This window comes from Salvelinus alpinus, chromosome 35, assembly GCF_045679555.1.
Source record: "Salvelinus alpinus chromosome 35, SLU_Salpinus.1, whole genome shotgun sequence".
In the NCBI taxonomy this organism is placed as follows: domain Eukaryota; kingdom Metazoa; phylum Chordata; class Actinopteri; order Salmoniformes; family Salmonidae; genus Salvelinus; species Salvelinus alpinus.
The window spans coordinates 6,870,932-6,942,842 of record NC_092120.1 but is presented as its reverse complement, the minus strand read 5'-3'; the positions used below and the strand labels follow the sequence as shown (position 1 = coordinate 6,942,842).

Here is a 71,911-nt window from a genome sequence, read left to right as displayed (position 1 = left end):
ATGGGAGTTCATCAAAATTGGATTTGTTTTCGAATTCTTTGTGGGTCTGTGTAATGTGAAGGAAATATGTCTCTCTAATATGGTCATACAATTTTCAGGAGGTTAGGAAGTGCAGTTCAGTTTCCACCTCATTTTGTGGGCAGTGTGCACATAGCCCGTCTTCTCTTGAGAGCCAGGTCTGCCTATGGCGGCCTTTCTGAATAGAAAGGCTATGCTCACTGAGTCTGCACATAGTCAAAGCTTTCCTTAAGTTTGGGTCAGTCACAGTGGTCAGGTATTCTGCCACTCTGTACTCTCAGTTTAGGGCCAAATAGCATTCAGTTAGCTCTGCTTTTTTGTTAATTCTTTCCAATGTGTCAAGTAATTATCTTTTTGTTTTCTCATGATTTGGTTGGGTCTAATTATGTTGCTGTCTTGGGGCTCTGTGGGGCCTGTTTGTGAACAGAGCCCCAGTACAAGCTTGCTTAGGGGGCTCTCTCTCTCTCAATCTCTCATGCTCTCTTTCTCTCTCTCTCTCACTCTCTCTTGCATGCTCTCTCCTGTTCTCTCTTGCTCTCTCGCTCTCTATATACCATTATTGCCCACCCCCTCATTGTCTAACTACTTAACTCCCTTGCAAGACTGGGGAAAGAGACTACAGTATCTAACCGCAGTAGTTTCACTTGATAATTGACCTCTTTAACTATGAGTGAGGTCCCACAGCGTGCAGATAGAGACCACCTTGTTGCCCTAGACTGTGTAAAGGGTACTGTCTGAGCCCCCTGCCGGGTGCTGACACAGTGCCTGCTCTCCCTCTGGAGAGGGAAAGGGCAAAACTCATCCATTCTAAAACCTTTAGAACAGCAGGGCCTTGCCCTTGCTTCTGTGTGTGTGTGTGTGTGTGTGTGTGTGTGTGTGTGTGTGTGTGTGTGTGTGTGTGTGTGTGTGTGTGTGTGTGTGTGTGTGTGTGTGTGTGTGTGTGTGTGTGTGTGTGTGTGTGTGTGTGTGTGTGTGTGTGTGTGTGTGTGTGTGTGTGTGTGTGTGTCATGTCTATGAGTCAGCTCATAAAGTCCAACAAAAATAATTTAAAGTGGCAATCAGCAGTTACTACATCAATGTTTGGACTTATAAATTAATTATACTGCATGTAACCATTGATTCTTCAAAAATATAACTTATAAATGGATAATGAGCTTAGTTCAACTGGCGTACCCCATCAGAACCCAAAGTGGTTGAGAGTGGTTACATTTCTCTAGCCCCATCCCCACACGTTTTACCAAAACAGTGATGGACAACGCTTTGGTATTGTTTGAAAGTGGAACTGACAGAATTTTAGCAACAGGAGATCTTATAAAACAATCTGTTCATATACACCCCCAGGAAGAATATGACACTTTAAAAAATATGTAGCGAGCACTTAGATATGGTCATTTTCACATTTTCATAAATTCTTAGAATGTTTGGCAATTACGTATACTAAGGCATTTGTCAAAATTCTATAGCAATATAAAGTAGGACAGTGGCCGTGCATTTGGGCAATTAATAGACACTGCAGTAAATAAAACCTAGTAAAGACATCTGTCTCATCCAGGACCGGAGTCTATGCAGACCGGTGCACTATAGCCAATCAGAGCTACAGCCTCCAGTTCAAAGTAAATGATAGCAATCCTGTGTTGCAAATGCCTTGTCCTCTTGCTCAGTTGTGCACCGGGACCTCCCAATCCTCTTTCTATTCTGGTTAGAGACAGTTTGCGCTGTTCTGTAAAGGGAGTAGTACACCGCGTTGTACGAGATCTTCAGTTTCTTGGCAATTTCTCGCATGGAATAGCCTTTAAGTCGGAAGTTTACATACACTTAGGTTGGAGTCATTAAAACTCGTTTTTCAACCACTCCACAAATTTCTTGTTAACAAACTAGGGGGAGTGAAAAAAGGTATGTGATTGTAGGTGCGGGTAATGATGACAGAGGCAGAGAATATTACTGTTTACAGGGAATTTATTCTTCCTTCTTGAGGAAAAGGGGCTGGACGGAACCAAAGCAAAGTTCCCCCTATCCTACCTACCCACTGGTTACCTATTCTTAGCACCACCTGGTGCGCTAACCAAAATACAGGGGGTGGTTCGCCCAGGTCTTACCTAGTGTGCATAGATATAGTAAATACTACGGGTATATGTATGCCCACAGGCCTCTTGCCTAAACACTCCCAAGGTGCCTTCCCCTTCCCCCCTGGGAACAAATGAAACACTATAATTAAAACTTAGTGAACAATTTAAATAAACCAAAAACACTAGGTACTATGGCATACACATACCTCTAAAGGACCGGCTACAAAACATTTAAACAAATTTACCAGACCAACAACCAACACAGGACATTCAAGAAGAAGCTCTCTCCTAACAATGGAACACTGGCTTTTCAAGCTGCAGAAGGTGTTGGTAATTGATGAGCCAGCTGTTTCCCCTGGCGAGAGGGCGGGGTCAGAGCTCCAATCTGCAGTGGGGCCAACTAATCAGCTGCTTGGAATCCAGGAAACCATCCTGAAACACACACATACAAACCCACAACAACACAGAAACTGGGGAACGCAACACAGAGGTATATTTCAAGGCCTACCTTCAAACTCAGTGCCTCTTTGCTTGACATCATGGGAAAATCAAAAGAAATCAACCAAGACCTCAGAAAAAAAATGTAGACCTCCACAAATCTGGATCATCCTTGGGAGCAATGTCCAAACTCCTGAAGGTAGCACGTTCATCTGTGAATACAATAGTACGCAAGTATAAACACCATGGGACCAAGCAGCCGTCATACCGCTCAGGAAGGAGACGCGTTCTGTCTCCTAGAGATGAACATACTTTGGTGCGAAAAGTGCAAATCAATCCCAGAACAACAGCAAAGGACCTTGTGAAGATGCTGGAGGAAACAGGTACAAAAGTATCTATATCCACAGTAAAACAAGTCCTATATCGACATAACCTGAAAGGCCGCTCAGCAAGGAAGAAGCCACTGCTCCAAAACCGCCATTGAAAAGCCAGACTACGGTTTGCAACTGCACATGGGGACAAAGATCATACTTTTGTAGAAATGTCCTCTGGTCTGATGAAACAAAAATAGAACTGTTTGGCCATAATGACCATCGTTATGTTTGGAGGAAAAGGGGAGGCTTGCAAGCCAAAGAACACCATCCCAACCGTGAAGCACGGGGGTGTCACGCCCTGACCCTAGAGATCCTTTTTATGTCTCTATTTTGGTTGGTCAGGGCGTGAGTTGGGGTGGGCATTCTATGTTTTTGTTCTATGTTGTCTATTTCTATGTGTTTGGCCGGGTGTGGTTCTCAATCAGAGGCAGCTGTCTATCGTTGTCTCTGATTGAGAACCATACTTAGGTATCCTTTTCCCACCTGTGTTTTGTGGGTAGTTATTTTCTGTTTTGTGTCTGCACCAGACAGAACTGTTTCATTTTCGTTCATTCTCTTTGTTGTTTTTGTTATTTAGTGTTCAGTTTTAATAAAGAAAAGATGAACACCTACCATGCTGTGCTTTGGTCCACTCCCTCTTCTTCAGACGGTCGTTACAGGGGGTGACAGCATCATGTTGTGGGGGTGCATTGCTGCAGGAGGGACTGGTGCACTTCACAAAATAGGTGGCATGATGAGAAAGGAAAATGATGTGGATATATTGAAGCAACATCAATACGTCAGTCAGGAAATTAAAGCTTGGTCGCAAATGTGTCTTCCAAATGGACAATGACCCCAAGCATACTTCCAAAGTTGTGGCAAAATGTCTTAAGGACAACAAAATCAAGGTATTGGAGTGGCCATCACAAAGCCCTGACCTCAATCCCATAGAAAATGTGTGGGGAGAACTGAAAAAGCATGTGCGAGCAAGGAGGCCTACAAACCTGACTCAGTTACATCAGCTCTGTCAGGAGGAATGGGCAAAAATTCACCCAACTTATCTACTATTATTCTGACATTTCACATTCTTAAAATAAAGTGGTGATCCTAACTGACCTACGGCAGGGAATTTTTACTGGGATTAAATGTCAGGAATTGTGAAAAACTGAGTTTAAATATATTTGGCTAAGGTGTATGTAAACTTCCGACTTCAACTGTACGTGCCATTGAAACAGAGGAGTGATGGTTGCTGATAATAGGCCTCTGTACGCCTATGTAGATATTCCATAAAAAATCTGCCATTTCCAGCTACAATAGTCATTTACAACATTAACAATGTCTACACTGTATTTCTGATCATTTTGATGTTATTTTAATGGACAAAAAAACATGCTTTTCTTTAAAAAACAAGGACATTTCTGTGACCCCAAACTTTTGAATGGTAGTGTATGTGACAATAGTTTCTCACTTTTTACTTTGATTCCTTTGACATTGAAAAGGAACAATTCCAAACATTTTAATTTATCGTTTTTATTTTTTCCCCAGCCAATGAGGCAAGCCAGGGCTCTGAAGTTTAGGATCAGAGTGGAGCTTGGAGGAGGACGCAGCTAACAAGCATTACATCAACTCATGCAGATACAGAGAAAAGAGGCTGCCAGAGGTGAACTTGCAACTCTAGAATGTATAATGCTCAATAAATAACAGAACCGATTAATTCCGTTCCATTAGTGTCAGTTAGCTGGACGGTAAATCAGACAGACTTCATGGACAAATATGCGTCAGATCAGATGTTCTGCTACAAAGGTGTTGAGAAAAAGACCAGATTATTAAAAACTTTTCCATGAGCCAATATAATTCAATGGTTGTTTTAATATCCATATTTTATTGTTAATTTAATTAAGGTGGAGCTGGTATACAGAAGGTCAGTGTGGGGCAGCAGTCAGGGTGAAAAATGGGTCATATCTAGATATCTATGTCCCTCCACTCTCCATGTTCTCATGTGACCAATTGGGTTTGAACTCGGCTCATCTACACACCAGAAGACAGTGTTAGCCTGCTGAGCTAAAACAAAACCTATAGGAAAACCTAAGTCTTCAGGTTTTAGTTAAGGTTGCTCATCACATTAGTAGCACTCACTATCCATAACACTCACTATCTTCCATGTAACTTCTTTCTCTCCTCCTCCTCTCTCCTTTCCAATCCTGTCTTTCTCCAGGTAACGCTGCTCTCTACTTCAAGGAACCTGTGAATCCCTCCCCCCTTGAGGGAGAGAACATACTCTGGGTCCTAGATTTGACTTTATACCAATGGAAAAATCTACATAAGTTCAGAGAATGTGAATATGGAGATGTCGGTGGGGGGGGGGGGGGGGGGATTCAGGTTTCAACTGTTGCAAACTGATGCGGAGTGGGGTGTTGGGGTGGTGGTGGGGGATTATTGGTTTTGATAGGGCCCCATAACAATTAGGAGCATCTAACTGCCTTGCTGCATTCAAGCCGTAATTAATTCCTTATAATGTAAAGTTTTCCCACCAACCAGCTCCCCCACCTCAGGGGAACCCTGGCAGCGAATGAAACAGCCTCTCCGCCTCCTCATGCTGCTTGGCATGTCTGTTTTTTATTACAGGTTGAACTCGTTTTGCTACGTTTTGTTTTTTCAACTTTCATTACACAAACCGTTATTTTTTGGAAATAAGTTATTTGTGATAAATGACTGTTGGAAGCACACACTGTATTTCACCACTGGACACCACTGGGGGGGAGTGGGGGGGGGGGGGGGGTTGACCGACAAGGATATTAAATCCTTTTCTAGACAGCTACAGTAAAACACACACACACTAGCAGACCCACACTAGTACACCAGTAGACCATTACAGTAGACCAGTACAGTAGACCATTACAGTAGACCAGTACAGTAGACCAGTACAGTACAGTAGACTCACCCCAAGGATGAATCAGCCTTACAAACAACTAGGTGAGGATGACTGCATGGCTGCTGCCTGTGGTCCTGTGTCAGGATGGTAGCTATGCCACCAGCAGAAAAAACACCCACCCGCCGTGGCTGGAGCAGCTCCAAACTCCATGTTAACTACCCCCGTCTGAAGGTCGGCTGATGAGGTGCTAAGTGTCTAATAAAGGCAGATCAACACTCCTTAAATCAGGACATTTCTCCTTTAATACCTCACCAAGACTGCCCACTGGCCATCCCTCTAAATGGGAATGAAGTACTGTAATTTCACCAACTGATGTGAAACGGATCAGGCCTTCTATAACATCCTCTGAAGAGTGGATAAAATACCCTTTTTCAAAGCACCCTGAACATTATAACAAGCTTTCTTCTCTTTCCTTCAGTGCTTCCAAATGAGAAATTCTTGAATAAATATTAGTGTTTCAGATTTGTTTTCCAGAGATTGTTCATCTACCCCTTGCAGTTTTGGCCTCGATACTCATTATGCCTACAATATTGCTACTGCACATGAGATCAGTTGAATATGGGCACTATCATAACAACTGAGCAGCAGCGGTAGAGGTATCCCAACCCTACCAACACTATAAATCTATAGCTATGCTCTTCTGAACCTAGCCACCAAGGTTTCAGACAAGGACGTATGGGTATGACAATGTGAATCTATCTATACCTTTCTTTATCTCTACTTAACTGTATTCTTATCTGATCTGTTCCTGGATAACCTTTGTCTCTCTTGGTTTCCCACTGAGTTCCTGGCACTGGTTCTATAGCTCTGGCTCAGGCCTGTGATCCATGTCAAATCATGTGATGTGTGGAGAGCATGGAGCCGCAGGGAAGCGCTTCACACAGCATAGCTGTAAACACCAGACTGTATGGGTGGAGAGAGAGGGATAAACACGCTTGTAGGTTTGGGAAGCCTGGGTGGATAAATATGCTAGGCTATAAAGTTCTATCTGACTTTTTTAAATTTATTATATATTCACTAAGGCCCCGATTCCGACCCGAGTTAAGCGAGCGTAAATGGAACCTAATTCAGTTTTTATGCATTTTTCCTTGACCTTGAACTGAAGCATGAGAATATTGTACTATTCACATGCTGCTTGTTTTGGGTGGAGCTCAAATAAATGAATGTGTGGCAGAGTTGTGTCTACAGAAACGGCATATTATGACTTTGACTTAATTCCCTAATAATTCCACCTCCTTTATGCGCGAGGAAACCTACAATAACGTCTAGCAAACCTGCCGGTTCCAAGAGGAAAAACATCTAGGCCTACTTTATTTTTTTCTGATAGAAATAACACCATTCTCCATGCACTGTAATTTACAAATAGACAAGCGCTATCGATAAGAGCTATATAAATGTGTAATCCGTTTGGATAAGGGAATTGTAGCCTAAATATAAATGCTACTTGTTTCAGATCTATTTTACCTTATAATCGCTTGAGACAAATGTGAAACCAGTCACTTTTTTCCACAGTAAAGTTTATGCACTGATGTGCATTTATGCAGAATTTAAATTCTACGGCCTTTTAACTTGCAGGGATGGGCACTCTCGAAAGTCTTAATTATAGGCTACCCCGACTATCTCTCTCTCTTATTTCTATCATGTTAAATATTAGCCACTATCAGTATCGACCGTCAGTAGGCCTAATAACCACACATATTCAACTGCCAATTTACTGTTAGTTCCTTCAGTTGGTATAGCCTACATAATCATTCCATTTAATTACATTGTTTTGTTAACCTTCATTTGCTTCCTCTGTAAACGCCATCTCGGCCATGTGGTTGTTTCTGAGGATCATTAGAAACAGTTGATAATATTTAAAAAGACATGAAGGCTAAATAAATCGTTATGAAGTGGAGTGGAGACCAAGCCTAAGAGTTTGAACTCGATACATGGTTAGTGCAGGCAATAGACGAGAGGACAGCCTACTATTGTACACTATTATCCCTATTATAATTATATGTAAACTAACCTGCCAACATTATCATGGGTTGAAGAACTGAATGTCGGAATATTCAGAATTAATCAAACCGGTTTTCTGTCTTTTGTGCATAAAGGCTATCCAAACCTGTTCTTTTATGATTCATAAATACTTTTCTTCCCTTATATAATAAAAAATGTGATCTACCAATTGGTGCTGAAACAGAGATTAATATGCATATATTTAGATGGCTTTCTTTCATTGATCCCTAATATTCTGAACCTGTTCTCTTGATGTATTCTAGTGAGTCTGGCGCCAAAATTATAACTACAAGGTACACCGTATTTAAAGGGATGGCTTTTGATAAACGTACTCGAAACCCTAATGAATGAAAACTCCACAAGAAAATCTGTTGGTTAGCAAGAGGAACGTTTTTCAGCGGTTGAATTACATTTATGCAGCGCACGCAAGGGAACCATGCCTGCAAAGCCTGCTATGCACCTTCATAAGGTAAGTCTGAATAGCAACTACTGAGAAGTGCGTAGGAAAGGTGTGTGTAAGAAATATGTAACTTCCTAATTTGGAATCGGTCCATAGAGTTAGTCTTTAGTTGTTCCGTTACATATTTGGTCCTTTAAATATTTCAGAACGATGAAAAAAATGAAACATCTGAAAGTTCTATCTGCGCAAACACCTTTGAACTTGGTGCTATAAGGTTCTATCTGCAATCCAATCACACAATGCTGGGTTGTCAATCACAAATAATTGTATGTAAGGTGATATACTTATTGAGTCATGAAAGAGGAAGACATCACAAAGCAGTTCTGAGATCTGGGACTTGAAACATCCTCATTATCTCAAAAGTATACATTTTGCAGTTAGAACTTTATAGTCCCAAGTCCTTGATAATTCGTATCATAGGTTCTGGTCCTCTTTTTCAATTCATTACATTTTTTTTACCACTTTTTCAGAAGAATGGCTATAACGTCAGCTCTTTATGGTAAAAGCAAATCAATACAAGTTCCTTAGAGCATGTTTTAGGCCCTTAGGAGAGGAATTGTTGTTTTTGTCTTGTTCTATGTCAATACGGAAACCTTCTTGGAAGGGGGTATTTCACAAACATTACAATCTTACCACATTTAATGATTAATAGCAAGTATTTTACTGACTTTGGGTGTCAGAGACCAGAAAGATATATCAGTTTACTTATCCAGAGCTAAGCTTTAGCAATGCTGCTAGTTATCCATAGGATATAAGGTGCTTTCTGAAAGTATTCAGAACCCTTGACTTTTACCAAATTTTGTTACATTACAACCTTATTCTCAGATGGATGAAATTGTTTTTTGTCCTCATCAATCTACACACAATATCCCATAATGTAAAAAAGCAAAAACAGGTGGTTACATTTTTTTGCACCTTTACTCAGTACTTTGTTGAAACACCTTTGGCAGCGATTACAGCCTCGAATCTTCTTCGGTATGACGCTACAAGCTTGGCACACCTGTATTTGAGGAGTTTCTCCCATTCTTCTCTTCAAGTCCTCTCAAGCTCTGTCAGGTTGGATGGGGAGCTACACTGCACAGCTATTTTCAGGTCTCTCCAGAGATGTTAGATCGGGTTCAAGTCCGGGCTCTGGCTGGGCCACTTAAGGACATTCAGAGACTTGTCCTGAAGCCACTCGTTGTCCTGTTGGAAGGTCAACCTTCACCCTAGTCTGAGGTCCTGAACGCTCTGGAGCAGTTTTTTATCAAGAATCTCTCTGTACTTTGCTCCATTCATCTTTCCCTCTATCCTGACTAGTTTCCCAGTCCCTGCCGCTGAAAAACATCCCCACAGCATGATTCTGCCACTACCATGCTTCACCATAGGGATGGTGCCAGGTTTCCTCAAGACGTGATGGTTGGCATTCAGGCCAAAGAGTTCAATCTAGACCAGAGAATTCTGTTTCTCATGGTTTAAGAGTCCTTTAGGTGCCTTTTGGCAAACTCCAAGCGGGCTGTCATGTGCCTTTTACTGAGGAGTGGCTTCAGTCTTGCCACTCCACCATAATGGCCTGATTGGTGGAGTGCTGCACAGATGGTTGTACCCTTCCCCAGATCTGTGCACCGACACAATCCTGTCTCTGAGCTTCACGGACAATTCCTTCGACCTCATGGCTTGGTTTTTGCTCTGACAGTGCCAGAGCATAGACAGGTTTGTGCCTTTCCAAATCATGTCCAATCAATTGAATCTACCACAGGTGGACTCCAATCAAGTTGTAGAAATATCTCAAGGATAATTAATGGAAACATGATTCACCTGTTCAATTTCGAGTCTCATAGCAAAGGGTCTAAATACTATATAAATAAGGTATTTCTGTTTTTTGTTTTTTTTAATACATTTGCAAACATTTCTAAAAACCTATTTTTGCTTTGTCATTATGGGGTATTGTGTGTAGATTGATGAGGATTATTTTTTTTTTTATCCATATAACGTAACAAAATGTGGAACAAGTCAAGGGGTCTGAATACTTTCTGAATGCCCTGTAGAGTATTTGTCATTTTAGGGAACTATCGCTTTAACAAATGTGTGATGAACATAAATTAATATATTTCATTATGTGATTAGAAAGAAGGAAGTGTATTCTCTTTATTTCATTATTAAATGTCTGTACGTTTCTATTGAAATTATTTTAACATTGTGTGCCATATGACCTTATGGCTGAACCCAGACTGACAATTCTATCTGCGATTGCACCCCCCAAAAAACTGATTTACAAATGTCTTAGGATTTTTTTTTAAGGTGAGGACCCTGGGTTATGAAAGAAGAATTCACTACAAAACAGTTCTGCGATCACAACCTGGGATGTGAAAACTTTGATGCTCAATATCTCAGAGCATGAGAGCGTGTTTCCAAATCACCTCCACTACACTATGTACTGTATCGTAGGTTTGGTTTTTGGAAGCTTGGGTTCAGATGGTCTCAGATTTGAATGAAATACCTAATTCAAGGTAGGCCAGTATTACTGAACTCTGCAGAGTAGTTACGTTGTAGTTACTGTAAATGTTTCTTCTGATCAAACACCTTTCTATAGGATTTCTCCTGAATGGACGATCCAACCAACAGAAACATCCACAAAATCCCAGAGGAACAAAGGTACCACCTGAACTACAGTGGGGTTTTATGTATCACTGTCTGTGCTGATTCACTATATTACCTTCAGAGGTGAAACTAGATAGTCATCAAGAGAGAAAAGAGAAGCACATTTCAGTGTGGGCAAGAAAAAAGTATCAAGCACAAGTTTTGGAAAACCCCACCTTGACACATAACCGCAAAGATATGTTAATCTCTCTCAATCTCATAAAACACAAACACACAAACGCATGCACCGCACACACACACATACACAAACTGATGCACCCATGTACGCAAGCACAAACACACACGCCAAAAAACAATTTGCCTCAAACAATCCACACACATCCACAAATTTAACCCAATCAACCCCCATACACATAACAAATATTCACACACAGCCCAGATGAAAGCTGTCTTTAAGCACGGTGAGTTTGTACCAGGAGGGTAGCTACTGTACACATCCAGTGTACAACCCATTCCCAACCACCCAGACCCAGACCTGACAACCTCCAGCAGCACTGCAGGCTAGGCCTCGCTGCTTCTTTGTGGTTTATCCTTTAATAGCAAAAAGGGGTAGCATGGCAACATTGTTTAATAACAGTAAAACTGAAAAGAGCAAAAATAAACAGAATTTCTGGCAGTAGCTTGAAATCAGTTGTAAAAGTAAACTTATTAACCTGCCCATAACACTTGATTTTACACAAGCCATTTACAGTGCCTGAAGTAGCTACTTTTCCTTCTGTCTCTAGAGAGGAAAATACAGCGCTGTGGTTTTCCTTATCAGCCCCATCCAAAAATGTTTATTAGAGAGAAAGAGACAGATCGAATTGCAGATAAAGTAAATTAATGGATGGAGAGGGGCTGGAAGAGAAAAAGATTCCCTCCTTTTCCAAAGGCTGTCTGATAAACTTGGAGAGGGGCTGGAAGAGAAAAAGATTCCCTCCTTTTCCAAAGGCTGTCTGATAAACATGCTACATTGCCACATTGAACCTTTTCTCCACAGAGAAGCTGCACTGAAGGCCTGTGGTTCAGAACCACTCATATTCCACAGATTCAGCAACCTAACTCGCAACAAGTTCAGTTACAAGCTACAGTACAGTAAACCTCAGAGCACATAGCAGTAACTTTGTTTTATTTTCTGGCTCGTACAGCTACATGATGTTTGATACTGAAAGCCCATGGTACTTTATCATCATGTTCACAATCACCATCATGTCCAGGCAATGTGCATATATACAGTACACATAGCCCCTCACCAGTTTAATGGAGGTTTGATCAAACATACACCATGTATTACAATAGTAAATGACACAACTGTCTTTGCTGGGTTCATTGGGTATGAGCTGAGCTCCATCCAGTCGTTGGCAGCCAGTGTTACAGTTGGATCAGCCTGGGCTAAGGCTGTACCTGAGTTGAGGAGCAACTGAGGGAGGGAGGCATCCAGCAGGCTCACCTGTACACCAGCAGACAGGTGTGCCTGCAGCCAGGGCCTAACTCTACCTGTACCTATAGCTCCTTAACACCCAACACCCATCAGCCGGCACAGATTCCTCTATCCGCCCCAATAGGGGTGACTGTCTCCAAGGTCCCAGGCAGGCAGAGAAAACAACATTTCAGCACCATGCTTATTTCCTGGACCCTGCTAATGTAGACCCCCATGGAAAACACATTCCAGTGATCAAGGCAGCCGTGAGAGCCCCCCCGCCCCCAACTTCCCTCTCCATACACACACCCTCACACCCCAATCACACCCTCCCCACGCGCACTCAGGCGCATCGCCGAAATTCAAACCCAACGACCCTAACAGGCAACACTCCAGTTCCTGGAGAGACAAGAGGCAGAACATCTCATCCTGAAAGATGTAATATGTCCTCAGAGTGAGATGAGTGTGAGAGCTGCAAACACCGTGTAGGCAGGGATGGAGGTACATATGGTTCAGACAGGAGTTGAAGATAGAAGCAATTTAAGTACTGTTGCCTGAACTCTAATAGATTAATTTGATTCTATCAATATATTCTAATATATTCTATTGATTCTATTGTTTCAATCAGAGAGAATCCTTCCCCTGTAGGCCCTATTTTCACAAAACAAAGGGAAGCCTTAAGGTTGAAGACTATAATACTCACAATATCTGTTATGAAATCTATTTCGAAAACATTTAACCGATTCAGTCTTGCAACTGTTGCATACCAAACTCACACGCCAACTATTTGAACAAACACGGTGCATTGCCATCTTGATATAAAGCATAAGGACTGAAGAGGCTTTCTGATTTGAAGAAAACATCTACTTATTCCACACACAAGAAGCCCTGACTGAAATGCGACTCTGCCTATAGTATACATTCCAATTTGCTTTGTTAAAAAACATTAGCACTTCTCTTCTTGAGTCCCCTGACGGACTGGAAAAGGAAATGTGTTGTGGATGGTGTCACCGCCGCCCTGGTTGCCCACTTGGCACCTCAGAGTCATTATACAAGGGCTGGGCCATTGTGAGCCCGGCAGAGGTTTGCCTTGTTAACAAACCAGGAGCTGAGAAGCATGGAGCAAACTGAAAGTTTACCCACTTTTTCCTCTTTCTGAGTCCTTCTCTCTCTTCATTGCTCTCGCTCCCGTCTCTTTCTCTCTCAATCTCTCTCTTTCTACATCACTCTCTCCCTTCTCTCCCCCTATCCTTATCTCTCTCTCCAACCCCCTCCCTAGCTGAGCTCACCCTCCACTTCACTCTGGTTCTTCTCCCAGTTGCTCTGTATATTACACTTTGTCTGTAGAAACCTGTCAAATAAAGTGATGACCCTATTAACACACTGCATGCAAATGACCAAACAGTCATGAATGCAGTCTTTACTAGGGTGAGCAAAGGGGCCATTGAAGGCTCTTTCCACAGTCTCATATTCAGGGGCCACAGTTGTATAATGGCAGTGATTCACTTTTTAATAGTTGTGTAATTACATATTATTCATGTTGAACCAGGTTAACAAACTGATTATTTAGTACACTATAAAGGAAATAGGGTGCCATTTGGGATCCTTAATAAAAGGCACTGAGGGAAGGGGGGGGGGGGGGGGGTGGAGGGTGAGTTTGGTGACAGGGCGGTCAGTGCCCTCTTGTACTTCCAGGTCACTGACCTGCTCCACGTCCAGGGGTGTATCTTTAACAGCATGGCGTGTGTTCAATGGTCATCTGCCTTTTTTCAAAAGCAACTCATCTAGACTATCCACCATCCAGGGCGAGGCACGATACAGCAGGACATGTTGGTTGGTGTATCCTTTACTCAAGGCTGTCACCTAGTGGTTTATTTTTAAAAGAATATACACTCTTTTACTTGTTTAAAGGTTAGACAGATAGTTTGAGAGCTGTAGCCTGTCCTTGATGTTGAGGCAGTAGCCTACAGTGGTTTTAGTTTCACACAGCTGTATAAAAACAAGCCATGGTCTCCTGCAGTGATTTGTGGCTCTACAAATCTTTTTTTGTGGCTCCACAGCTGACTGCCAGAGGAGTGGAGGGTAGAGGAGGGGAGGCCAGGTCAATGTGGGGTGGAAGGGGCATTGGGGTGACCTGGGGGCAGAAGTTAGAGGTGTGTGGGGAACCTGCATGTGTGTGTGCGCTGCTAACTCCTCTGGCTAGGGACAAGTGTACTGCACCTGCACCACATATGCTCAATCAAACCCACACTCATTCGCATTCCAACATCCGCAATGCAAATACATACACACGGATAACAATATAGTGTTATTGTGTGTGTGTGTGTGTGTGTGTGTGTTTGTGAGTGCGTGATGCCTTGTGTTACAGCATAAAACACCTCTCTCCCCCAACACATGTCATCAGTCAACAACAAACAGATGTGGGACAGTCTATCTGACTTGGTAAGACACATCACCATGATGAATGTCTTCTTCTCCCTAGACCTGGACTCCCTAAATCTCTGGGGGGGTGATACTGCTCATTTTCTACCTCCTCCTCCTCTTGCTTGCTGGCAAATGATGCTAATCGCGGTCTGGTTACCTCGACTGACTCAGCAGTTTAGAGGGCACTTTCACACGCTGGAGAAAGTAATCAGGAGTAAGCAGTGTTCTGGAACAGCGGGCCTGGAGGGGCGGCTAGCTTCCAACCCCTCCCCCAGGCTAGCAGTCAGGCCTCCAGGATCTAGGGATGCAGAGGAGATGCCTTGACTGATATGATGGCATGGACATGGACTTTCTGGTCTCACAGGGTATGTGACTTGTAATGGTAGTACCTTTGACCTTTAAGTGTTTCCTGCCACTTCAACAATATCTCCCTCAGGTTATATAGACAATCCCTCAGCATCCTGCAAATGATCACATTTTAGAGGACATTTTAGAGTGGCAGACAGTACAGACAATGAATCAACACAATCATCTATTCCCAATAGACAATATGCACAACAAAGATATGACTGTATGCAAGAAGAGTGAAGACACAAAATTCCCTTCTGGTCTAAGAGAAAGGAAACAACAAAATCCACTGCAGGGTCGTTCCAAGTCATTTCTGCAAGCCATGACACCCACAATCTCAGATTGTTCTGAAATATTTTCTGTTGTTAGAAACATAAGATAAACAAAATACAATTTCTGGAATGCTTAAATATAATTTCATCTCTGTGAATTTAAGCTAATTTATTGCACCCAAATTGGCCATTTTAATTTATAGGATTCATATAATATTCAATAATTACAAGTACTAAGGAGCAGCTCAGAGTATTGTTCCCCCCCATTTTTTAAAGGGATAGTTCACCCTAATGAAAAATTATATCAGATTTGGACCAAACTTTTTCCTAACAATGAGTAAGACAAAGAAGTGGTCAAAAACCCTCTATGGACTCCCCACGTCAATCCCACCCGAACAATGAGAATATAGCATCAGTTCTCTGTTTGACAGGTAGCATGGAGCTGCGGCTCAGAGAATTGTTTCTTCATCCTATGTAATGTATTCTCAGTGAATTTGGTGATGTTTTTTTCCCGTCATTGAAGTTCTTAGGTACATTTTTCAGTAATATCAGGATGTAGGATGGGACATAAACTCAACAACTGTACCGATCTTCGTCTGGAGAAAGAGAGGAGGACCAAAGCGCAGCGTGGTAAGTGTTCATGATGAATCTTTAATAGAACAAACTGAACACTGAGATACAAAACAATAAAGTGAACTACTGAAAACCGAAACAGTTCCGTGTGGAACACACAGACACGGAAGACAACCACCCACAAAACACAACAGAAAACAGGCTACCTAAATATGGTTCCCAATCAGAGACAATGACTAACACCTGCCTCTGATTGAGAACCATATCAGGCCAAACGAAAAACCCAACATAGAAACACAAACATAGATAACCCACCCAACGCACGCCCTGACCATACTAAAACAAAGAAATAACAAAAGAACATAGGTCAGAACGTGACAACAACGTCAATCACTGATTTCTCTGAACAGAGGAACAAAACATCACCAAATTCACTGAAAATGGGGATCCTCAATAAATACAAATTCAAAAATACATTACATAGGATGAAGAAAAAAAGATTCCATGCACCATACTACTTGTCAAACATAGAGAACTGATAGTATATACCCGTTGTTGGGGTGGGATTTGGGTGGGTTCTGGGGGGTCCGTGGGTGATTTTTGACCATTCCTTTGGATTCCTCATGTCTAACTCATTGTTAGAAAAAGGTCTGGTCAAAATCAGATGTTAGGTACTGTATGTATTGAATATTATATGAACCCTATATATTAAAATGGCCAATTTGGGTTCAATCAATTAGCTTAATTAAAAATTACATTTCAACAAAATAATGTTTCAGGAATGATAATCTGTCTAACAACAGAAACGATTTCAGAACAATCTGAGATGGTGGGTGTCAAAATCCTCTTTCTTGTGCTTTTTGAGGTGGAACAACCCTGTATCTACTTGTGTCTGGACAGCATTAGAGAGAGCGAAAGTGAGAGAGAGTGAGAGTGTGTGTGCGTGTACACCACACATCCAAAGAAAGAAGGAACCCCCTCCTAATTATAGTCTCCAGCCACACACTGGAAGTTTGAGAAAACTTTTTCTCACTACGTGGTGGCAACACTCCATAGAGAGACCAGTAAAAATAACAAGCCTGAAAAGCTCTTCTGTTTCTTCATAGGAATTGTTTGTTTACACGTGATGAAGGGGTGAGGAGGAGTTTGGGGGGATAGAGGGAAGATGGGAGGTCTGTGTGTCGTGTGGTAGGGTAGAGTTTCCCCTGATGGGCCAAGGCATGTTGGGAAATCTAAACGATATGCACCACAAACGATGCAACTGGTGATCGTGTGATCATGTTTTTGCCCTTTTTCCTCTGGGGAAATTGGGGGGAATTATGGGCGCAGATGAACCCCGTTGATAAACAGGCTGAGGAGTAAAGTATATAAATGGTTGCTACGCAGGCTTTGGAGATGAAAAATGACCCAGCCACAAGTAAACTGTGGTCGGAAAACACAGAAAGCTGCTGACTAACTGCAGTGGGGTAAAAGGTGGGGGCGCCCTGTTATTTGCTCTGGGCCTGGGCTGCATGACTGAGAGTGCCTCACTCATCTAAACAAGTCCTCTTTAGTCTGGGTATACCAACCAACCAACCACCCCACCAACCAGGGCTGTATTTTTTGCCACCATCTATATCACATAAATAAGTGCTCATCACCTTCCTCCTTCCATCCAAAGTAGCCCTGCTGTGAAATAGAGACCTGTTGCTGTTATTGTTTTTGCTCTTTATCAGTTTAAAGGCCTGTTCGTGGGCACCCTATTTAAACAACACACCTCATTTAAAAACACAGGAAATTAGTTCACTGACTGCAGTTTATTATCACTTACCTTCCTTACAGAGGATAAAGAAACACTTCAATCTGAGGACTTTTCCTAAGTCTTCAAGTGACCTCAATACAGATGGCATTTAATCTGCTCAGGAACTAGAAATCATATCTCATTGGGTTCATAGCTCGAGTAAATGTGTGTGTCTTTTACTGGGTTGACAGGCATCATACTCAGAACCATTCTACAACCATTAGTGCAAATCAACACATCATTAAAAAAAGATAAAATAAACAAGCATAACCATATCACCTTGGAAACAGATTAACAACAGGTGTCCTACTGGACTAGAGGTTGGTCAGTGGACTGATGCTGCCCTCAAAATGCCACTCTCAGGGCTCCAGAGTAATGGTATTTTAGCACAACATGCTGACAGGCCCTGTCCAGAAACAAAACCTATCCCCTACCCCCCTAACAAGCCCTAGACACTTGGCCTCCATCTTACCACCAGCACTGAGAGAGAGCTTAGCCTCTCAGGTCATGGGTTTATTCATCTCAGTTCAAAGGTCACAGTTCACCAACAGACAGGGTAGTAGTATTACATCTTTATTACAGGAAGGTGCCAACCCAGCCCGTTCAAAATAAGATCCCTGATTGATTTATGGTATAGTAATAACAGGGTTCATACCCAGGAGGAACCTCAATTGGGGTGACAGGCTCGTGGTAATGGCTGGAGCGGAATCCGTGGAATGGTATCAAATACATTGTTTACATGTTTGATGCCTTTCCATTTGAGCCGTTCCGGTCATTATTATAAGCCTCCTGTGGTTCATACACATTTTGACACATGGAATTTCAAGACTTTAAAACCAAACTTCCATTACCAACCATTAGCGGTGTCTCTATGTACATAATGTAGAAAAAAAGTAAGTGTAATGTGGTACTGACACTGGCAGGCTGCTCTCTGATCCCATTTACAATCTCCTGTAGTTGTGCAAGGCACTTAGCCCCCCAAAGTAAAATACCAGATAGGCAATTGCAAAAAACACGTGGTCAACCCTCAGTTTGTAGAGATACTGGGTGTGCAGGCATTTGATCAAGCCCTGTTCAATCACATCAGAGCCAGGTTATCAAGGCTCGGCTGAGCAGCTAATTTCCAAAATGTGGTTTGTTAAATGGGGACTGTAATAAAAGCCTGCACACCCACTAGCTCTCCTGGAGGATGGTTGACCACCCTTGATGTATAACATATAAAATACATTTTATGCCTTTGGAAATAATTCACTGATTTAATATATCAAAGAGCAAATGGCTATGGTAGGCTACACATTTTTTTATTCAGCAGATGCAAGTCCACAACTTTTCTTCAGGAAAGTACCTTTTGTAGTTTACTCATATTTATCTTAGCTACCTTAGAAGTGTTTACTTTGCAGGCTGACTAGTTATCTGCTAGAAGGGCTGGTCCATGTTTAGCCTAGTTGGCCTGCCTAACTAGTTGTTTCTTTTGTGAAAAAAAATTATAATTATCTGGACTAATAATGGGGGCCTCATGGGAACAAAACGGGCCGGTTTGGGGGCCTCATGGGAAAAAAATTGCTGATGTTTTACAAACGCCAGGGACGATTTCTGGTCCCAGTCCGCCCCTGCTGACAAGCATCTATTGAGTTGCAATGTCCTATACACTGGATGCCCAAATCAACTGGAAGTATCTACAAAACTAGTTTTGAAGCCAAATAATCCAAAAGAAAGGAAACTAATATTTTTTTCCTAAAATTACTGTTCGAGATTCACAAAATTATTTTGATTCACATTCCGATCTTGGCGATATGCAGATTTTTGGGGGGAATGATAAAATATGTAAAAACTGTGCCTAAATACATTTTATTAACAAATTATGAAATACATTTCCATGACTTTTCTAGGCTTAGGAAACACCATTATAAAATTCCATTACTTTTAATGACCATAAAAACTCTGTAATAACTTTGTATTATGTTATGATGGTTGCTTAACCCTTTGAAAGAGGTCAATCAGATTTGACAAATTAGCAGGTAACATTTAGCCAGTTGGAACCAGCCTGATCGCTGTGGCTAAGTAAAATTAACCTAATCTAAAGTTATTCCTCACTGATTCAGCGGTGACAGAGTCTAGATTTCTGACAGAAACTACAGACAGTTAGGATGCTTCTCACTCTATCCATATTGTCAAAGGTAGACTGGTATGATACAGGCTGCGTCCCAAATGGCATCCTATTTCCTATATAAAACGCTCATAGGGCTCTGGTCAAATGTAGAGCACTAAACAGTATAGGAAAGTGTGTGCCATTTAAGACATACCCACCGTCCTCACTGCCCCCCACAAATACCAGGCCCCCTCCACAAAAGTAATTCCTTCAGTCACACAGACATCACTTCACACAACACCCCCAAGGCTTGGACCATGCAGGGTGGCCAAGATGATGGCATCACTTCTCAGAGCCAACATTAGATAAACAACACCTTCACTGAAAGAACACACAGTTGAGTATGTCCCAGATTCTGCCAATGATGGCAAAACAACAAACCAACCATGGCTGGCACTTCAGAAACTTATTCTGTGTCTTTACAATAAGGAACCGTTAGTTTCTTTAAAATGTCCGGATATAAAAGCTTGAGAAACGACTTGTGAGAAACAAGTTTGTCCCTCGTCTCGTCTGGAATCTTGCAGGGATACTGTCAAACTGTTATCTAAATGCCCTCTGGTACATGGATACAGCTGCCTGAAAGTAAAGCCCTTTAACAGTTCTCTAGACACTTAGGTCCCTCTTGAATCAAGTCTGATAATGTGCTTGCTGGGACAAGACAAAACACAGAAAGATGTAGAACATTGAGAGCCCTTAAATCTCCTGTATCCAATAAATAAATAAATACATATTTTAAAATGGTGTTTATTCGTTCACAATTCACACTCATTATTACGCAAAGGGCAATAAACATCAAACAATAAAAAACATATTTGAATAGAAAATGAGACATTTAAAACAGGGAGCCCTATGTCCCCATGGAGTCCATTGTAAACCATAGGCAGGTGTCGGCCCAATCCTAAATGGACCCCTAGAACCTTCACCTAATGCTCTTGTGCAGATCTCTGAGGATTCGATTTGTATATGCAATATGGTGAAACTTTCACCTAGCCTATCAAACAGCAAGGTGGAGTTATTACCATATCGATTGCACCGGTCAAATCCTCTCCACAATTGCATACTGGCTTAGAGGTCCATTTGGAATTGGGCCATCCTGTGATCCTTACATCACTCCCCACCGTTGGTGGCCATCTTGTTGGTCTCCTCCTTTCCTGTCAATGTCCTCTTGCTGATGCCGCTGAAGTACTTTTCCCTGAAGGCGTTGTGGCCTTGGTACGGGCTAAAGTGAGGGTCTGACAGGTGGGCCAGCGCATCTGTCTCCTATAGAGAGAGAAAATACAATTTAGCCCCATATACCAATGACAGAAAGTTCTTAGTACAATTATACCTCTTACATTTGCGAAAAAAGTGAGGGTTTGCCTTCACAAAGTAGAACCAATTCACCTACAACATCAGTTAACTAAACAAATTTAGCGTCATAAAAATGCCTTTGAACACAGGTGAAGGAAGAAAGAAACCACATGATATCAGACCTCTGCCAGGTATCCCATTAAACTAACCAAACAACCACAGGATAAAATGTTCACCTTGTATTCCTCTCCTTGCCGTCACAAGCTCAGTGTAACAATAATAAATGTTAGCAGAGTGTTAAGTTCCTCATATTGTCCTGGTTAGGGCTTTGGCCAGGTTGTTAGGCAGTGTTTGCAGGCAAGAATGTGCCGGGGCGGACGGACAGTTGGATGGAGCGGGAGGGATGAGGAGTAACGAGGTGTCGGGGATGCAGAGTGCTAGCAGGGATGACTCCACAGCTGGCATGCCATTCGTCAACGCAACCTCTCTCTGTCGGCCTTGGTTACCACTGCCAGGCAACCTGTCATGGACCTAGAGATAGTTTCCTTCAGTCTCCACCACATCCAAGAGCTTAAAGAGCAATCCCAGATATGAAGCTCCTAATACTTCCTTAGAGCAGGGCTATTCAATAACCACAGAGGGTCAAAGTTTTCCAGGTTTTCTTTTCTATCTGGTAGTCATTGATAGGCCTAGAGTTCACAAACCTGTCCCAAATCTGAACATTTCCCAACACGACCATACACCAAACCATTCAACACAGAATAGGAAAGCTCAGCAACTAACTTCAAAGTGCTCCGTGGTAGGAGTTAAAAACACAAACATCACTTCTGAATGGAAGCAGTTAAATTCACACAAACTGACACTGCAAACTCTCTCACACACACACACACCCAACGCTGCTGTCCCATGTCATAGAGACATTGAACCACTGGACACTTCCCATTTCCCACTGAGTATTTAAAATACTCTATTTCCATCATAGCTCATTCTAATAATTCTACTACTGTACTTTGTATTTAGTGACTGTTTATACCCACAGCATATCGTATTTACACACTGGATTATTGACATAGCTCACTAATATATTTACTGCTGTACACATCATTCTTAGTACATCTTGTGTAAATTGTTCCGGTGTATACATACAGTGCCTTCGGAAAGTATTCAGACCCCTTAATTTTTTCCCACTTTGTTACGTTACAGCCTTATTCTGAAATGGATTTAAAAAAAAATTATCCTCAGCAATCTACACACAATATCCCATAATGACAAAGCGAACATTTTTTATTTTTTTATTTTTTATTATTTGTGCAAATTTACAGAAATACTTTATTTACATAAGTATTCAGACCCTTTGCTATGAGACTTGAAATTTAAGCTCAGGTGCATCCTGTTTCCATTGATCATCCTTGAGATGTTGCTACAACTTGATTGCAGTCCACCTGTGCTATATTCAATTGATTGGACATGATTTGGAAAAGCACACACATCTATATAAGGTCCCAGAGTTGACAGTGCATGTCAGAGCAAAAACCAAGCCATGCGGTCAAAGGAATTGTCCGTAAAGCTCCGAGACAGGATTGTGTCGAGGCACATATCTGTGGAAGGGTACCAAAACATTTGTAGCATTGAAGGTCCCCAAGAACACAGTGGCCTCCATCATTCTTAAATGGAAGAAGTTTGGAACCACCAAGACTCTTCTTAGAGCTGGCCGGCTGCCCGGCCAAACTGAGCAATCGAGTGAGAAGGGCCTTGGTCAGAGAGGTGACCAAGAACCCGATGGTCACTCTGACAGAGCTCCAGAGTTCCTCTGTGGAGATGGAAGAACCTTCCAGAAGGACAAGCATCTTTGCTGCACTCCACCAATCAGGCCTTTATGGTAGAGTGGCCAGACGGAAAACACTTCTCAGTAAAGGCACAAGACAGCCCGCTTGGAGTTTTCCAAAAGGCACATAAAAGGACTCTAAGACCATGAGAAAGAAGATTCTTTGGTCTGATGAAACCAAGATTGAACTCTTTGGCCTGAATGCCAAGCCTCACATCTGGCACCATCCCTACGGTGAAGCATGGTGGTGGCAGTATCATGCTGTGGGGATGTTTTTCAGCAGCAGGGACGGGGAGACTAATCAGGATCGAGGCAAAGATGAACGGAGCAAAGTACAGACAGATCCTTGATGAAAACCTGCTCCAGAGCGCTCAGGACCTCAGACTGGAGCGAAGGTTTACCTTCCAACAGGACAATGACCCTAAGCACACATCCAAAACAACACAGGAGTGGCTTCTGGAGAAGTTTCTGAATGTCCTTGAGTGGCCCAGCCAGAGCCTGGACTTAAACCTGATCAAACATCTCTGGAGAGACCTGAAAATAGCTGTGATAACAATGCTCCCCATCCAACCTGAAAGAGCTTGAGAGGATCTGCAGAGAAGAATGGGAGAAACTCCACAAATACAGGTGTGCCAAGCTTGTAGCTTCATACCCAAGAAGATTCGAGGCTGTATTCGCTGCCAAAGGTGCTTCAACAAAGTACTGAGTAAAGGGTCTGAATACTTATCTAAAATTTTCAGTTTTACATATTTTATAGATTAGCAAAAATCAAAGGATAGAAAACTAAGTAATAACAATAGAAACTGAAAGACTAAAAAGCACCCTAAGGAAAAGCTGAGCTAAAAATGTGTGTTTTAAGATCCCTTTTAAATATGTCCAGTTTCGGCCCCCCTCAGGTTCTCTGGCAGGCTATTCCAGAGGCTGGGGGCATAGTCTTGGTCCTAAGCTTTGGAACAGTTAAAAGGCCAGTGCCAGAGGACCCGAGGGACCTACTGGTTACATAACTAAAAAGCATGTCTGACATGTATTGGGGTGCACAATCATTAATTGATTTAAGAACCAATAGAAGAATCTTAGCATTTATTTTATTGTAAGGAGCCGGTAACATAACCATTTCGCTGCACCCGCTATAACATCTGCTAAACTGTGTACGCAAACAATAAACATGGATTTGATCTCAATATGAATGGTAGCCTACATTCTCCAGCTTTCTAGCTATTGCAAATCCTTACCTCTGATTGGATAAATAGTCATATAGTCAGTTTTAGACTGAACTTTGAGCCAACATCGCATCACAATATATGGAGGACGGGGAGAAGGGCCAGGTTCACGGCCCAGTCAGTAAAGCCTGTCTTGATTAGATTTTTACCACTTCAGCCTCTAAAGCAGAAGCCTTTGAAGACTGGGTTGAGCAGCATTGCTAGATACAGCCTGCCAGGAGGAGACTACGGAAATGTGATAAACAGTTGGGTTCCAAATTGACACCCTTGATAAAAAAACAATGACTGTATAAAATAAATTTTTCAAATACTCCAAACTTCAAAGCATTTGCAGTTACTTTTGATTGTTTCAGATTATTTTGTGCACAACATAAATTAATTGTAAATAATGTATTGTGTCATTTTAGAGGCTCAGTATTTGAATTATTTATTTTATACAGTCATTATTGCTCATCTTTATCAAGGGTGTCAATAATTTGACACCACTGAATACAGTGTCATCAGAAAGTATTTACGCCCCTTGACTTAGTCCACATTTTGTTGTGTTAAAGCCTGATTTATTTGTCTGACCCATCATACACACAGTACCCCATAATAACAAACAATGTTTTTTAGAAAATGTAGCAAATGTATTGAAAATGAAGTAAAGAAATATATAATTTACATAAGTATTCACACCCCAATACTTTTGTAGAAGCACCTTTGGCATGTTCTTCTGGCATGTTTTCCCATCTTAGCCAAGGAACTCTGTAGTTCAGTCAGAGTGGTCATCGGGTTCTTCGTCACCTCCCTGACCAAGGTCCTTCTTGCTCAGTTTGGTCAGACGGCCAGCTCTAGTTCCATATTTTTTCAATTTCCCAATGGAGACCACTGTACTCTAGAAAACGTTTTATACTTCCCCAGGTATATAGCTCTACGGACAGTTCTTTGGACTTTATGGTATAGTTTCTGCTCTGGCATACACCGTCAACTGAGCGACATTATATAAACAGGTGTTTCTTTCAAAATCATGTATAAATAATTGAATTGGCCACAGGTGGACTCCAATCAAGTTGTAGTGACATCAACGATGACCAAAGGTAATTGGATGCACCTGCGCTCAATTTGGAGTGTCTTAGCAAAGGGATGGACACACCTACACACCTACTCAAAATATTTTTACTATTTTATACATTGTAGAATAATAGTGAAGACATCAAAACGAGGAAATAACACATATGGAATCATATGGTAACCAAAAAAAAAGTGTTAAACAAATATAAAATATAATATAAAATCAAAATATATTTTATATTGAAATTCTTCAAAGTAGCTACCCTTTGCCTTGACAGCTTTGCACAATCTTGGCATTCTCTCAACCAGCTTCACCTGGAATGCTTTTCCAACAAAGGAGTTCCCACATATGCTGAGCACTTGTTGGCTGCTTTTCCTTCACTTTGCAGTCCAACTCATCCCAAACCAGGTCAGGTGATTGTCGAGGACAGGTCATCTGATGCAGCTCTCCATCACTCTGCTTCTTGGTCAAATAGCCCTTACACAGCCTGGAGGTGTGTTGGGTCATTGTCCTGTTGAAAAACAAATGATAGTCCGACGAAGCACAAACCAAATGGGATGGCGTATCGCTGCAGAATGCTGTGGTAGACATGCTGGTTAAGTGTGCCATGAATTCTAAATAAATCACTGACAGTGTCACTAGCAAAGCACACCAATACCATCACACCTTCACGGTGGGAACCACACATGCGGAGATCATCCGTTCACCTACTCAGCATCTCACAAAGACACAGCGGTTGGAACCAAACATCTGAAATGTGGACCAAAAGTACAGATTTTCACCAGTCTAATGTCCATTGCTCGTGTTTCTTGGCCCAAGCAAGAATCTTCTTCTTGTTAGTGTCCTTTAATAGTGGTTTATTTTCAGCAATTCAATTCACACAGTCTCCTCTGAACAGTTGATGTTGAGATGTGTCTGTTACTTGAACCCTGTTAAGCATTTATTTGGGCTGCAATTTCTGAGGCTGGTAACTCTAATGAACTTATCCTCTGCAGCAGAGGTAACTCTGGGTCTTCCTTTCCTGTGGCGGTCCTCATGAGAGCCAGTTTCATCATAGTGCTTGATGGTTTTTGCAACTGCACTTGAAGAAACTTTCAAAGTTCTTCAAATGTTATGGATTGACTGACCTTCATGTCTTAGTAATGATGGACTCTCGTAATGCTGGACACTCGTTTCTCTTTGCTTATTTGAGCTGTTCTTGCCATAATATGGACTTGGTATGTTACCAAATAGGGATATCTTCTGCATACCACCCCTACCTTGTCACAACACAACTGATTGGCTCAAACGCATTAAGGAAAGAAATTCCACAAATTAACAAGGCACATCTGTTAATTGAGATGCATTCCAGGTGACTACCTCATGAAGCTTGTTGAGAGAATGCCAAGAGTGTACAAAGCTGTCATCAAGGCAAAGTGTGACTACTTTGAAGAAAATAATATCTCATATAAATATATATATATATAAAAATGTTTTTGATTTGTTGAACTGTATCTATATATAGTAGCATGCTATGATATATATATGTTTAAGGTTTGGGACACTGGGAGTCAGAGTCAGATTCCAGAGAGTGTGTGTGTGTGTGTGTGTGTGTGTGTGTGTGTGTGTGTGTGTGTGTGTGTGTGTGTGCATGCGGTGATTCGCACAGGGCTTTCCTTTATGGGAACAATTTGGTGTTTTTAAGTGAAGAGGTTGTCAAATCCAAAGATGGATTCTTTTCCATAAAATGTGTGATTAAGTCATTTAAGTGCTGTATATAAAAAAAAGCCAATCATAGCCAGATGCTGAGGTTTACTGCAGACCTCGAGAGAAGCACCATCGACATCCCCCTTAACTGTAACTGTGTTGTATTGCGCGTGTACGTTTAAAGAACACACACAGACAACTCATAGTAAACATTAAAAAAAGAAACGACCTCACTGTCAACTGCATTTATTTTCAGCAAACTTAACATGTGTAAATATTTGTATTAACATAACAAGATTCAACAACTGAAACATAAACCGAACAAGTTCCACAGACATGTGACTAACAGAAATGGAATAATGTGTCCCTGAACAAAGGGGGGGGTCAAAAGTAACAATTGGTATCTGGTGTGGCCACCAGCTGCATTAAGTACTGCAGTGCATCTCCTCCTCATGGACTGCACCAGATTTGCCAGTTCTTACTGTGAGACGTTACCCCACTCTTCCACCAAGGCACCTGCAAGTTCCCGGACATTTCTGGGGGGAATGGCCCTAGCCCTCACCCTCCGATCCAACAGGTCCCAGACGTGCTCAATGGGATTGAGATCAGGGCTCTTTGCTGGCCATTGCAGAACACTGACATTCCTGTATTGCAGGAACTCACGCACAGAACGAGCAGTATGGCATTGTCATGCTGGAGGGTCATGTCAGGGTGAGCCTGCAGGAAGGGTACCACATGAGGGAGGAGGATGTCTTCCCTGTAACGCACAGTGTTGAGATTGCCTGCAATGACAACAAGCTCAGCCCGATGATGCTGTGACACACCGCCCCAGACCACGTCGGACCCTCCACCTCCAAATTGATCCCGCTACAGAGTACAAGCATCGGTGTAATGCTCAATCCTTCGACGATAAACGCAAATCCGACCATCACCCCTGGTGAGACAAAACCACGACTCGTCAGTGAAGAGCACTTTTTGACAGTCCTGTCTGGTCCAGCGACGGTGGGTTTGTGCCCATAGGCGACAATGTTGCCGGTGATGTCTGGTGAGGACCTGCCTTACAACAGGCCTACAAGCCCTCAGTCCAGCCTCTCTCAGCCTATTGCGGACAGTCTGAGCACTGATGGAGGGATTGTGCGTTCCTGGTGTTGTAGTTGTTGTTGCCATCCTGTACCTGTCCCGCAGGTGTGATGTTCGGATTTATCGATCCTGTGTAGGTGTTGTTACACGTGGTCTGCCAATGCGAGGATGATCAGCTGTCCATCCTGTCTCCCTGTAGCGCTGTCTTAGGTGTCTCACAGTACGGACATTGTAATTTATTGCCCTGGCCACATCTGCAGTCCTCATGCTTCCTTGCAGCATGCCTAAGGCACGTTCACGCAGGTGAGCATGGACCCTGGGCATCTTTCTTTTGGTGTTTTTCCAGAATCAGTAGAAAGGCCTCTTTAGTGTCCTAAGTTTTCTTAACTGTGACCTTAATTGCCTACCGTCTGTAAGCTGTTAGTGTCTTAACGATCGTTTCACAGGTGCATGTTCGTTAATCACAATCCAAGATGGCGTAGCAGTCGGACGTGTGTTTGTCTTGTCCCATGTAAATAGTTGGTTTCATCGTTTTTCCCCCCGTATATATTTTAATCTCACTTTCCACCTACGATCTAAATATACTTTCCTGCAACCCAATGTGCTACGGATCTGCTATTTTTATATGTTATAACTGGAACCTCCATCAGCAGCTAGCTAGCTAACTAGCTACTAGTTAGTAGTCACTGTTAGCTACGGCTAGCGGTCTTCACCTTTAGCTCGGACACCAGCCAGCTTCAGCTCGGTCAATACCTGCCAGTCTGCACAGCGCGATATCAACCCAGAGCATATCGGACACATTTTCTCCACCACATCATCGGATTCCTGCCGCAAGCTCTGGGCAATTACACCGGGTCATCACAGCTAGCTGGCTACTGCTGGCTAACGCCTCTGTCCTGCAGCAAGCACCAGTTGGTCTTGAGCTAGCCTCGAGCTAGGCCCATCTCCGGCTAGCCTGAAGAAGTATACCCGCTAATTCGTGGGCTACAATACATCTTTTGCCAATTGGCCTGGACCCTTTATTGCCGACACGGAGCCCCGCCGATCCATCATGACTGGTCTGACGACGTAATCGTCCGACGAGGTTTCCAACAGGCTTTTCCGTTGCGTTGTCGCCGAAGACCCATCTGCTAGCCCCAGCCCGCTAGCTTTCTGAGCATCGTACCTCCCACTCGCCTAGCATAGTAGCGACTACCGAACGGCTCCCGGACTCACCTATTGCTGCTCATTGGACCCTATGATCACTCGGCTACACATCCGTCTCTCTAATGTCAATATGCCCTGTCTTCTGCTGTTTCGGTTAGTTATTGTTTTATTTCACTGTAGAGCCCCTAGTCCAGCTCAACATGCCTTAGATAGCTCTTTTGTCACACACCCCACACATGGGGAGACCTCACCTGGCTTAGCTGGTGTCTCCAGAGATGCAACCTCTCTCATCGTCACTCAATGCCAAGGTTTACCCCCACTGTACTCACATCCTACAATACCCTTGTCTGTACATTATGCCCTGAATCTATTCTACCACACCCAGAAATCTGCCCCTTTTATTCTCTGTTCCCAACGCACTAGATGACCAGTTCTTATAGCCTTTAGCCGTACCCTTATCCTACTCCTCCTCTGGTGATGTAGAGGTTAACCCAGGCCCTGTAGCCCCCAGCATCACACCTATTCCACAGGCACTCTCATTTGTTGACTTCTGTAACCGTAAAAGCCTTGGTATCATGCATGTTAACATCAGAAGCCTCCTACCTGAGTTTGTTTCATTCACTGCTTTAAGCACCCTCCGCCAACCCTGATGTCCTAGCCGTGTCTGAATCCTGGCTTAGGAAGGCCACCAAAAAATCTGAAATTTCCATTCCCAACTACAACATTTTCCGTCAAGATAGAACTGCCAAAGGGGGCGAAGTTGCAATCTGCTGCAGAGATAGTATGACAGCCTGCAGAGTTCTAGCTAGGTCCGTGCCCAAACAGTTCGAGCTTCTACTGTTAAAAATCCACCTTTCCAGAAATAAGTCTCTCACTGTTGCCGCTTGTTATAGAACCCCCTTAGCTGTGCCCTGTACACCATATGTGAACTGATTGCCCCCCATCAATCTTCAGAGTTCGTACTGTTAGGTGACCTAAACTGGGATATGCTTAACACCCCGGCCGTCCTACAATCTAAAGCTAGATGCCCTCAATCTCACACAAATTATCAAGGAACCTACCAGGTACAACATTAAATCCGTAAACATGAGCACCCTCATAGCAAGCATACTGACCAACTTGCCCTCTAAATACACCTCTGCTGTCTTCAACCAGGATCTCAGCAATCACTGCCTCATTGCATGCGTCCATAATGGGCCAGTGATCAAACGACCATCCCTCATCACTGTCAAAAGCTCCCTAAAACACATCAGCGAGCAGGCCTTTCTAATCGACCTGGACCGAGTATCCTGGAAGGATATTGACCTCATCCCGTCAGTAGAGGATGCCTGGTTATTCTTTAAAAGTGCTTTCCACGCCATCTTAAATAAGCATTCCCCATTCAAAAAATGTAGAACTAAGAACAGATGTAGCCCTTGGTTCACTCCAGACTTGACTGCCCTTGACCAGCACAAAAACATCCTGTGGCGTTCTGCATTAGCATCGAATAGCCCCCGCCATATGCAACTTTTCAGGGAAGTCAGGAACCAATATACTCAGTCAGTTAGGAAAGCTAAGGCTAGCTTTTTCAAACAGAAATTTGCATCCTGTAGCACCAATTTCAAAATGTTTTGGGACACCGTAAAGTCCATGGAGAATAAGAGCACCTCCTCCCAGCTGCCCACTGCACTGAGGCTAGGAAACACTGTCACCACCGATAATTGATCATTTCAATAAGCATTTTTCTATGGCCGGCCATGCTTTCCACCTGGCTACCCCTACCCCGGCCAACAGCTCTGCACCCCCCGCAGCAACTTGCACAAGGCTCCCCCCGCTTCTCCTTCACTCAAATCCAGATAGCTGATGTTCTGAAAGAGCTGCAAAATCTGGATCCCTACAAATCAGCTGGGCTAGACAATCTGGACCCTCTTTTTCAAAAATTACCCGCCAAAATTGTTGCAACCCCTATTACTAGCCTATTAAACCTCTCTTTCGTATCGTCTGAGATCCCTAAAGATTGGAAAGCTGCCCCAGTCATCCCCCTCTTTAACGGGGGAGATACTCTAGACCCAAACTGTTTCATACCTATATGCATCCTGCCCTGCATTTCTAAAGTCTTCGAAAGCCAAGTTAACAAACAGATCACCAACCATTTCGAATCCCACCGTACCTTCTCCACTATGCAATCTGGTTTCCGAGCTGGACAAGGGTGCACCTCAGCCACGCTCAAGGTCCCAAATGACATCATAACCGCCATAGATAAAAGACAGCACTGTGGCCTCCCGGGTGGCGCAGTGGTCTAGGGCACTGCATCGCAGCGCTAGCTGTGCCACCAGAGACTCTGGGTTCGCGCCCAGGCTCTGTCGCAGCCGGGAGGTCTGTGGGGCGACGCACAATTGGCCTAGCGTCGTCCGGGTTAGGGAGGGTTTGGCCGGTAGGGATATCCTTGTCTCATCACGCACCAGCGACTCCTGTGGCGGGCCGGGCGCAGTGCGCGCTAACTAAGGTAGTCAGGTGCACGGTGTTTCCTCCGACACATTGGTGCGGCTGGCTTCCGGGTTGGAGGCGCACTGTGTTAAGAAGCAGTGCGGCTTGGTTGGGTTGTGTTTCGGAAGACGCATGGCGTTCGACCTTCGTCTCTCCCGAGCACGTACGGGAGTTGTAGCGATGAGACAAGATAGTAATTACTAACAATTGGATACCACGAAATTGGGGAGAAAAGGGGGTAAAAAAAAAGAAGAAAAAAAAGACAGCACTGTGCAGCCGTCTTCATCGACCTGGCCAAGGCTTTCGACTCTGTCAATCACCGCATTCTTATCTGCAGACTCAATAGCCTTGGTTTGTCTTGGTAGTTGGTAGTTCACCAACTACTTCTCAGAGTTCAGTGTGTCAAATCGGAGGGCCTGTTGTCCGGACCTCTGGCAGTCTCTATGTGGGTGCCACAGGGTTCAATTGTCGGGCTCTTGCTGGTGGTGATTCTCTGATCCACCTCTACGCAGACGCTGTTAACAAACCTCCAAACGAGCTTCAATGCCATACAACACTCCTTCCGTGGCCTCCAACTGCTCTTAAATGCTAGTAAAACTAAATGCATGCTCTTCAACCAATTGCTGCCCGCAACTACCTGCCTGCCCAGCATCACTACGCTGGACGGTTCTGACTTAGAATATGTGGACAACTACCTAGGTGTCTGGTTAGACTGTAAACTCTCCTTCCAGACTCACATTAAACATCTCCAATCCAAAATTAAATCTAGAATCGGCTTCCTATTTCGCAAACATACCCTCGTAAAACTGACTATCCTATCGATCCTCGACTTCAGCGAAGTCATTTACAATAGCCTCCAACACTCTACTCAGCAAACTGAATGTAGTCTATGACAGTGCCATCCGTTTTGTCACCAAAGCCCCATATACTACGCACCACTGCGACCTGTATGCTCTCGTTAGCTGGCCCTCGCTACATATTTGTCGCCAAACCCACTGGCTCCAGGTCATCTATAAGTCTTCGCTAGGTAAAGCCCCGCCTTATCTCAGCTCACTGATCACCATATTAACACCCACCCATAGCACACGCTGCAGCAGGTATATTTCACTGGTCATCCCCAAAGCCAACACTTCCTTTGGCCGCCTTTCCTTCCAGTTCTCTGCTGCCAATGACTGGAACGAATTGCAATAATTACTGAAACTGGAGACTTATATCTCCCTCACTAATTTAAGCATCAGCTGTCAGAGCAGCTTACCGATCACTGTACACAGCCCATTTGTAAATAGCACACCCAACTACCTCATCCCCATACTATTATTTATTTGTTGCTCTTTTGCACCCCAGTATTTCTACTTGCACATCATTATCTGCACATCTATCACTCCAGTGTTAATGTTAAATTGTAATTATTTTGCCACTATGGCCTATTTATTGCCTTACCTCCCTAACCTTACTACATTTGCACACACTGTACATAGCTTTTCTATTGTGTTATTGACTGTACGTTTGTTCATCCCATGTGTAACTCTGTTGTTGTTTTTGTCGCACTGCTTTGCTTTATCTTGGCCGGATCGCAGTTGTAACTGGCCTACCTGGTTAAATAAAGGTGAAATAAATAAAATAAAATAAAAATGGTTTATGGTTGATTGAACAAGCATGGGAAACGGTGTTTAAACCCTTTACAATGAAGATCTGTGGTTATTTGGATTTTTACAAATTAGCTTTTTAAGACAGGGTCCTGAAAAGGGAAGTTTCTTTTTTTGCTGAGTTTATGTGCATGCTCGTACATACAAACACGGCACAAACATGGGTACTTTACTCTTTAGATACATGTATGTAATTCATAGTAAGCGCAACACAAAAACCTACAATTATATGGTGTTGCAATCATATTCACAAAGGGATCCATCTACCCTTTCGAAATGGGTGACGTTCCACTCAAATGCATACACACGCTCGTAACAGCACAGTCACAGAGGCCAGATGCACACACACAGGGTAGTACAAAAGGAAAAGCACACACACACACACACACACACACACACACACACACACACACACACACACACACACACACACACACACACACACACACACACACACACACACACACACACACACACACACACACACAGAGATGGAAGGACAGACAGACACCCACCTCTGGTTCCTTGATCTTCTCCATGGTGATGAGACGTCTGGAGGTGTGGCTGGAAAGGGTCTGTTCACAGTTACTGACCAGTCTGAGACAGGCGTTCAGGGGCACCATCTCTTCACAGTACCTACAAACACACACTCTACTGGTGAATCATCATGGTTGAGTACATTTTTAAACAGCTGGTCTTGTACTGTAGCATGAACCAATAAGTCTAAAGGGTTGATGGGTTGCATCTCACCATACACTCACCTGCAGAGTAGACCAGCCTTAGCCTCCATGTAATCCCCTCAAAATTACACTACATCCAGGCCAAGTCAGCTCTCTCTCCATTAAACTCAACCCAGATCAGCTCTCTCCTCCCTCCCTCTCGCTCACTCTCTATCCTCTTTCCCGCTCCCAACTCTAGGCCATTTCTCTCTCAGCTCCAGGCCTTTACTGACCATGTCTGAAGTGGACAAAAGCCGCTGTGAAAAAGGTGAACTAGATTAGATTTAAGATATGGGGAAAAACGTTGTCTTGTCAGGAGCGCTCTGTGTGTGTGTGTGTGTGTGTGTGTATGCATGTGTGTGTGTGTTCGCGCGCATGTCGGCCAAGCACCACAACTAAAGCTGTCCAGGGCAAGGTACTGTATTTATTAGGATCCCCATTAGCTAGGGTCAAAGCTGTAGCTACTCTTCCTGGGGTCCATGAAACTTGACATTAATAGACAGCTGAAGGACAGAACTACCTAAAATTACATAATACATAACATTAATCGACAGGTACAGAACTACATCAATTAAAAATAAGAATACACACTTTCATATTCTTTTGCCTTGGCAATCCATGCAACATGTACTCAAATGGCTCCACTACAGTCATCCATTTTGATACAGTTGCTAACTGTTACAACTGCAGCTCCTCATCCTAACCTCTCAGAACCAGTTGTTCTGTAAACACTAAATAGAATCTCACAAAATTAGAAACCACCTGTGTCCTTGGCTCTCCAGTTTGACATCAGTACTATTCATAATAATACATGTGATTAATAGATGCTATTGAATGCAAGTGCCTGTAGAATACAGGCCTCTTGTGTGTGGTTTATGTTTGTTAGCACTGTGATCAAAGCAAGGCGTTCCTTCTACCTGCCAATCACATCTTATTACTGGGTAGCTGGACCTTCCACATGGGCCGTTTTACCACCTTTATGGATGGTAGACTTAGTTAACACTTTATGAGCGGTAGAATGTAACACACTGCACTATACCTTAGTTAACACTTTATGGGGGGTAGAATGTAACACAGCAAATGTTTGGTTTAGTTAATTTCTATGCACTAGACAGGGCGAAGGACTAAGTTATTATGAATAGTATTGACGTCAAACTGGACACGGGTGGTTCCTAATTTTGTGAGATTCTCGCTAGTGTTTACAGAACAACTGGTTCGGAGAGATTAGGATCAGGAGCTGCAGTTGTAACAGTAAGCAACTAACTAAATGGATGACTGCAGTGTACCCGTTATTATGAGTACAGGTAGATTACGAGAGAGTGTTTGTTTGCATATTTAGCACTTTCTCCTACCAGCACCACACTGACGCTGGGCCAGATTTTCACCCTACTGTTTGTCTCCTGGGTTGCCATGGCCACTGTGGAATACAGGCATCTAATGTATTGTGGTGTGTGCGTGCACGCTTCGGTGAGCACCCTGAACAAAGCAGGCGTTAATTCATCCTGCCAATCACCTCTTATTACTAGGAAGCTGGATCTGCCATATTGGCAGTTTCATTTAAAGATGGGTGGGGCTGCGCCTTTCACTTTCAATACAGCTTTTTCCATCCTCAGACAAATATAGAGTTGAAACCTCTGTGCAGGTGCTTATAAGCAGCACAGGAGGCTGCTGAGGGGAGAACGCATCATAATAATGCCCGGAAGGGAGCAAATGGAATGGCATCAAACATATCAAATCAAAATGTATGTCACATGCGCCAAATACAACAGGTGTACAACAGGTGTAGACCTTACAGTGAAATGTTTACTTACAAGCCCTTAACCAACAATGCAGTATATAAATAAACCCCCCCCACAAAAAAAAATAAGAATAAGAAATAAAAGTAACAAATAATTAAAGAGCAGCAGTAAAATAACAATGGCGAGGCTATACACAGGGTGCACCGGCACAGAATCAATGGAAACCATGTGTTTGATACGATTCAAATAATTCCGCTCCAGCCATTACCATGAGCCTGTCCTCCCCAATTAAGGTGCCACCAACCTCATGTGATAGCAGGCAGACTAGGGGTCAGGTTAGAGGCCATTTAAGCCCAGTAGGCTGAGGTGCAGTAGACTAGCCCATGTCTTCTACCTTTATTTCCTGGTCAGGGCTCTAAACTGACTTTTTTGTTGTTGACAAGGGGCATGTGTGCGCCTAAGGTGAAAAATGTAGGAGCACACAAAGAAATTTAGGAGCACAATTAAATATATTTGACGTAACAAGCCGTTTTCTTTGTAGCAATGGTGCAAGGGTGACAGTCATGAATCTGCACTCCGTGTATTCTCCATGCCACTCAGGGGCTGCCGCACAGTGAATACTTGCAACAATTATCTTATTATTATTCATTTATTTTTTGCCGCTCTGGTGCTCCAAATAAAAAATGTCAGGTCGCACAGCAAAATATTTAGGCACATATGCGATTAAAATGGTCGCACTGTAGAGCCCTGATGGTATACTGTAGGTCAGATAGACACCGGCATTAAGCACAAGGATCTGTCTCTTAGTAAGGCAGCAGCAGGAGTGTTGTAGACAAAAGGAAGTTGATAACCCGGTAAAACCAACCATGGGGGTTCAAACCCCATCAGCTTCCTGCTAGCTTTGCACTCTGCTTCATTAGTGCCGTCTGGCTTATGACTTTAACCCATAGAGAATTATAGAAACCTCGAGTGCCCAAAAGGTCATTTTAGCAAGGGCAGCGCCATTGAGGGCTTCCACCATGCTTCGGTTATTTTAAAGTAGTCAACTCGGAGGCGATTCCTATGGGTTGTAGCCTAAATGGCGCTGCCCATGCTGTCACAGATGCCATAATTTCACAGATATAAAGATGAGTCCTCTATCTATCTCTATGCTTTAGCCTCAGAGATAATGGGTCCGGTTCCTGACAAGGCGCTGCAGCAGAGGAAATGGCAACAGACCACGCCATGACTGGAAAAGTTTTGAACTAGTTCAAACTTAAACACAGCATCAGAGGGGGGAGAAAGAGAGTGACTAATGAGCTTGAAAAGCCACAGATTTAATTGAAACACTGAAAGGCAGCTGAGGCACGGGGCAAGGCAGTGCTCGTCATGATGACGGCGGAAATGTTTTAATTGGCCAGCTTGGGGGACCTCATCACTCAGGCCTGTGACCAGTGTTAGGGGACCCCGTATTGGCCTGCGTCTGGTCCCACCCCAGCCCAACATAACAGTAACACAACACAGCAAATCGTTTTTTCCCTACAGCAGCTGCACTGCAACTCCCCTTTGTGACACCAGTGTTTACAAACAAGCATGTTGCTACACAGCCCTGTCCCCTTGGACCATTTAGTCACCCTGTTCTATGTCAAAGGTCCTCTGCAGTAACAGTCATTGGTAAATGGTGACATCTAGTGGTGTAGTATAGATCGCTCTCTCAGGACAGACTTAGGACCACCTAAATCTAACCAGCTTAGACATCTACCATTAATGTTTCAACAGTGTTGAACAGATCAGGACCTGGAGACAGGCTGTGTTTGGTTAGTGTCAGCCAATTAGCACGACTGGCCTCATGGGTTTATTTTCGCACGCTGCCCTGAATGAGACAGGGTCAGGAACTGCTAGGTAGTTACACACCCGGAGTGAGGAGCAGAGCACATGCACACACAGAGGCACACAGTCAGTCAGTCAGACAGAGGCACACAGACACACACACACTCTCTCTCTCCCTCAACCATCAATGCTAAGGGCTGTAGCCCTCTCTCCCTTTCCTTGTCTCAGCCAGTCAGTGTGGGGAACTCCAGTGTGTGTGTCACAGACAGTCAGGGGGAACTGCTGGAGGTGAGCGGGAGGTGTAATAGAAACTTCACAGGGCTGTGGTGCATGGTCTGGTCTCATCTTCCTGATGCTCAGACCCTGCTCTGTAATCAGTGGCCACGAGTCCCAGGGCCCAGGGGCCTGTATCCTGTCCACACAGTAAACCAGCTGTATGGAACAATACACCCAATATACCCCAGGACACCTGCACACTGACCAGAACACCACTAACCCCAGGCCTGAAGACTTTATGGGACAGAGAATGAGATGTACTGACGGGAATAAACCCCTGGTCCTGACAGAGAATATGATGCTTATGAGGGGAAGAGGTGCAGGGAGAAAAGCCTGTATCTAAACTAGAATGCTTCGTTAAGCAGATCTAGTACAGTAGCAACACTTCATCAGGGTGTAAGCTGTGACTGTTGCCCTCTATTGTTTTTTTAAATTATTTTAATTTCACCATTATTTAACCAGGTAGGCCAGTTGAGAACAAGTTCTCATTTACAACTGCGACCTGGCCAAGAAAAAGCAAAGCAGTGCTACAAAAACAGCAACACAGAGTTACACATAAACAAACACAGTCAATAACACAATAGACAAATCTATGTACAGTGTGTGCAGATGTAGAAGAGTAGCAAGGTAAGGCTATAAAATAGGCCATTGTGGCGAAATAATTACAATTTAGCATTAACACTGGAAAGATAGATGTGCAGACGATGTGCAAGTAGAGATACTGGGGTGCAAAAGAGCAAGAGGATAAGTAACAATATGGGGATGAGGTAGTTGGGTGTGCTATTTACAGATTGGCTGTGTACAGGTACAGTGATTGGTAAGCTGCTCTGACAGCTGATGCTTAAAGTTAGAGAGGGAGATATGAGACTCCAGCTTCAGTGATTTCTACAATTCGTTCCAGTCATTGGCAGCAGAGAAGTGGAAGGAAAGGCGGCCAAAGGAAGTGTTGGCTTTGGGGGTGACCAGTAAATATACCTGCTGGAGCGTGTGTTACGGGTGGGTTTTGCTATGGTGACCAGTGAGCTGAAATAAGCCGGGCTTTACCAAGCATAGACTTAAAGATGACCTGGAGCCAGTGGGTTTGGTGACCAATATGTAGTGAGGGCCAGCAAACGAGATCATACAGGTTGCAGTGGAAGGTAGTATATGGGGCTTTGGTCACAAAACGGATGGCATTGTGATAAACTACATCCAGTTTGCTGAGTAGAGTGTTGGAGGCTATTTTGTAAATGACATCGCCGAAGTCAAGGATTGATAGGATAGTCAGTATTACGAGGGTCTGTTTGGCAGCATGAGTGAAGGAGGCTTTGTTGCGAAATAGGAAGCCGATTCTAGATTTGACTTTGGATTGGAGATGCTTAATGTGAGTCTGGAAGGAGAGTTTACAGTCTAACCAGACACCTTGGTATTTGTAGTTGTCACATATTCTAAGTCAGAACCGTCCATAGTAGTGATGCTAGGCTGGCGGGCAGGTGCAGGCAGCAATCGGTTGAAGAGCATGCATTCATTTTACTTGCATTTAAAATCAGTTGGAGGCCTCGGAAGGAGTGTTATGGCATTGAAGCTCGTTTGGAGGTTTGTTAGCAGTGTTCAAAGAAGGGCCGGATGTATACAGAATGGTGTCGTCTACGTAGAGATGGATCAGAGAATCACCAGCAGCAAGAGCGACATCATTGATATATACTGAGAAAAGAGTCGCCCGAGAATTGAACCCTGTGGCACCCCCAGAGACTGCCAGAAGTCTGGACAACTGGCCCTCCGATTTGACACACTGAACTCTGTCTGCAAAGTGGTTGGTGAACCAGGCGAGGCATTCATTTGAGAAGCTAAGGCTATTGAGTCTGCAGATAAGAATGCGGTGATTGACAGAGTTGAAAGCCTTGGCCAGGTCGATGAAGACGGCTGCACAGTACTGTCTTTTATCTATGGCGGTTATGATATCGTTTAGGACCTTTAGCGTGGCTGAGGTGCTGAGGTGCACCCATGTCCAGCTCGGAAACCAGATTGCATAGTGGAGAAGGTACGGTGGGATTCGAAATGGTCGGGGATCTGTTTTTTTAACTTGGCTTTCAGAGATTTTAGAAAGGTAGGGCAGGATGGATATAGGTCTATAACAGTTTGTGTCTAGAGTGTCTCCCACTTTGAAGAGGGGGATGAACGCGGCAGCTTTCCAATCTTTAGGGATCTCAGACGATACGAAAGAGAGGTTGAATAGGCTAGTAAATAGGGGTTGCAACAATTTCGGTGGATAATTTTATAAAGAGAGAGTCCAGATTGTCTAGCCCAGCTGATTTGTAGTGATACAGATTTTGCAGCTCTTTCAGAACATCAGCTGTCTGGATTTGGGTGAAGGAGAAGCAAGGGGGGGGGGGGGCTTGGGCAAGTTGCTGCAGGGGGTGCTGAGATGTTGGCCGGGGTAGGGGAAGCCAGGTGGAAAGCATGGCCAGCCATAGAAAATTGCTTATTGAAATGATCGATTATCGTAGATTTATCGGTGGTGACAATGTTTCCTATCCTCAGTGCAGTGGGCAGCTGGGAGGAGAAGCTCTTATTCTCCATGGACTTTACAGTGTCCCAAAACATTTTGGAATTAGTGCTACAGGATGCAAATTTCTGTTTGAAAAAGCTAGCCTTAGCTTTCCTAACTGACTGAGTATATTGGTTCCTGACTTACCCGAAAAGTTGTATATCGCAGGGGCTATTCGATGCTAATGCAGAACGCCACAGGATGTTTTTTTGCTGGTCAAGGGCAGTCAAGTCTGGGGTGAACCAAGGGCTATATCTGTTCTTAGTTCTACATTTTTTGAATGGGGAATGCTGCACTTTTAAAGAGCAACCAGGCATCCTCTACTGACGGGATGAAGTCAATGTCCTTCCAGGATACCCGGACCAGGTCGATTAGAAAGGCCTGCTCACTGAAGTGTTTTAGGGGGCGTTTCACAGTGATGAGGGGTGGTTGTTTGACCGCGGACCCATTACGCATGCAGGCAATGAGGCAATGATTGCTGAGATCCTGGTTGAAGACAGCAGAGGTGTATTTAGAGGGCAAGTTGGACAGGATGATCTCTAAGAGGGTGCCCATGGTTACGGATTTAGGGTTGTACCTGGTAGGTTCCTTGATAATTTGTGTGAGATTGAGGGCATCTAGCTTAGATTGTAGGACGGCCGGGGTGTTAAGGGCACAGCTGGGGGCTGAAGGGGGTCTATAACAAGCGGCAACAGTGAGAGACTTGTTTCTGGAAAGGTGGATTTTTAAAAGTAGAAGCTTGAATTGTTTGGGCACAGACCTGGATAGTATGACATCCTGAAGAGTTCTATATCTGCAGTACATTGCAACTCCGCCCCTTCGCAGTTCTATCTTGTCGGAAAATGTTATAGTTAGGGATGAACATTTCTGGATTTTTGGTGGCCTTCCTAAGTCAGGATTCAGACACGGCTAGGACATCCGGGTTGGCGGAGTGAATGAAAGCAGTGAATGAAACAAACTTAGGGAGGAGGCTTCTAATGTTAACATGCATGAAACCAAGGCTTTTACGGTTACAGAAGTCAACAAATGAGGGCCTGGGGAATGGGAGTGGAGCTAGGCACTGCAGGGCCTGGGTTAACATCTACATCCCTAGAGGAACAGAAGAGGAGTAGGATAAGGTCTAACAGGGTAAAGGGAAAAAACAACAGCATCTATCAGCAGGAAAAACAGCTGACTGGTGAGGTTGACCCTGTGTGCAATAAGGTCTTATCAAATGCTGTTTGTATCTATCCGACATCACAACAGTGCTATTTGGTTTACACATAGAGAAGAGGGAGACTGTGTAGATGATACATCTGTGAGCTCAAACCCATGTAAACACCATGACGATACATTAGACTGAACAACACCAGATGGGAATATTTGACCAATTCAGACTATAGAGCTTTAACAGGAAGTGCTGTATCCAGGGACCACAGATGGATATTAACCATGCTCCTGTATGTAGATAACTCTGGTGCAATACTGGGGTTGTTGTGAATGGTCCCTGACAAATAAACAAACACAACAATACTCACTCTGGCCTGTAGATTGGTAGCCAGTAGACTAGCCGCCCCCCGATGACCAGGTGGTGAGCTGAGAAGTTTAACAGGTCAGTGAAGATGTCACTCAGGTGGTAGGCCATGGAAACGGGGACATGGCTGTCCCCAACACTGGATGAAAGATAAAGAGTCTGTTACTGCAGTGAAGATGCCTTTACACATGAGAGGACTTTATATATCTCTAGTGTATCTTAGCTTTTTTTCAAGTTTTATAGGCCGTCTTTTTCAAAACTGAGCAAATATACAAAGCACTATAAACAACACAGACTCAAGAGGAAGATGAAGACGTACTAGTCTTCAGATGACTTCACACTGTTTACACTGTCCTTCTGAGAGCCTGTTCTCCTGGTTGACTCCCGAATCCCATAGGGGGCTGAGAATTAAACACAAAAATGAAAGACAAGAAATTTGAACAGATTTAAATCTGAACAAATCACAAAGAATGTGGACTTCAACAGACTAATACGTTTTACTTGTGTATGACTGTACAGGAGACATTACAGGATGGAGGACCCTACATGGGAAGAGAACACACAGAGCTCTAGGATAAGAACGTACGGTCAGTGATGATGGCGTCAAAGAGCACTCCGTCCCTCCAGATAGGCTTGGAGGCGTCAGACACAAGGACGTCCACATACAGCTTCTCTGAGCCGTACTGACGCAGGTTGGCTCTGATGTTCTCATCTGGACCCCTCCACTTCTGGTTCTTACGACTCGCTTTGCCTGAAAAATAAACCAAAATACTATTATACAGCAACGCACTGGGTTGTAATTAGGGCTGGGACAATACCAGTATCGCGATACTCCTTAGTATCGTGGCAAGGAAACAAAATACGAAGCGGTTTTAACTTCTTTAGGAAAACAGCCCTAAATGTTGGAAACATTATATTGTCATCCAGATTCATATTTATTTATTTTCCAAGCTATAGCACAAAATATTTTACATGCACACAGGTGTAAAAGGACCAGTAGAGTTTGATCTACTTCTTGATTTCTTTGCCATGGAAAGAATATTTAGATTGTGGTTATCGTCCCGGTCCTAGTTGTAATCATATCACGTATCAAGTGTTAGGCCTATAGGACAATACAATTGGATTTGAGCATGAATATGAGCACAGGAAAAATTGAAGTATTTAAAAAGATGATAGAAAGAGCATAACCAACATAATGTTCATCATATAAATGGATAAACTCGCTTGCCAAAGCACAAGATATTTAGCTCTGGGTTCCAAAATAAGAGAAAGTAAACAAGTCCATTTCTAGGACATTACCTATCCCATGGATGGTGTTGTAATCAATATCTGTTCCACAGACATATGCACCAAAATGAGAGCATGCAACCAGGAGGCTACCTGAGAGAGAGAAAAAATATCCAATAAGCACAGACTAGCCTTGGGTTCAGCTAAGATGCAGTGTATTTCTGCAAGTGTCAGTTCAAAGACCAAAAGTAACTTTTCTCTTACCAGTCCCAACGAAGGGGTCGTAGACCAGGTCGTAAGCTTTGACCCTGGCATGGTTGGCCATGATAAAAGACAACCCAGCGTCCATACTGGTGTTACCTATGAAGTGCCTGTTCTTCACACTGTGAGAGCGAATCAACTCACGCTGGCCATCTGCAATCTAAGGAACATACAGTTGATAAGACAAGATCAGATATAGGCTTACCTTTATCATTAAATGAAACAGTGCTTCTCAACCTGGTACCTGGCTTATACACGGGGGACTTGGGAAGACTCATAAGGACGTAGGCCTCATGATAAGTTTCACAAGAGGGAATACTTCAGGCAGACCAAAATGTGATTGGGAACCAAAGAAGGTTAACAACCACTGCGGTAAACAACATTAATGAGTAATAGTCATTACTCATTTGTATAATGACACAGAAATGAAGGAGCACACAGCACACTGCCTCACCCATCTCCCAAAGTAGATGTAGAGAGGCTCGTCTGGGATGTTGTTAGGGTCAGTTCCATAGTCCTCCAACAGACAGAAGATGTGTTTAGGGTTCCTTAGATTGACCCTTCCCTCAAAGGAGAGATATTCCATTGCCTTGGGGAGGAAGACCACAGGGTAACTTGTCCAGGTGTCATGGTGCATACTGCATATCAGTGCCTGCCTTTAACACAATAGTGCAGTACAAAAGGTAGAGTAAATTTACTTTTTTGGGCTCAATCTTAAGTACAAATTACTTGGACCAAGTCAAGTGTATCATACTCACATCTATCTTCTTAATTCTATCTTCGAACTCTAGAGTCTTGTTGAAAGTGTAGACGTTGATTTTGTATGTGGAGTCTTTTTGTAGGAAGGGTGACTGTTGGGAGGGGTAAAGTTACACACATTAGATACTCCACATTAGTGGAGTGGTTTGCCCTCTATTTAGATAGTAATGTAATTTCTCACAAACCATGTTCTCTGTTGGATATTTCAAGAGCGAGGTCCTGAGTTCAATGTGTGTTCTGCCATGACCCCACAGCTCAAATGCAGACCTTGGTAATAAACAAATAACCACAAAAAGGTAATTACAATTACTGTGACATTCAAGTTGAGAATCACCTCAGAAGAGAAGGGCTGATGAGCAATGCTGCAGTACCCATCTAGCTCTTTTCATTGCAACTCCATTGTTGATCTGTCTCACTTACTTTGCACAAACAGTTCTGGCCATGATGCTGTTGACATCTTCCTCTGACAAGCCATTCAGGCGCCAGAATGGAGACTGGGGAGAAGAACAGCAGATTTTAGGATTTGAGTAGCCTATGCATGGACACATGGCCAACTTCTCCCTTCATTGTGGGCCGGCTAAGGATTATTGGTGTCTCTGAGGGGTCTTTGGCCTGGTTTGCTAACTACCTCTCAAAGAGCGCAGTGTATAAAGTCAGAAAATCTGCTGTCTCAGCCACTGCCTGTCACCAAGGGAGCACCCCAAGGCTCAATCCTAGGCCCCACGCTCTTCCCAATTTACATCAACAACATAGCTCAGGCAGTAGGAAGCCCTCACATCCATGTATATGCAGATGAATTTTGTGTTAAACGCAAAGCTTTCTCAGTGTCCAACAAGCTCTCTCTACCCACAAAGGTCATGTGGTTTGGTAAAAAGAATTCACCTCTTCCCACAGATGTTAATACTACCTCTAAGTGTTTAGAGCTTGAGGTAGTCACCTCATACAAGTACTTGGGAGTATGGCTAGACGGTACACTGTCCATCTCTTAGCACATATCCAAGCTGCAGGCTAAGGTTAAATCTAGACTTGGTTTCCAATCGTACTCGCTCCTCTTTCACCCCAGCTGCCAAACTAACCCAGATTCAGATGACAATCCTACCCATGCTAGATTACGGAGACATAATTTATAAATCGGCAGGTAAGGGTGCTCTCGAGTGGCTAGATGTTGTTTACCATTTGGCCATCAGATTTGCCACCAATGCTCCTTATAGGACTCATCACTGCACTCTATACTCATCTGTAAACTGGTCATCTCTGTATACCCGCCGCAAGACCCACTGGTTGATGCTTATTTATAAAACCCTCTTAGGCTTCACTCCCCCCTATCTACTGCAGCCCTCCTCCTCCACATACAACACCCGTTCTGCCAGTCACATTCTGTTAAAGGTTCCCAAATCACACACATCCCTGGGTCGCTCCTCTTTTCAGTTCGCTGGAGCTAGCAACTGGAATTAGCTGCAACAAACACTCAAACTGGACAGTTTTTTCTCAATCTCTTCATTCAAAGACTCAATCATGGACACTCTTATTGACAGGTGTGGCTGCTTTGTGTGATCAATTGTTGTCTCTACCTTCTTGCCCTCTGTGCTGTTGTCTGTACCCAATAATGTTTGTACCATGTTTTGTGCTGCTACCATGTTGTGTTGCTACCATGTTGTGTTGTCATGTGTTGTTGCCTTGCTATGTTGTTGTCTTAGGTCTATCTTTATGTAGTGTCTCTCTTGTTGTGATGTGTGTTTTGGCTTATATTTATATTGTATTTATTTGTATTTTTAATCCCAGGACCCTGTCCCTGCAGGAGGCCTTTTGGTAGGCCATCATTGTAAATAAGAATTTGTTCTTAACTGACTTGCCTAGTTAAATAAAGGTTAAATACATTTTTAAAAATTGGTATGGCTATCAGGCAAATAATACATATGGACAATAACTTATTTTACCTTTTCTTTGAAGTTTTCACCTGGATCAAACGGTTTGCCCCTGAGGGACAGCAGCGACCTAATCTCCTGTAATGTTACGATGTACAAGAAATACAATCTGAACATTTCTGAAGAATTCAAACATGACAGCTTGCAGCTTGTAACGTTACTAGCTTAGCAAGCTAATGTATGGGGATAAATGCCGTAATGAGACACCCAGATCTTTAGAGATGGAGAGAAATAACACAACATTTATAGTTTGACAGAGAGGTACGACATTGATATGCATACCGGTAGCCTGAAGTCAACATTGTCGTGGGCCAGATGTATCAAATATTGTAGGCATGTTCTGCTACAGTGGATCGCCATGTTCGAGTTCCCACGCAAAATACATCCGGCTAGGAACCGCGTCCCCGCGAATAGTGGTTCCTGTCAGTTTCAAAATAAATACCACTTTACCAGCAATGAATGTGCATTAAATGCATGTATTTTGGAAACGCAAAATTAAAATGAGTATGTTTCAGTTTTGTCATTAACGTCCAAATAAGTGTGCTTATTATTCTGTATAGCTGCTACATAACTGCTTCATAAATTAGGGTGAATCATTTTACTGTAGAGAGAGCTCCAACTAAACATATCCCAAAGTTAAGCAGCTTTACTTCAGAACATTGCTCATTGACAGGGCACGTGACACCAACATTTAGCTATCTGCGTCATCACCACATTGTCATTGGCTACTTTGGATGCCGATCAGTGTTTTTCACTGCGGGTAGAAAAATAATCCGATTCAGCACTGTCCTAATGTAAAGTTCCATAGCATGGATACAATGTTGCTAACAGACACACGTTCCTCAGGCTATGTCAGTGTTCGTGACAAGAAGTGTAAGGTACCTAAAATCAAATATCAGGACCAATGTCAGCTATTCACAACGGGTCGACACGGACAGAAGAATAAAATCTCGGAATAAGCAATACATCGATTTTGACATTGTAGCAGTGACACTTGTCACCTTACCGTATGTATGTCACTTTCAGTTTACAGATGTGTGCTCACCTTGCATTCCTATATTTCTTGTAATGTGACATTTATTTGTGCGAGATAAATTCAATGTTTTTAATTTTTAAATCAATCTGGAACAGGGGCATCATGTACCCTAACAATCTGAGGGGGCACAAAGTATGTGAGGATGGCAGGGGGGTGGTCCCCTTCCTGAAATGGGCAAATGTAGCATTTTTCAAACATCTGAAGCAGCTTTTTCCTGCAATCTAGAGCCATAATCACTATGCTTAATTCTATTAAAAAAATATGTGAAGAACTTTGAGCGTTCTTTCAGAGTTCTTCAAATGTTCCGCACTAACTGACCTTCATGTCTTAAAGTAATGATGGACTGTCGTTTCTCTTTGCTTATTTGAGCTGTTCTTGCCATAATATGGAATTGGTCTTTTACCACATAGGGCTATCTTCTGTATACAACCACTACCTTGTCACAACACAACTGATTGGCTCAACACATTAAGAAGGAAAGAAATTCCACAAATTACCTTTTAACAATGCACACCTGTTAATTGAAATGCATTCCAGGTGACTACCTCATGAAGCTGGTTGAGAGAATGTCAAGAGTGTGCAAAGTTGTCATCAAGGCAAAGGGTGGCTACTTTGAAGAATCTCAAATATAACATATATTTTGATTTGTTTAACACTTTTTTGGTTAGTACATAATTCCATGTGTTATTTCATAGTGTTGATGTCTTCACTATTTTTCTACAATGTAGAACATTTAAAAATAAAGAAAAAACGTGAAATTAGTAGGTGTGTCCAAACTTTTGACTGGTACTGTATATATAAATTAGAAATAGGCCTAGGCTACCATACAGACATGTAATTGTGCTCTCAACAGTTGTTCATTGAAACTTTTATTACACCCACAGAAAATGAACTATGCCTAAAAGTGGACAAACCACTTAATACGTACAAGACATCTGAAACACCACCATGGAGAACAACGATGCACCTGTCGAGTTTAACGATGACAGGACAGTGTGTGTGACGTCAGTGAAAGGGTTAAAGGAGAACTGGCAGAGATGGTCCAACAAGCACCAGGAGTACCAGAAACACAACCCCTTCAGTAACGACCGGGGGGCTATGGTGAATGTGACTGCCCAGCAGCAGAGGCTCCAACGGGACCAGGATGGCTACGGGAGGCCCCTAGAGGGTTCGTTGACAGAGCAGAGGGGCCGGGACGCCCACGTCCACATCAGCCGGGAGGTGGAGGAGCTCTGCCAGGTGATCAGGGACATCGGGGAGAGCCGTGGCGGTGGGGACGGAGGCAGTGAGGAGAGACCTGTGGTGACGGTGGAGTTTGGGAAGCTGTTTGAGCACTATGTGAACATCTCCAACAAGGTGGTGGGGATCCTGCTGAGGGCCAGAAAACAAGGCCTGGTCAGCTTTGAAGGGGAGATGCTGTGGCAGGGGCAGGATGACCAGGTCCTCATCACACTGCTACAGTGACCAGGATGAAATGACAGGGTCACCATTATGCTGCTTCAGTGACCAGGTTGATGCAGCCGAAGGACAAGACAGTAACCTAGGCCCTGTCCAGAAACATCCCCTAGCCCTCTAGGCATTTGTGTAGTTGTGAAAGGATTGGCTAGGTCTAAGCAATATGGTGAAAATTACATTAGGTGGGAAGGTGCAGCAACAGCACCTATCCAATTCTTTCAGATTTACACCTGCACCTAGCAGGGGTAGTTGTTTCTGGGCAGGGCCCAAGAGAACCAACCTGTGGCAGCAGTGACATGCAATATGGTGCTGTAGGATGAACCTGAGCTTATTGGCCTGACTGGACTTTTTTGCATTCCCAGTTACACCACTACACTGTAATCTACATAGCGCTTACAATGTTCTTTAGCAACCTTTGTAATTAGACACAGAGGAAAGGTGTACTTATTAATGGCAAAAATACAACACTCTGACACTGTAGGCTTATGTTAGAAATGCTGGAAGGAGGCTATGAAACTGCATACATGGTTGACAATGTAGCAAAATGCATCACAATTCTATTTACATTCAGGAGAAATAGCACATCACTTTTTGGTCGACTGGCATTTGTGGAATTCACACTGTACTAAATGCATTGTTCAACCTAACAAGGGTTGTTTGAAGAATGTTTTTGCAGTTACTTGCACCCATAACACAATATGATGAAATGTACTGTAACACTTTACTCATTTGAAAAAAATATATTTTGTCACCAACTAATATACTGTATTCCAAACGTGTTTATGTTTACAAAGGAAAGCACTGATGTTTATCAATAAAGTCTTCCAAAAGATCACCAAAACTGACTGCTAATTCATGTTAAATTGCATTAGAATGACAGGTAACACTATTTAAAACCTGCATAACATATAATACTTTTAAATAAGGCATTAGAAAGGGTCATAAATGGTTATATGAAGTTACATTGCCTAATAACGGCATACTTTACAGTAAGTGTTACTGAATGATGTTTCCCATTAATAAGAGACCAGGAAGGAAATCTGAAACCCTTGTGGAGGCAGCAATGCATCATTTATTTAACCATGAACAACCATTATTATTTTACACGGACACGTCAACCAATAAATACAAACACATGACGCTCTCAATTTCATGCAGCAGCATACACTAAACATACATTACTTCGTTGAGTTAAAATTTTTACTTCGTTAAAATTAAGAATCACTCTCCAACATTCATAATAAAATAACACAATTAATGTAGAGTATTGTGTTAAAAGAATGTGTGACTCAAGAAACAATTGTTTATGGATGACTGAGAATTAGTAATGTAGGTATTATTCAGTGACTATATTAAACCTCCACAATCCAGTCTACACTTCCATTTTACCCTTTGATCGGATATGATTGATTATCATTCATGCAAAACAGTTGCTTTTCTGACCACTTGACAGAGTCCTAAAAGAGCTCATACTTCTCATTATATTTCTCTGCTTTCAGTTATTATACCTCATAATACGGGATACTGTTGACAGCGACTGCATCGCAAATGGCGCCCTATTCATTACACTACTTTTGAGCCCTATAGGAAAAGGTGCCATTTGGGATGCCAGCCAGTGGCACAATGCACATGTTTTACTCATCTTTATCAAAGGTATCCTGCAATGAGACTTACAGTAGGTTTCCCAGTCCCAATACATCCCATTCACCTACCATTCTCAGGTCTCCTGATTATGATCACTTAGGAATGCCTTTACGTTACTAATCGTTCTTTACATTAATACTAGAGCCTAAACACAAACATGTATATTTGTATCACTTTTGATATCTTTCTATACCAACGGAAATTGACCCCAAAATCATTCTAGTCATTACTATTTCATATTCTGTGGTAAAAAAATAAAGCGTAACTATTGGTCATTTTCAAAAAAGTCTTTAAAATAACAAGGAAGGAAAAAATATTTGGCTTAATTTCTGATTTGGCTGTTCAGCTTGATACTAGAATTAAAAACCTCATCACTAGTCTCACTGTAACCTGCTGGGGAGTACAGTACACTCACACAGAGAACCACGGAGGGAGACCAGACCAGTCCTGACCTGCCCACCACTACTAGTAAGGTAACCCCGTTTCTCACTGAACCAGCCCAGACTGCAACCCACCGCTCAGGTGGCCTCTCCCTTAGAGTTCAGCTGCTGAATCAACTGGTCAGCCTGTAGGAGACAAACACAAATAGTACAAGAATAAATAAATGACAATTCATGGATTCTTCATGGCTTTTTGATGTCTGAATTTCCAGTCCATTGTCACGCTCATGTAGTGTATCAAAAGGTAGAAAAACAAAGGCTCTTGCATGAGGTGCATGCCTGCAAACCAACCTGATAGGAATAGACTGATAGAGGTGAGTGTCCCTGACATACTGTATAGATGGCCATCCTTTAACCTGGGAAGAACCATATACACACTGAAGGCAGACACAGGTAAAAACAGGTTTCCTAGTCCAGTATATTTGGGGGTTTAGTCACCTTACATGGAGTTAATCGACCATGAAAGCTGGCAGTGATAATGCAGTGAGAGATCAGTGTTGGCTGACTGGCTCGTAACAGATGACAACACAACAGCCAGAGTTAAATAAAAGAGCTGCTAGAACAGTGAGGAACAATGGAGCTATTCATCAGCTGCCAATCTAGACTGTCTAACTATATGTTTTAAAAAAAGAGCCCTCTTTCCCAAACACAATGCTAACAAGCTACTCTGACAAGTCTAAATGAGTGGAGTTGATGTGTTGGTGTCCAGGTGCTGTCAAGGCAGCAGGGCAAGGGAAATTATTGTTCTATCCAGACTTTGGTACTGTATGAACACTGAACTCAATAGGTGGATAATATTATCACAGAACAGACAATGTGGGGGGGAATAGTGAAACATTTATCACACAAATTCTGACAGCTACTGTACTACAATGGCCATTTGAAAGAGACTTACCGTGACAAACCAATAGGAGTTGGGTCTGTAGAAGAGGCGGGACATGAAGCCCATCTGACTGGCAGGTGCCAACACATGGAGGTGCAGGTGAGAAACAGAACAGAATGGGGGCCAGTGGAAGCCAAACCTGTCGATAAATATTTTTTTTAAACAATGTCTGCTTCTTTGTCTCTGCATGATCTGCTGTGACAACAGCAACATGTTCAAAATGCAAAATTCTACAGACTGCTGAATGTGATTTGCCATTGTATGTCATTTCATTAAGCCAAACCAATCAACTATGCATGCATAGCAAAAATAAATAAATTGGCCTATACAAATTGGAGCCACTTGTTAAAAGGGCCGGGACGATACCAGTATAGCGACTCTCGTCAGTATCGTGGCAAAGAAACAAACACACAACACGGCTTTAACTTACTTTGGAAAACAGCCCTAATGTTGGAAACAGACATCATTATGTCATCATCTAGTCACATTTGTTCATTTTTCAGGCTATATCACACAATAGTTTGCATACAGCAGATTTTTTAAGAACAAACAAGTTGTCTGCTTTCTATTTAATTTTTTTGCCATAGAAAACATATCTCGATACTGGTATTGTCACAGCCCTAATAACATCTGAAGATTGAAAAACGCTCCTTCATTTGAATCATGTGACATTGACTGGAGAGAATGTTGTGGTCATACCTAACATCGCTGAGGTCTAAGACATTGTTCTTCTGAAGGATCTCCATCCCTATCTCCACCATCTTCTCTACTGATCACACACACACAGCAGGATAATCAGTTAAACACACACACACACACCACACACACCTTTAAAGTTGCATACCTAATGACACATGCTCTTTACTGAGTGATTTACAGTTTCCAACATGTCTCGTGGGCACAACCAGGTAATGATGGGGAGCTCCAGGCTTGATGTCCCTGAAGCAAGAGACCTCCTCGTCCTGTCAAGCGCACGAAGTCAAACACATGGGGTGGTCACTAGTTGGTTCAGCTAGGACGTCCATCACAATCAGCATTGTTTTCAGTTTGGAAGCTAACCTGCCTAAAAACTATTTTTAGGATCATTAATGTATATTGTTTCCACATAGCTATGGAAAAATGATAATGGAACAAAGGGGATAATGGATTAGCTCAAATGACCTGCTGTTAACTGTCAGTGGTCATCATCGTCGCTGTTTTCTGACAGCTAACCTAGCCAGCTAACGACGTTAGTTAACGTAACGTCGTCAATAATTCACTCATACTTACAACATGAAGAATCTCCGTGCCCATCTCATTGTTGACAACCTTGCAAAATATGCATTTCTTGTCGTATCCTTCGCCTTGACCTACTTTTATTTTAGAAATATCTACATTTGCACGTTCAGAACCCTCGTTGGTTGCCATATTTATTGGTCGTCACTAGTTGCCACAGCCACAAAGTCATAAACCCCGCCTATTTCTACAATTTATTTTCTTAAAATGCGATTTTAAACCTAACCTTATCTCTAACCTTAACCACACTGCTAACCTTATCTCTAACCTTAACCACACTGCTAACCTTATGCCTAGCCAATTTTAACTTTGTGGTAATAAGTGGAAATCATATTGTCGGTGAGACTGTGACCTATAATCAACGAAGGAATACAAGTGGATCAAGCGGTTATCGTCGGTGAGTCGAAGGGTAAAGCAAACAATTACCCAACTTGGCAGTGCGCACGAATGTCCACCTGAAGGTGGCAGTGAAACACGTCTCTCACTGAATCGTCTAGATAAAATATTTACATTTTAGACATTTAACAGATATGCTTTTCTATTTTCTGCCACTTCTTCAACATGTATAAGTCAATGCTACGGTTATATTGCATTGTTGTATTTGCCAAAATTATTTAAAGATGGGTTTTTTAAAGCCATTTTCGTGACCTAGGAAAAGAACGATAAAGATTAACTTCTTGATTTATTTTTTACTGGTCATAGACTATTGTTTATCTAACTTCTCCTTACTATTTACAGTACTAAAGATGTGCTCAACTTAGGTATTTTGTATTTTATTAGGATCCCCATTAGCTGTTGCGTAAGTACATTAGGCTGCATCCTATGTAGGCCTTGCTTTTGAGATTGCAGGTGTCATTTTCATTAATCTAACATACTTTCTTTGACAGTACAGCAACATGTAAATCAATGCTGTGACATTTTATAATTTCTTTCAAAACCAATAGTTGTACAATGACTGATGTATGTGTGATTACTGAGGTGGCCTTAGGCTACCTTTTGCTAGCTTAATTTCAACATACAGAAATGACTGGGCATCTAGCATGATATTTCAAAATACTGGGTTAATCTAAAACATGTCAAATGTCCTTTTGTTGTTATCCTTTTGTTATCATTAATATTAGTATTACTATTTCAGGCAATGGTGCTTATTGATCTTATAACAATCAGTCACATAATCACACAAGTTTAAAGCACATTTTTTGTCACCTGGAAATGCAGAATTTTAATAAGGAGCCATTAACAGTGCCAGCACTGTACAGCACACATACAGAAAAACAAAACAAAATACTTCCATGGATAACATTCTTTAAATATATCTATATATATATTTTTATAGCAAATATAAAAAACACCAAAGGAATGTGAAAAAGACGCCAAATTAAAACAATTGGTCCATCTTATATCCTGTTTCGTTCTTTTAAACAAATTTCATTATTCTCTTTTAGAAATGTAAGAAAACATTTAACATGGATTTAAACCCATACCTTTAGTACAAACCATTACCGTGGCTGTTTCTAGACCTGAGTGTTGTGTGTGTGAGGAATCCCTACGGGGCATCTGATGTTGTACCCTTGTAACACAGACACAGAAATAAATACAAAATAGTTGGGTAGTACAGTAGTGTTCATCTTAGCCTCTATAAAGTTCAAAGCTTATGATGGAATTGTAATGAGAATAGGATCTTACTCTAAAATGGGCTTTGGTTTGTAAATGCTGTCCATAACAAAGGATTGATGGAGGGTTTACAGCTTAGATGTCTAGAACCAGTTGTAATGCTCGTATTGGACAGAGCTTGTTCAGTAGCAGGTATTGAGCAGCAAACAGCAGGACACTGTAAAACAGCCTGTCTATTTCTACACAATACAGTCCTCAGTTAACCAGGCTAAACACAGATACAACCCGAGTTAATGCTGGTATAATAGGTTACGCACTGGTAAAACACAGGTAAAACCAGCCTAAAAGTCACTAGACCAGGTTTTACACAGGACAAACCCAGGGGAGAATGACTGCCCCCTCTCATTCAAGGCCAACCACAGTACTGCAGGCATTATTTGCAGAACACAGGATCCCCATTACAGTGAATGGGAAGATGACAATCTTCATGGTCAATCTTCGTATAAATATAATAACAAATAAAAACAAAAAATTGTACTAAGAATTGCTTCTATTACCCCAGATGTATGTGCTTGAACCGATTGTTTTAAAATCGCACACAGAAGAAGTTATTATCATAATTTAGTAGCTAATGGCAGCATGCCCCATTCTGCCTTTAACGTGAAATACTCAATGAGAGGGGGCAGCTAGCCTGCAACGTCACATCCTGGAGTAGCTCAAACTAAGCATGTAATGCCTACGTAAATCTCCCACATGAGACGCCATCTTAACGGACTTCCTTGGCTTCAAATGCACTATTGAGTTTTCACATAGGAATGACTGGTGTCACGTGATCGATGGCATTGTACATTCATATATACAGTCATTGCACAAACCAAGCTTACTGTATTAAGCTTACTGTACTTTAACAGCTTGAACACAGGCTAACCTCACTGAACACAAGTAAAGACATGTTGTAAACCATAGATAGACATGGCTCTGGCTTTTTTCTCTCTCTCTTTTCCGCTTCTGAGTCTCTCAGCGTCTCGCTCTGTTTACTGGACAGTCCAGACCTCCAGGTCCTGCACTGTGAAGTCTTGCTGGGTGGACAGGGGCTGGTTGTTGAAGGTGTGACATGGGAAGCTGGCACCGTAGTACAGATCAGCATCCAGCCACAGGCCAAAAAGCCCCCTAGAGGTCAACAAGAGAAACATATATCAGACCAGAGCCAAAGGATGCGGTTTAGCCTATCTGATCTGTAGACATCAATGAGTTTGTGGAAGCTAACTAGATTTACTTTTAGATGATAAAGGCTTCGGTATTTCTGATAAAGAAAATTCTGAACACTTACCCTCCTCCACCAATCTGTAGAGAGTCCATATGGCCCCTGATGAAGTACGAGTTCTCACCACTCCACCTGTAGGCCTGTGTGAAGAGAGAGAGGTGTCAGATTAACTCCACCCATCACAACAGTCAAGAGACAGCCTATTAACTACAACCCTATTCCCTATAGTACAAAGGTAAGCTCTGGTCAAATGTAGAAGTGGGTATATAGTGAATAGGATGCCATTTTGGACAAAGCCGTGCACACAACAGTATGCAGTGTTACCTTGAATGCAGGGTCGAAGCTGTAGACAAAAGTCTCTCCTGTTCCATAGCAACAGTCACTCACTCTGAAGGGATGGGAGGAGAAGGCACCAAACACCTAAGAGAGAGGGAAACAAACCTATTAGCATTTTACTGGGATCGTATGACCCATTCATAATGTAATAACATTGTAATAGCAGTACATGGATGTAACAGTACGTTAGATGTCAGTCATATAGAACAGTGCGTTGTTGAGATGTCTACCTTTTTTCCCATGTCTTTGATGACCAGAAGCACAGGACTGTCGATGTGGGCCATTTGCCTGTACAGAGTCTTCAGGCTGGTGCCATGAATGGCTGTGCTGTAGACCAGGTTCCATGGATACCCCTGTGTCCTCACTGGTATGTGATTGGCTAGCTGTGGGTTTCAGAAACAGAGGATGAGATGGATGATGAGAAAATGTCCCATTTAAATTCACATGACAAAGCTGTGTAATGCTGAGATGAGTATGTGCACTTTATTTTCCCGGAACTCAGTATAAATTGAAGAACCAAAAAAAAGTCCCATATTTAGCTTTGTACATATCAAACAAACCAAAGCACTAAGTTCCTCCCATGAGCTGGCAGTGTAGCCTATATAGTGCTGTGAGATGATTGCTTTACTTTTCCTTTACTTCATTAGGTTTATTTGACAGGTATAAAGCACCTTCATCAACATTTCTGTAAACGTGCCAGAATTGACTGTATTAGCCACAGTGTTTTGTTGTAGTGTAGTTTAACAGTAACTCACACTCTCGATGTGTTGGTCGTTGAGGAGCTGGCTGTGATTTCGGAGAACAGGAAGTATGTCCTCAGGCTCCTCGTCCTCAGAGCGTTTACCCTCCTCTGACCTGCACATGCTCCATCGAGGCTTTATTGAATCCTTCCCTGTGATGATCTGCAAGGAAATAACCACCAACTCTGTTAAGGGGAAAGTTCACCAAAATTACAAAATTACTTATATGTCCCAGATATTATAATTTTTCACTTTCATGTTCAAATTATCTTAAAGTAACTTTATTAAGGTACAAAATCCATTTCAGACACTTTGGGATGATTTGGACATGAAATCACAACTCTGTTAAAACACATTCTCCTTTTCTCTCTGTGAGTTTCTAAGCCACATCTCTGTTAAAACACATTCTCTTTTTCTTTCTGTGATTTTCTCAGCCACATCTCTGTTAAAAGACACTCTCCTTTTCTCTCTGCTGTGAGTTTCTCAGCCACATCTCTGTTAAAACACACTCTTTTTCACTCTGTGAATTTCTCTGCCACATCTCTGTTAAAACACATTCTCTTTTTCTCTGAGTTTCTCAGCCACATCTCTGTTAAAACACACTCTCTTTTTCTCTGTGAGTTTCTCAGCCACATCACTGTTAAAACACACTCTCTTTTTCTCTCTGCTGTGAGTTTCTTAACCACACTGATATTGTAAAACAAGGCTGAGTAATTAACTGACTCAAACACAAACACAATAAAACATGAAATTACACCCACAATCAGTACTAGTGAGTCAGGGTGGTTGATAAAAGACAAAATACAATAATTTCTTCAACCCTTCACCAATAAATAAACTACTCTTCACATATTTGGGTCATACTAAAGGTATTTCAAAAATACAAATAAAATGGCATGCATACTAGTACATTATCTCACACTAAACATTTTAATTCACAAATATCAGAGTATAGTTAGCAACCCACCTCTACATATGGCTCCAGACATTTGTTTGCAAAGTAAAGCACCTTGATGTTCTCCTGCATTGGTCTCATGTCTACTAATATTCCTCTTATTCACCCCAAACACAACTCATGTATACTAATAATGTAACACAGTTGCCTCAGTATATGATACTGTATGTACCACAGGCACAGGCAAGAGTGTAAACTGATAACCTATACCCAACCATCAAATGCTCTATCTTACTTCATTCAACTTCCATCCCCCTAAATCTCATTGGCTGATAGCAGACCTGCTTGTGGAAACCATATTGGCCACCTTTTGTGTTTTAGATTCCTTTCTCGAAAAACAGGATGGCACTTGTAGTAAACTGAATTACAGGGCATATGCCCATATATGGGGTGTCCGGCAGGTTTGAGCTAACTGTCAAAATATCTCATTGTTGCACTCATGGCAGTGAGCCAACAATTCTGTAGCCTGGGTACTAGTCTGTGTCTCCTAACCTTCCACTCCTTGTACTCCGTGCCATTTGCCAAACATGTTTAGCATATGAGAAGAAGTGGCAAGGAGTGGAATGTTAGGAGAAGAAGACTGGTACCCAGGCTAACAAATATGTGCCTTAAAGCTACAATATTTCATAGATATTTCATAGATATAGATACAACAAACCTAACCTAGATATATAAATGTCAAATAAAAATAGTTTCAAACTTGCTTAAATCTATTTCATACTTGTTTCATTTGTCTAATCCATTCTTTATAATGAGAAACTGCTCTCATTGTTTTAGAGATAGAAGTGGTTGAATGCAATGCCACATCTTTAGATCCTTGAATCAGAACTCACCTCCCAGTTTATGGCAGTAGAGCAGCACAGCACAGCTAGCTGGAATTTCTCCACTACCAGACAGCAGCGATGCTTGTGGTGTCTCGTGTTATTGTCCTTGGTGTGGATCTGTTCAAACCTGAGGATGCAATCACACACATCAATATATTGTTTATCTACTTTAAATTATGTAATACATTTCACCAAAACCCCTCTACAAACCCCTCTACAATATGACTGAAACACAATCTAATCTCGCAACCACAAGCCAGAAATCTTTAAACAAGCCTAAAGTGAACCAATTTCTGCATGGAAAAACAAGTCTTTCAGCTACTTTTCAGAAATAGCTCTTACAGGAAAAAGCTAATTTAGGGTGCAAATACATGACTACAGCCCATTGGAATGCCACTATCAGATCATACATAGCCTCCATTTGTGGCTCACCACCCACATGCATTCTGGTCCGCATGAATAATGACTAAAGCACCCATAAGACCTGAAGAGGCTGGAGCTGAAACTGACATAGGCCTAGCTATTTCCCTGATCAAGAAAACCCCCAAAAGCTGCAATATCAAAATCCCTCCTACTGCCCTTGTTAAATTACATTTTTAACCTAGCAAAGAAAGGGCAAGTTTCGTCTTTACAAAACCCTTATTTCTCCAAATCAAGCGTCCAGGTTTGGTATCCATAGTAAGTATTGTGACTTACTCTTCAAAGCTGTAATTGACTCCCATGCTGAATAGTAGCTGGGGTAGAAAGGAGGTGCAGGAGATGAAAAAGGAGGTGAAGAAGAAAGGATGATATGGTGAAAATGAGAGCGGATTGTCTGTCTACCCCAGGTAGTGCTTTAACAGCATGTCCACCCCATCTCAACCATCAGGCATCTTATACTCCAGCGTTCCCTTAGATAAGCCCCTTTCATCATAAAACCCCCCCTTAAAGTCCTTCAAGGCCGCCTGACATGGAGGATTTCACAATGGCTTTAGATAGCCTCTGTGACACATTATCTTGACTTGCTACAGTAGGCCTCCCTTGGCTGAATCTGGGTCAGAAAATGACAGTGTCAATTCACTGTCGTAGAGACGCTGATTTCCAAACAAATAAAGGTCTGGCTGACAGACACTGTCTTTCTCTATCTGTCTCTTTTCCTGATACTTTTGTTTTATTGCAATCTGCACTTTACTGTGTGAAACACAGCCAGTCTCAATTGACTCCCTACCACTTCACTTTGGCTCTAATCCTTCAAGGTGTGCAGATCTGTAAGGTGGAAGCACCTCCAAATCAAATCAAGTTTATTTTATCAAGTTTATTTCACTACATTGCCTATACCTATCCATACCCTGTACAGAGTCTTCAAATCTCCAAGAGTTAGTGTCAAGAGGAAGGGGTAAGGAGCAGATTGGAAACTCTGTCTAAAAGAAAGCCAGGGGTCACAGAGGAGGCCAAGAGGTTACACAACAGTAGCCAACCGTAGGATGGAAGAAATCCATATCAGACTGTGTGGGGGCTGATTATACAGACACACATGGAGGGTCGATGGTGTTGCACATTTACATGACTATGTGAAATGTATTTTATTGCGTTAAATACAAATGGACAACTTTTCCATGAGTGAAAAACATGAATCACATCCAATAGACAGTAGTGAGTTAAATATCTACTGTAATCTACTGGTACCTACTGTATATAAAAAAAAATATGCAGACTGAGCTATCAATCTGGTATAGTGTGTGCCCTTTCCAGGATAATTGCTTAATAGTTACAGTTTGTACTGTACCTGTTAGACAACTTTCACTTGGCAACTTTCTCCAATTCATGCAAATCCGCTCTCTGCCTCAGCATGTTCCAGATGAGTCATGGGAAAATCCCACATGGACCTGGACATGCTAAATGCATCCTTAGTGCATTTAACTACTAAATGCAACTAATTGAATGGCCACTTTGGGATCGTGTACAAAATGCAAATCAGGCAATAAGTATTTAAGCAAAATGTGTATATTTAGATGGGGGATGGGGAAGAAGGCCATGGTATCTCTTTAGTTTGGTTTGCTGTGGTATACTGCTGTAGACCCTGTGGCAGGCCCTCTATCAAAAACAATAGAGTAGAACAATAGAGTAGAAGGATGAGGAATTATCATCCAGAATACAAACAGAGTTTGACACTTCATCAGACCATTATCACAGAGACTTTGACTGGACCTAGGGATATTATATGTAAGAACCACTGAAACTTTGTATAGCGCAACCCCAATCTATGAAACCCATTGATTAAAAAAACTTACTGTTTCACACAGATGTTATCATTCCATATTGTGTGTTTTCATGTCAATAGTGGTGCGTATCTGAGTGGTAATAGGCAGTAGAAAACATTTGTCTATCACCCTTAACTTGCGTCAGTTAATCTTACCTGCTGTAAACTGTGTACGTGACGAATAACAGTTGATTTGGGATGGGAGAGCTACAGTAGGGTTCACACACAGGTCACAGACTCTACAGAGGTGTCACAGAACTAATAGGATTACTAGGCTACCATGTGAAAACAAAACTGTGAGGAGAATATTGACCGTTCAAAAGGTTTTGAAAGAGTAAACAGCATTCACTGGTAAAGGGCAAAGCTGCAGGTGTCAGCCCTCTTTAAAGATGGACGCCTGATGTTCACCTGTTCACTCACAGATGTTGAGAAGGAGGAACTGCCTTACTGTAAAACAAAACTTTACTACTATATTTATCATCCTCTGATACGGAGTACGGACTATATACCCATTTTATGAGGATTGAATGAAATGCAGAAGCACTATCCACCTAAAAGCACACAGCAATTCAACTGTCAAATACAAACAATGACTGCATTCAGTTGTATGAGATGAAAACTGATACTTTCCTTATTTATCTCAGTTTAGAAATTTCATTCTGTTACAAGCCACCCATTAGGGAAAGGGGATATCTTCTCAGTTGCACAACTGAATGCATTCAACCGAAATGTGTCTTCCTCATTTAACCCAACCCCTCTGAATCGGAGAGGTGCAGGGCCTGCCTTAATTGATGTCATCGGTGCCCGGGGAGCAGTTGTTGTTGGGGTTAACTGCCTTGGTCAAGGGCGGAATGACAGATTTTTCCACATTGCTGGCTCTGGGATTCGAACAAGCAACCTTCCGGTTACTGTCCCAACACTAACTGCTTGGCTCCTTCACCAGCCAGAGGTTCCAGTCCAGTCAAACGAACTACATGCAGTAACAAATGCATTTTATTAGCAGCTAAACATGCATAACTCTCTCTCTGATTTTCATGCGTAACCTTTTGCTTTGGGATCAGTACCCATTTAGAGCGTATGCAAAAAGTTGAACATTTGGGCCAAGTGTTAAGTTTGTATTTTTTCGTCAGTCGGCCTAAATATAGTTTAGCTTGTACATGCTGTAGTTCCATGTGTCTATTTCTCGGGTTTGCTGCAGCAGTGGAACATTTTTCATTACCAAGTCAACTCTGGGCCCATTATAGAGAGGAGTCACCCTCACCTGTCCTGCTATAAGGCACAAGAGAAGAACTTGTTGAGTTGAACCAGTTAATTTTGAGTGACATAGAACTGTATGCCTAGTGTCCTAGGCCCCACAGAGCAGCAGTAAAACGACAACTATAGCAGCCACATCCTCCTGACCTGGTTACCTTAAACTCATACAAATGACAATATACTACATGTCTCAATGAGAGATCCAACCACTTTCAGCAGTTCTTGAATAAGAGAGTTGACACAAAAGGACCATGATGTAGAGTAGATTCAGATGGCTGTGTAAATAAACTTGGCAATACTGTATTCCTTTTGCCTGGCTGGTTGAACCAGACCTGATAAGTAAAGAGGTAGAATAATGGTGGGCAGTGTTCATTCTGGTTCAACCAGGCAAGTACAGATGTATTATCTTAATTTGATCACTCTGTGGTCACAGAGAATTTTCCTGCACCTGAGGAAATTCAAATGTGCCTCTTGATTTACATATATTTACTGAAAACTGCAGGTTTCTTTCTCTTTCGCTCGCTCAAACGCTAAAGAACCAGACAGAATAAATGTCCTACTACTGTAGGTCCTACTGCTGTGACATTCAAATGTACATGCATTTCAACAACCGTTGTTTTATATAGCTTAATAACACAAGATAGATATTGTTCTCCACTACGCCATACAAGTGTATATGAAATGCAGCTGTAGGCTACACCTAAACTATAGCCTACTGTAGCCTATCCAAGACTAATTTCCCAATAGAAAATATATTTTTTAAATAATCAAGTCCTCCTGCTGCAGGATTATTTTACTCCTGTGACGAAACTGGTCAAATTAAGATCTGACACCTGTATTTCTTCCCTTCATACACTAAACCACAGCAAACTGTTCCCATGGAAAAGCAAGTCTGCTGCAGTCAGCATCAAATCTACTTGTATTTGTCACATGCTTCATATATATAAATAGTGACATGAGGAAAAAATACACAGTGAATAACGAATAACAAAAACTAGTAAAAATAACATGGCTATGTACAGGGAGTACCAGTACCGAGTCAATGTGCATTGGTACGAGATAATTTAAGTAGCTATGTAATTACATACATTGAGTGTACTAAACATTAGGAACACCTTCCTAATATTGAGTTGCCCACCTTTTGCCCTTAGAACAGCCGTAATTCGTCGGGTCATGGACTCTACAAGGTGTCGAAAGCGTTCCACAGGGAAGCTGGCCCATGTTCACTCCAATGCTTCCCATAGTTGTGTCAAGCTTTTGGGTGGTGGATCATTCTTGATAAACACGGGAAACTTTTGAGTGTGAAAAACCCAATTCTTAACACCCTCAAACCCGGTGCACCTGGCACCTACTACCATACCCTGTTCTAAGGCACTTAAATATTTTTTCTTGCCCATTCACTCTCTAAATGGCGCACATACACAATCCATGTCTCAATTGTCTCAAGGCTTAAAAATCTTTCTTTAACCTGTCTCCTCCCCTTCATCTACACTGATTGAAGTGGATTTAACAAGTGACATCAACAAGGGATCATATCTTTCACCTGGGTTCATCTGGTTAGTCTATGTCATGGAAAGAGCAGGTGTTCCTTGATGGTAGGGATAATGTGACTAGTTAACAGATAGACAATAGACAGTAGCAGCAGCATATGTGGTGAATGTGAAAGTGTGTATGAGTGGGTTTGTGGTGGCAGTATGCATGTGTGTGCATGTTGTGTGTGGGCATATGTAGTGTGTGTGTGTGTGTGTGTGGGGGGGGGGGGGGGGGGGGCATCAGAGCATTACACAAGATGAATAAATGTGTTTATGACCAAGCCAAATCTCAAAGCTCGCTGAAACAGTTTGGTCTGGGAAAAGGATGTCTAAGTAGCTTGTATTCATTTTATTGTCTTATTCTTGTTTTTGTTCTATACTCTTTGCTGTACAGTGAGTGTCTGTGGGTTTTTCAAAAAGCGCATTAAATCCCATGTATTATTATTATTATTGTACTGTTGGCAAGTAAAGTTTGTACATTTTTGGGAAGAGGCCTGGGTAGAATGGGGACAACATATTCTCCTCATGCTGTTAGTGTTTATCATATGGTCATTATCTGAAATAGAATTTAATAGATGAGAGGGCAATGAGAACAAGAAACGAATCCAACTTCACTACAGACTGTTCAAATAGATTGTAATTCATCAATACCACATCTCTCTCTCCCTTTATCTCTCTCTCTTCCCCTCCTCCCTCTGTTAAAGTTCTGTCTATATCTAGCAATAATATTATGTCACTGCAAGATCGAACTTTAGTGTCTTTCTATGACTCAGTGGTGCATTGTCTGATGTAATGCAGAATAAAAGAGGGTTTTATGCTTGATGGTAGTGATATTACTTAAAACCTTCAGAGTCAACTGAGTTAATGAATGATGTTGAGATGTCAGAGAGGCTTCTTCCACTGACCTACATACTGCTAGGTTGCATGCAGCAGAGAGTCACTCTGTGGTCAAATGCTACTCTACACTTCTCAGGCTCACAGAGGTAAGGGGCTTCCAAAGAAATTAAGTAGGCCGATGCATGCGTCATTTTCCCATTTAGAACTAACCATACAGTATTTTGAAATATGAGAGCAACCGCAGTTTACTTTCCCCCAACATGTTTACCAATGATTGAGGTAATGCTTGGGGGTCAATTTAATTGTATATCTATATGAATTGTGGAAACATATAGATTATACTGTTGTTATTACCTAACATGACTGTAATCATAGCTGATCAAATTAATGATAAATAATAAGTAATAATAAAGAATCATACTTTGTTGGAGGGTTAAGGGGTTTATAAATCTATTCATAACCTAGATTACAAAATAACTTTTAGGGGACACATTTCAGTAGGAAAGGTGTTGAGAGCTCAGTTGACGATACCTAACTGTAAGGGGGTGCGTGCTGGTGGCAGGGAAGTCAGGCGTAGGAGATCGAACTTGGTATAAACGGAGCAGTTTAATAAGTGCTCAAAAACTCTGAAAACCAAAATATACAAAATAATACAACTGGGTACAAAACCCGTCGCACACCAGAACATAACTTGCACATAGCTCACAAACAAACAATCACCGACAAGGACAATGAGGGGGAACAGAGGGTTAAATACACAACATATAATGAATGAGATTGGAACCAGGTGTGATACAAGACAAGACAAAACCAAAGGAAAATGAAAGTTGGATCAGCGATGGCTAGAAGGTCGGTGACTTCGACCGCCGAACGCCGCCCGAACAAGGAGAGGGACCAACTTCGGCGGAAGTCGTGACACAAACATTGAGTTGAAGAGGAGAAGATAACTGAAATAATATGTTCAGCTGAGGGCTGTGCACAGACCTTTGATGGGGATACTTATTTTGCTAGAACCACTCCTGGGGTGGGTAGGAGGCTATATCAGCTAATCATCGCTGATGTAGGCTAGATTAATTTTTCAAGACTAATTAGTTCATGAGAAATGATCTAGTTTGTTAGGCAAACCTTATGTAAAGCTTTTTATACACTGAACAAAAATATAAATGTAACATGTAAAGTGTTGGTCCACTTGGTTTCATGAGCTGAAGTAAATTATCCCAGAAATGTTCCATACACACAAAAAGCTTATTTCTCTCAAATCTTGTGCACAAATTTGTTTAAATCCCTGTTAGTGAGCATTTCCCCTTTGCCAAGATAATCCATCCACCTGATAGGTGTGTCATATCAAGAATCTGTTTAAACAGCATGATCATTACACAGGTGCATCTTGTGCTGGGGTTAATAAAAGGCCACTCTAAAATGTGCAGTTTTGTCACACAACACAATACCACAGATGTCTCAAATTTTGAGGGAGCGTGCAATTGGCATGCTGACTGCAGGAATATCCACCAGAGTTGTTGCCAGAGAATTTAATGTTAATTTCTCTACCATAAGTGGAAAGGGAAATACCTAGTCAGTTGTCCAACTGAATGTATTCAACTGAAATGTGTCTTCCGCATTTAACCCAACCTCTCTGAATCAGAGTGGTGCGGGGGGCTGCCTTAATCAACATCCACGTCTTCGGCGCCCGGGGAACAGTGGGTTAACTGCCTTGCTCAGGGGCAGAACAACAGATTTTTACCTTGTCAACTCGGGGATTCAATCCAACAACGTTCCGGTTACTGGCCCAACGCTCTAACCACTGTGGTTAACTCCTACATCGTTTTAGAGAATTTGGCAGTACGTTCAACCTGCCTCACAACCGCAGACTATCTGTATGGCGTCATGTGGGAGAGCAGTTTGCTGATGTCAACGTTGTGAACAGAGTGACACATGGTGGCGGTGGTGTTATGGTATGGGCAGGCATAAGCTACAGACAACGAACACAATTGCATTTTATCGATGGCAATTTGAATGCACAAAAATACCGTGATGAAATCCTGAGACCCATTTTTAAGTTATTAGTGACAAACAGATGCATATCTGTAATCCCTGCCATGTGAAATCCATAGATTAGGGCTTAATGAATGTATGTCAATTGACTGATCTCCTCTTTGAAATTGTTGCATGTTTGGTTTATATATTTTTTTCAGTATTTACATTCTTTCATTTGTAATTATTATTATAATTTCGATCTTGTCTCATCGCTGCAACTCCCCAACAGGCTCGGGAGGCGAAGGTCGAGTCACATGACCCACCAAACCTCGCTTCTTAACACCCGCCCGCTTAACCCGGAAGCAATGTGTCACTGTTCAACTGACGACCGAGCTCAGCCTGCAGGCGCCCGGCCCACCACAAGGAGTCGCTAGAGCGCAATAAGCCAAGTAAAGACCCCCCCCAGCCAAACACTCCCTTAACTCGGACGACGCTGGGCCAATTGTGTGCCGCCCTATGGGACTGCCGATCACAGCCGGTTGTGATACAGCCTGGGATCGAACCCAGGTCTGTAGTGACGCCTCTAGCACTGCGATGCAATGCCTTAGACTGCTGCGTTGTTCGGGAGGTCCAATATAAAGAATTTTATACTCTTTGTTAGTTGACTCTTCTTCTAAAAATCCTCTCTCTTAGTGGACTGTAGTGACTTGCGTCAGTATCCACCAGAATAGATCAGCCTTACTGCCCTTTGGACCTGGTTAGCCTCTTCATTTACAATTTAGTCATTTGGGAGACACAGTAGTCAGTGCATATATTTTCATATTTTTTTTAATGTCTTAACATCAGCATGAGATCACCTATCAAAACGATCACATTTTATATCAGTACATCTGCAGACCTTTTTATGTCTTTTATGGGTCGTTCTGCCATAATGACACCATTTTCCCGTAGTATGGAGTGCAGCATTGATACATGAAGGGGGCAAGACAGCATTGTGCCATGGGAATTAAGGGAAAAAGAGGAGAGCCAGCCTTATCTGCAGGGGACATGCTGAGAGGGAACATCTCAGCAAGAGGGTTTTACGTAACTGTATTAATATAAAAACAATCATAAAATTCAGTTAAAATTCAGGGCATACACATTAATATCAGTGCCCTCATTCACAAAGCGGTCTTTTGACTGGGTTAAGAAACTTAACTTCCATTTTTCCACAGAAATGTCAAAGTAAAGGGTCAAAGTGTGTGTGTGAAGAACCCTTTAACATTGTTAAAAAGTAAAACAATGCTTTTGAGTTAGGGGATCAACCAGCTTGTGATATTCCCGCTAATGCAGTCAGTGTCCCACTGCCGGTCAGTTCAACACTTTGCCCTTTACATTTGCACCGCTCTGTGGTTGGCATGAATCTGAACCACAGCCAACCCACATTCAGTGACTTTCTGTCACTTGTATGTCAGTCACATTAAAGCTGGGACTTTAATTTAAACAATAACAATGTGGACACCCCTCCTCTGTTTTGGTAAAATGCTGAGGGATTGGCCTAGAGAAATTCAAGCACTTTCAAATTCATAGACAGAACTATGGATGCAGGGACAAACTATTAATTCTATCAAAATTATAGTTTTACCATGTTTTGAGACTATATAGTGTTTGTTTACATTTACATTGTTTACGAACCCTGGAGTAAAAACAAGCTTATTTTTTAGTTCTGATGGGGTTGAACTAAGCTCATGAGGCATTTTTAAGCTACATTATTCAGGAATCAATGTAGGTAGCAAATAAGGATTCTAGCATTAAAACTAAAACATGCAATACAACCAAATAAAAAACATTTAAAATATGTATTTATATTGCCAAATTGCATGAAATTACTATGGATGCTGTTTCCGCCATAATACAAAATAATTGTCAGCTAGGGTAGACAGCTCTGTCCACCAATTTAACTCTAGGGAGAGAGAGTAGTGAGACTCAGACCCACCAACTCAATCCATTGCAAAAAAATGGGAACCAGAAGGCAGGTTCACTCAGAATGCATCAACAGGCTTCCATGGAAACTAACCAGCAACACCATCATCACTTATCAAACAGAATCTTCACATGTTTTTCTATTTGCTTCACTTTTACCCATCACTCTAAGAAAGGTGTGGGGACAGCTATATAGCTTGTGGTACTGTAACCAGGCTGTATCTAACCCTACCTCAGTGGCTGCTCAGTGGGTGGGGTTTCTGTCACAGTGGAATGAGTAGCAATCTGAGTCAGGGGACTTTCATGTGGAAATTCATCACCCACATTAATCTTCCAGCAAGACAATAACCCCAAGCACTAATCAAAATCCACAAAGAAATGGTTAATTGTCCATAAAATCAACATTTTGCAATGGCCATCTCAGTCTCCGGATTTGAATCTCATTGAAAACCTGTGGTTTAAAAGCATACAATATAGCTCAGTATTTGTATTATTCGTTTTCTACAGTATTTTTTCGTCATCTTTATCAAGGGATCCAATCATTCCGGACCCCACTGTATATGAAATGTTGAAACGTAGAGTTTACTTTTGTTATTAACTAACATGACTGTAAAGAATAAGTAGTAATAAAGAGCTTTACTTTGTTGAAGGGTTAAGGGGTTTAAAAATCTAATCACAACCTAGATTACAAAAGAACTTTTAGGGGACGCATTTCAGTAGGAAAGGAGCTGAGAGCGCAGTTGACGATACCAAACATTGAGTTGAAAAGGAGAAGATAACTGAAATAAAATGTTCAGCTGAGGGCCGTGCACAGACCTTTGATGGTGTTACTTCTTTGCTAGAACCTCTCCTGGGGTGGGTAGGAGGCTATATCAGTTGATAATCACGAATGTAGGCTAGATTAATAAACTAGTTAGCTAGTCTATGCTGTCAACTAGGGCAAGAGAGCGTAGTGCTGTGGTAATTAAGAAACTTTGTACAACGCAACCCCAATGAATCAATGATTTTGAAACCTATTGATTTAAAAAACTGTCTAACACTGGTTCACGCAGAGGTTATCATTCCAACTCTTATTGTGTGTTTTCATGTCGATAGTGGTGCGTGGCTGAGTGATAATAGGCAGTAGAAAACATTTGTTTATCACCCCTAATTTGTCAGTCTTGCCTTCTGTAAACTGTATACGTGAACCTCACCATCATTTGGGGTGCTGCAGAACTGCACGGGTATGCTACGTGACAGAGGCCGTGTTCCCCTGATCAGGCGAGGCGACACAACAACCAATAAACACAATGAAACAATGGAACCGCCACGGACGACGACACCCCTCTACTGAGATACCAGTAAGAATAAGCCAGACCTGGCAAGAATAAAGCCGTTACCTCGGCAATTTCCATTCTAAATATAATACCCGCAATGAAGATCGTAAGGAAAAATACAAATGGTCGAAATTCGTAAAATGTTATTAGGAAGCAGACTTAAAAATATAATTATGAATAGCCTTAATAGCACAAATAATATTATAGCATTGACAATACTGTTAACAGCAATAAGAGTACTGATTACTATAAAGTTATTATGGTAACAACAGTTAAACAAATAACATACCTTTATTTATAATGCTTCTATTAACAATAGTATTAATAACAATAATAATGATATCATTATAATAATAATAATACACTTTTTAAAATCTTTTTTTGTTGTCCCATTGTTATTTGGTCCATTATTATTTAAGTGATGATGCCCGAGAAGCGGGTGTTTGGAAGATATATTAGCACGGGTGTTGAATATTGAAACAATGTTGTAAATGTCGGAGAGACAGGCAGCAAGGTTTATACAAAGTTCCACTGTTGAAAACTAAATGTTAGTCTAAAATAAATGTGAGATACAGTGCCTTTCAAAAGTATTCATCCCCCTTGGCGTTTTTTCTATTTTATTGCATTACAAATTGGTGAAGTGAAATGAAAAAAATAACTTATTTTTTTAAACAGAAAAGTGGTGTGTGCATATGTATTCATCCTTTGCTATGAAGCCCATAAATAAGATCTGGTGCAACCAATTACCTTCAGAAGTCACATAATTAGTTAAATAAAGTCCACCTGTGTGCAATCTGTCACATGATCTGTCATATGATCTCAGTATATATACACCTGTTCCGAAAGGCCCCAGAGTCTGCAACACCACTAAGCAAGGGGCACCACCAAGCAAGCGGCACCATGAAGACCAAGGAGCTCTCCAAACAGGTCAGGCAAAGTTGTGGAGAAGTACAGATCACGGTTGGGTTATAAAAAAATATCTGAAACATTGAACATCCCACAGAGCACCATTAAATCCAGTATTAAAAAATGGAAAGAATATTGCACAACAACAAACCTGCCAAGAGAGGGCCGCCCACCAAAACTCATGGACCAGGCAAGGATGGCATTAATCAGAGAGGCAACAAAGAGACCTAAGATAACCCTGAAGGTGCTGCAAAGCTCCACAGCGGAGAATGGAGTATCTGTTCATAGGACACTTTAAGTTGTACACTCCACAGAGCTGGGCTTTACGGAAGAGTGGCCAGAAAAAAAGCCATTGCTTAAAGAAACATTTTTATTTTCATTTTATTTTATTTCACTTTTATTTAACCAGGTAGGCTAGTTGAGAACAACTTCTCATTTACAACTGAAACCTGGCCAAGATAAAGCAAAGCAGTGCGACACAAACAATAACACAGAGTTACACATGAAATAAACAAACATACAGTCAATAAGCAAACAAGTTTGGTGTTCGCCAAAAGGCATGTGGGAGACTCCCCAAACATATGGAAGAAGGTACTCTGGTCAGATTAGACTAGAATTTAGCTTTTTGGCCATCAAGGAAAACGCTATGTCTGGTGCAAACCCAACACCTATCATCACCCGAAAACACCATCCCCACAGTGAAGTATGGTGGTGGCAGTGTAACAGGCGTAAAATATACTTTATGTATTTCACCAAAAATCCCTCATATCTATTTTAATTAATTATTTTAAGGTTATTTTAAGATGTATTACATTACTTTCAAGAGTGAATATTTTATAGTATTTATTTTCTAAATTGTGTTAATGCTGTGATGTCATCAACGGGAGCCATGCTCTTACTCCTCAGTTTGCTCAGAGCGTGATGAGGAGAAGTAGGTGTTATGTATGCTCCGGTCTTTTGAATGAACATGTTCGCAAATGTTCACAAATTCACAAGAAAAGACAAGCAAAAGTTATATCGTCACTGATTTAGTGTTGCATTACTGTTTATAGGAATATACTGTATATTCATGTGAATGGAGATAATGTTTGAGTGCATCTTTGCAAGGCTAGCCCAACTACCGTTAGCTTTGTTGCGGGAGAGGTTGTCTGTGTTAGTGGCCTGTATAGCCCTAGTCAGCTTCACGTTAGTTTTTTTGTTGTTTCTTGTTTTTGTTGGCGACATTCAAAATAAAAATAAATGTACGTTCACCACGCTGCACCTTGGTCCGGTCATTTCCACCCTGACGACGATTGTGACAGGGGGTGAATACTTTCGCAAGCCACTGTAATGTTTAGATGCGTTTTATAGTGGAGATCAAGTTTATAAATTGCCTGGCTGGGCTGATGAGACAGTGGATTAAGC

At 42.2% G+C, this 71,911-nt stretch overlaps 4 protein-coding genes across 12 annotated transcripts; 1 reads left to right on the top strand and 3 right to left on the bottom strand.

Annotated features, from left to right (window-relative positions):
* Positions 1–20,581: 20,581 nt before the first annotated feature.
* Positions 20,582–46,687, bottom strand: LOC139564289 (tRNA (guanine(10)-N(2))-methyltransferase homolog). The gene is made up of 13 exons (XM_071383690.1): positions 46,304–46,687; positions 46,034–46,099; positions 44,517–44,590; positions 44,282–44,363; positions 44,096–44,188; positions 43,792–43,926; positions 43,341–43,497; positions 43,149–43,229; positions 42,436–42,600; positions 42,169–42,250; positions 41,854–41,988; positions 33,782–33,902; positions 20,582–21,113 (listed from the first exon to the last, which is right to left on the bottom strand). Exons 1-13 carry the CDS (start codon positions 46,379–46,381, stop codon positions 20,961–20,963), a joined length of 1,422 nt encoding a protein of 473 aa, XP_071239791.1. The 5' UTR covers positions 46,382–46,687; the 3' UTR covers positions 20,582–20,960.
* A 216-nt stretch (positions 46,688–46,903) lies between these two features.
* On the top strand, positions 46,904–49,341 carry LOC139564228 (actin-binding Rho-activating protein-like). Its single transcript, XM_071383573.1, has 2 exons — positions 46,904–47,028; positions 47,942–49,341. Exon 2 carries the CDS (start codon positions 48,006–48,008, stop codon positions 48,519–48,521), a length of 516 nt encoding a protein of 171 aa, XP_071239674.1. The 5' UTR covers positions 46,904–47,028; positions 47,942–48,005; the 3' UTR covers positions 48,522–49,341.
* A 223-nt stretch (positions 49,342–49,564) lies between these two features.
* Positions 49,565–53,220, bottom strand: LOC139564227 (adenosine 5'-monophosphoramidase HINT3-like). 7 transcript variants are annotated; one of them, XM_071383569.1, is made up of 6 exons: positions 52,749–53,006; positions 52,357–52,441; positions 52,179–52,248; positions 51,492–51,618; positions 50,888–50,952; positions 49,565–50,722 (listed from the first exon to the last, which is right to left on the bottom strand). In XM_071383569.1, exons 1-6 carry the CDS (start codon positions 52,884–52,886, stop codon positions 50,710–50,712), a joined length of 498 nt encoding a protein of 165 aa, XP_071239670.1. In that variant the 5' UTR covers positions 52,887–53,006; the 3' UTR covers positions 49,565–50,709. The 7 variants fall into 7 exon arrangements, with proteins under 7 accessions (XP_071239670.1, XP_071239667.1, XP_071239666.1 ...); XM_071383566.1 differs by having other exon boundaries at positions 52,179–52,245; positions 52,324–52,441; positions 52,749–53,005; XM_071383565.1 differs by having other exon boundaries at positions 52,324–52,441; positions 52,749–53,001.
* Positions 53,221–53,938: 718 nt separating this feature from the next.
* Positions 53,939–59,327, bottom strand: LOC139564437 (nuclear receptor coactivator 7-like). 3 transcript variants are annotated; one of them, XM_071383954.1, is made up of 7 exons: positions 59,184–59,327; positions 58,497–58,614; positions 56,724–56,870; positions 56,199–56,351; positions 55,957–56,052; positions 55,699–55,772; positions 53,939–55,538 (listed from the first exon to the last, which is right to left on the bottom strand). In XM_071383954.1, exons 1-7 carry the CDS (start codon positions 59,207–59,209, stop codon positions 55,403–55,405), a joined length of 750 nt encoding a protein of 249 aa, XP_071240055.1. In that variant the 5' UTR covers positions 59,210–59,327; the 3' UTR covers positions 53,939–55,402. The 3 variants fall into 3 exon arrangements, with proteins under 3 accessions (XP_071240055.1, XP_071240057.1, XP_071240056.1); XM_071383956.1 differs by lacking the exons at positions 58,497–58,614; positions 59,184–59,327 and adding an exon at positions 57,676–57,917 and having other exon boundaries at positions 56,724–56,893; XM_071383955.1 differs by lacking the exons at positions 58,497–58,614; positions 59,184–59,327 and adding an exon at positions 57,676–57,911.
* Positions 59,328–71,911: the final 12,584 nt, after the last annotated feature.

Bases quoted from the DNA above. Each gene is read 5' to 3' on its own strand.
- LOC139564227 (XM_071383565.1), bottom strand. From the start codon at position 52,886: ATGGCAACCAACGAGGGTTCTGAACGTGCAAATGTAGATATTTCTAAA. The intron at 52,442-52,748 runs GTAAGTATGAGT...TGCGCTTGACAG, and splicing joins GCACGGAGATTCTTCATGTT to GACGAGGAGGTCTCTTGCTT. The intron at 50,953-51,491 runs GTAAGTCTCTTT...GGTTCTTCCCAG, and splicing joins ACTCCTATTGGTTTGTCACG to GTTAAAGGATGGCCATCTAT.
- LOC139564289 (XM_071383690.1), bottom strand. From the start codon at position 46,381: ATGGCGATCCACTGTAGCAGAACATGCCTACAATATTTGATACATCTG. The intron at 44,591-46,033 runs GTAAAATAAGTT...TCTTCTCCCCAG, and splicing joins GTGAAAACTTCAAAGAAAAG to TCTCCATTCTGGCGCCTGAA. The intron at 33,903-41,853 runs GTGAGTATTGTT...GTGTGTTTGTAG, and splicing joins CTACCAATCTACAGGCCAGA to GTACTGTGAAGAGATGGTGC.
- LOC139564437 (XM_071383954.1), bottom strand. From the start codon at position 59,209: ATGGGAGTCAATTACAGCTTTGAAGA. The intron at 56,871-58,496 runs GTGAGTTCTGAT...ATTTCCTTGCAG, and splicing joins CTACTGCCATAAACTGGGAG to ATCATCACAGGGAAGGATTC. The intron at 55,539-55,698 runs GTAAGTGTTCAG...GTTGACCTCTAG, and splicing joins CTACAGATTGGTGGAGGAGG to GGGGCTTTTTGGCCTGTGGC.
- LOC139564228 (XM_071383573.1), top strand. From the start codon at position 48,006: ATGGAGAACAACGATGCACCTGTCGAGTTTAACGATGACAGGACAGTG.